The sequence below is a fragment of the Protopterus annectens genome, chromosome 5.part1, assembly GCF_019279795.1.
Source record: "Protopterus annectens isolate FY-2018-M chromosome 5.part1, PAN1.0, whole genome shotgun sequence".
Taxonomy (NCBI): Eukaryota; Metazoa; Chordata; order Ceratodontiformes; family Protopteridae; genus Protopterus; species Protopterus annectens.
Window position 1 is genome coordinate 80,099,348 of NC_056736.1, and position 72,089 is coordinate 80,171,436.

The following is a 72,089-nucleotide window of genomic DNA, read 5'->3' on the forward strand; positions in this document are numbered from 1 at the left end:
CCCCACAGCATTCCACACAAATACTTAGAAAATTATAATACACTGAGGCTGTAAAAAAGTCATTGCCTAAACTGCCGAGGTTAAAGTGGAAATTAAATACCACAACACATACTGCTACATCTACAGTTGAGAGTCACCAGGGAAAAAATCACCCCAAACCAAGTATGCTTCAATACTCCAGTAACAATGATGTATTAGAAATTGGCGGCTCGATAGAAAGACACACAGACTTGATCCTCACACGGCTGGGAAAAAAGAAGGTAATGGTGAGTTGTTTCCCAGTGCCAAGATCTCCAATATCTCAAGGGGCCTCAAGATCCTTAAGTTGAACAAATATGACAACAACATGGTGCTGTTCCCTATAGGTGCAAATGATCAGGTCTGCATGGCCATAAGTAATATGCAGAGAGACATTTATGAGCTCTCCATCCATGTCACAAGTGCAGGAAATATTCTGTTATTAAACTGAATACTACCTTCACCAAGGATGATGCCAAGGTACAAACAAAAGATGATTGATTTCAACAATTGGTATCATTTGAGGGGAAATCCAGTATGCATCAGCATACGATGAACTGCTACACATCCCTTGCCAAGGACAGCTTTGCCATCTCATTCAAGGCATCCGGAGTGCCTTTTTAGGTAGTGTCCAGCTAATGGATCTTTCAGCCTAAAAAACATAACAAAAATGTACCAGACAATATCAATCATGGTGCTGTTCAATGCTAGAAGTACTATAACAAGCTGTATAACCTTGAGGCCCCCTTGCATTTGGAGCACATTCGTGTATGAGTGTAGTATTACTTAAACATGATTTAAGAGTGCAGAAAGCACTTCCATCAATACCTAAGTTCTGTACCTGCCAAGCCTTTGGTCCTGAAGGCAATTGTGGTGGAGTATCCTTATTTGTTAAAGACCATATTACCTGAAGACAGATTCCAAGACACCCACAAGCCAAACCTATGAGATTAAACTCATTATGCATAAAACTAAATATTAAATCATAGTATGTTGCAGGAACCCTTGATGGCTTCTCCAAAAAACATGCCCATCTCTTAAATGCACTGCATGAGCTTCATTTACACAAACACTACATCATTGTGGGAGACATTAACTACCCATTAATAAACTGAGAGACCTACTATGCCCAAAAATTCCTGTATTTCATCAATAAGAATTTGTTGGATCAAATAGTCAAAGAACCCACTAGTGGTCAAAATGTTCTTCACATGTTCCTTAGAAATGTGACAGAAATATGTACTATCCCACAGGTATACCATTCCCAAATCAGGTCTGATCACAGATTGGTAACATTTCCTTTCAAAATCCTCAAACCAGCTGAGGGAAATATTCAAAGAAATAAAATGTTAAAAAAAATCCTGCAATTATATGACAAAGTTCCTAAGTTCAAATATAACTGTACTCTCCAAAATTTAGACACAACTAGAAGTTATGAAAATAATGTCTATGCTCACCTAGAAAACTGCATAAATCTGTCCATACTACCAAAACTAAACAAACAAGGGAAAATAAAGACCAAACCAGCCTGGTGGTCCACATACATAAATAAACAATATAATAACATAAAAAGCTTATTAGACTATATAGTTAAACTAAAAACCCACAAATCCACATTAACATCAAAAGGTTATCCAAGATACTGAAAAACATTATCAGGAAAACCAGGGCTTCTCCTGAACTTAAGATAGCATCAGAAGTTAGGGATAATTACAAATCATTCATTACCTATGTCAGGACGTTATAAGATAATATTCAGCATTGCTCTGATGTCATTCAAAATATAACTACCTACACTGATCCAGTGGATATTGCAAATATAAGGGCAAACAAATGAATTTCTTAATTCATCCCAGAGACATCTATACCAAACCCACATATGCCTAAGGACCTAAACACCTATAATCACAAAGGAACACTTGCCAAACATACTTTCCAAAAAAAAAAAACATATTTTATGTACTGGATAATACACCAGGCACTAAACACGTGGTGGTGGATCCGGTCCTAAAACTATTCAGTCTGAGCTTATCCACCAGCTTTGTCCTTGAAATTTGATGCACAGCAGTTCTGATGCCTCTTCACAAGGGCAGTCTCACCATGGACCCTGGGAACTGCAGACCCATCAGCCTGATCAGCCTCATCTGTAGGGCCATGGAACAGACCATAACAGCATAATAAATTATGAAATAAAATATTTTATAAGACTTGACTGACAGTATTTTGGCGTTTTTAAGGACAGGTTTTGTCTAATAAATCTGCTAAATTATTAGAGAGGGAAAAGGAAGTCATGAACAGCAGTCACATTATTTGTACAGCATATCTTGTTGTTGCCTAAACATTTGCAACTATATCACATGCCAACAATACCAGCAAGCTAAATGCTCTCTAAATCAGTTTCTATGTAGTTGGATGGATAGCAAGGTGGCTGAAGGATAGAATCCACACTGTAAGGGTGTCATGTGTGTACTCAGAGAGCATGAATGTAGCCAATGAGGTACCATAGTTATCCATGCTGAAACCACTGCTGTTCAGCATATACTTTCGGATCTCCAAATCAAAAATCAGGAGCTCTGTTTAACTAAGGATTGGAAACTAGGTGTTACTAGTTAAAAGCTACAAAGTTAAGTTCTATTAATAGCTGGCACACTGAAAAGGGGCTTAAATTTGCTAAAAAATGCAGTAATATTGCATTTGGCAAACAAACCCTCCATCCAGCTTATAGTGTATTATAGAAAACGCCACATTCCTAAAATAATATGTTGTAAGAGACTTTGGAACATGGGTAAATAACTCCCTTTGACCATCATGCTACAACAGTGTTCAGGAAATCCTTCTGCCTGGCACAACTGATCACACAGAGTATTTCTGACCTCTCTGTAGTCTTCACAATGATGAGGCCCATCACAGAATTCAATGCCACATGGGATGTGCCTTGCTAACCATATTGAGAAGTTAGAGACACCCCAAAGGTTCCTGCCAAAAAGGATCATGGGACTAAAGGATCTGATCTATCAAAATAAGCAAGAGGCCTTTTCCCTGTATTCAGCATCCTATAGACTCCTTTGAGGTGATCTGTGCTGTACTTTCTGTGTCATTAGGGATCCAGCAGTCCAAGACCTTTTATTTTTCACCTAATAAAACAGTCCTGTGAACAACAGAGCTAGACATCTGAAACTGCTTCAGCAAATAAGCAATTCATGGTGAAGAGACTTACCATGGTGTGACTACTCCTTCACTAGAATAAACTTCCTCTTCATATCAAGCAATGTGACTCACTATCTTCCTTTAAGAAGGAATTAAATAATTGGATGGGTATTCCTAAATTTTCTCCAGGTACAATTGGCCTACCATGCCTTGAAAAATGTGGCAAGGTCCGTGGTTGAATACTGACAAGATATAAGTAACCAAACCGTACACTTGCATTGTAGACTCCTTTGTGTATTGCAGCTATAGTTGGCCTGTAGGGAAAGGAAGATATTTTCCTGGATTACAATAAAAGAAAATTAATCATTTTCCAAGGGCTTTAAAAGTGGCTATGCAGTTTAGTGACTGGTCCAGCAATGAACCTAGGTATTTAAAGAATCTGGTTGTTTATACTGGGGTATCATCAAGATCTATGATGTTGAGATTTGTAGGAGTTTTTTCACACTTTTGTGAGGTTCCAAATAGCATAAATTTTGTTTTGGATGGGTTTAGGAGTAGCTTATGGTTGTTTAGCCAAGAATGAAGTGAGTGGAGGTCATACGGAAGCCAAGTTTGAATACCTGAATTTGAAGAATAGATTGAAGGATAACTATATCATATGCCTTTAAAGTGTCATGAAGGTTAGGGAGATCAGATGGTAGTTTGCTAATAAAGATTTGAAAACAACAGTGTGTCAAATATGGAGCCCTGGTGTATTCCTTTGTTAAGAAGTGCTGGAGGTCATAGGGATAAACTAATTTTGACTTTGAAATACCTGTTTGGTAAGAAATCTTGGCACAGGGTGACATTGGTGGAGCTCCGTCCAGTTTCATTAAGGGAGTGAAGGAGCAGAAGAAGGTCAATAAGATCCAAAGTTTTGGAAAGGTCAGCAAAGAGTGCTCCTTAATGGTTTACTTCACTATGTTGAGAAGGATCTCATATCTAACTAACATAGTGCTGTTGTTGTGTTCTGGCCAGCCCAGAATCCATGCTGTTTATGAGTGGGAATGTGGTACTCTTGGTTGCAAGTGGACAGCTGGTCATAAATTAGTTTTTTTGGTATTTTCCCAAGCACTGGGAGAATGGAGATATGGTAAAAGTGGGTGGCATTTTCTGGCTGAGAATGACTGAGAAGCAGTTAGGCAAGAGCAATGTTTGATATATAGCATTGCGTTTTGAGTTAAGCAGAAATTATAAATATGGAGAAGTATGGACAGGAATTCTTTGTACAGTGAGATGAACCAGGGAAGTAGGTTACCTACACCAGAGGGTGATTCTAGGGGTATGTTTTCTAGCTGGGATTCAAGGTCTTTGTGAATAATTTTATTAAAATAGAAGATGAATATAAAAGACAGGAAGGCTGTTTGAGTTAGAATACCTTGAGAAAGTCAGAGATTGAGAGTCAGCCTTGGGAAGTCTGGATGGTGATAAGGGAGGAGGTGGGATCTGTGAATTTGTGACCTGGGAGAAGCTTTATTTCCTGCCTGATGTTTTTAGGTTCACCTAGCAGAGTAAGTTGCGTTTGAAATATTTGGTTTTGTGCCTACATATGGCTTGTTTAGCTAGGTAATGTAGACAGGTGAAGGCAGTACAATTTCCTGTTGAGGGGTTCTGTCTCCATTAAGAGCATGCACTGTCTATAAGTTTGATCAGGGTATTTAGTTCAATGATAACCCAGGAGGTTTTGTTGTACTTGAAAAGGTGCTGTGTGAGAGTGAAAAAAAAATTGTCTTGAATTTGAAGGAGAGTATGTATAAGAGCTGTGGCAGCTAAATGCAATGTGTGCACCCAGTGCTGTATGAGCTCTGGCTCTCTGTGTGATTCATAAAATGACATTTTATTCTGGTGTGCTGCCCATTTTGCAACTGAAATGTTTATGATTGGTATTTCTTACCTTACTGTGGAATGAAAGTGGTTCATATCAAAATTTATATCAATTAGAACAGTCTTCTGTAACATCAAAGATCATACATTTAAGTAAATATTTACAAACTGTTTGTAAGCTAAGTGCCCTAATATTAGCCTTGTCATCCCAATTTGTATAAAGGGTAGAAATTTGTAGCACTGAGCTATGGTCCTGCAGGATGAGCAATACATCACATTACAGTTGCATCCAGAAGTGACATCTGCTATCACAATGGATCTATTTCTAGTAAATATTGTTAGACCACCCTCAAGAGTTCTTATGAGGTGTTCATCCATGGTCAAAATTGTTGCATATTATTCAGTCCTCTGCATTTAAACCTTTTCTAAAGCATTTAACATAATTTCAGTTGCTAACACTATAAACAGCCTGATCAGTCATTATATATGCCCAGTCATTATTCACTGGATTGTAGAATGGTTGAATATTTGGACTGAGAATGATGATATCATAGTCTTAAGTTTTGGTTGTTATGCTGTGATTGGTGATGTTACTCTGTGGTTTATATTATGAATATATTTCTTCCTAAACTTTAGTGTAGGTGTTACATGCCTGCTGGTGGGAGGGATGGCAGTACAACCATGGGCCATGGTGCTCTGCAGTTACGGTAGAATTATTAAAACATCAGCTGCCATTCCCATGACTGCAGAGTTTCATCATTAACATACCATGCTAAAGAACAAGTGATCACCTACCCATGTATTTCCTCACCAACATAAAATTTTCTAGATGCAGCAGTACAGTATTTCAACAATATGTTTCTAAGTGCACATAATACCCTTGCTCCAACACGTACAAAAAGAATCAGAAACATTCCTGCTCCTGGGTTAACCAAAGCATGTAAAAATCTCATGAAAAAAAGGACATAGCCTGGGGTCCCTAGAACCAAAATAAAAATGAAGAAAATCTACTAGTATTTGGACAGCTCTGCAACCAATTAAAAAGGCAAGTGATCAAAGACAAACAACTATATTACAGCCACATCCAACACAACCATAGATCTAACCCAAAATGTGGTCCTCCATCTCAGCCTTACTTAACCCTGGGACCATAAAATAATACTGACCTTGCCCTGATTGCCCACCTTTACAAATAGCAAATGACTTCACTCACTTTATGCAAACTATAGCTTACCTGATCTCAAATTCACCCAACCCTAACCGCAGCCCCAACTCCACTACATCCACAACCATCATCAATCCTATCTCAACTCCATACCCTGACCTTCACCACTATAACCACCTAAATCCCCACTGTAATACCTTAGCCAGTTTTTCTTTGCAACCCATGCCTACAACTCTCATAAAAATTGTTGCAAAAACTTAAACCATGCTTTACCTCAGCTGATAACATTCCACCAGAGTACCTTAAATTAGCTGCTGACTCCATTGCATATCCCATCAGTATTCTTATCAACAGCTTCATCTCTGAATCCAAAGTTCCCAAGATCTGAAAAATGTCACACATCATACCTATCCACAAAGGGGGAAGCTGTACAGAGCTAACTTCTGATCTGTAGCCATTCTATCTCTCATCTCCAAAATACTGGAAAAATGCATTCATCAACAGCTTATGCAATGTGTACTGCAAAATAACCTATTTACTCATACCCAACATGGCTTCCATCCAGGCCACAACACTTCTACAGCCCTCTTATCCTCCATATACACTGTGAATAGGGCTAGAGATGCAGGCAACTTTGTATCAGCATTATTTCTTGACCTATTAAAAGCTTTCAACACAGTTTCTCATGCCTTACTCCTGGCCAGGCTCACCCAACTAGGACTTACATCTCTGCCATACAGTGGTTCTACAGCTGCCTAAACAATCACAAACAGGCTGCAAAATGGTTAAATACCATCTTTCCCTTTCTTCACACCATACTGGTATTCCCCAGGCCTCCATCCTTTGCCCCTTACTCTTTATTATTTTTACAAACAACTTGAGCACTTCCTCATCCACAGGAATACTCATACTATATGCAGATTACTCTACTATCATCTGAACCTCTCCCTCACTTCCTCAACTGCACTCCATCACACAATAAATCTTTTCCTTCATTGAAACCTGGCTCACTAAGTCTGAACTCTTCCTTAGCCCTAAAAAAATAAACTCATTCTCTTTATGTCAAAAAATCACTCTCTTGATATAAATCAAGTCAAAATCCATTTTGCGACAACACTGTTATTAAAATAGTCCTCCACACTAAACTGATAGGAATCATCATCAACAATCAACTTAAGTTTGATCTAGACATCCAACATAACATTATGAAAACCCACCAGGAACTAGGCATCCTCTGTAGGAACAAACACTTCCTGAATACATTGACCAAAGTCACCCTCACCGAAACCTTCCTCCTCCTCCCCTCCCTACTATATGGTGACACAATTCTCACTAACCTACAGATACTATCACATCTAAAATAGAATGTTGCTACAAGAAAGTGGCCACGTTTGTCACTAACTCAAAGACTAACACACATCACTGTAGAGCATTGCAAATGCTACAATGGATTGAACCCCCTAACCACCTCCACTACATCCAGCGCTTAACCTTACACAACATCATTTATAAACCTTTAACATGCCCAGTCCTGAGCTTCATAGTGAATGTTTACATCTCAACAGAACCCTAAGGTCTGAAGACAAAAACTCCTAGCTATTTCCACTCCCTCCAAAAGTACCAGAACAAAGCTTATATTATTACACTGTAGCTAAAGTATGGAACTCTCTATCCTTATCCATAAGGACAATTACTAACCTGGAAGCCTTAAAATCCTCCCTAAAACAACATCTAAATAATACATGGCTAAGCACATGTTCATATCCTGGCTAACTTGACCTTAATATTCCACCCCTGCCTGATCTACTCCTGGCTAACTTATTCTTTACATTTCAACCACCGACTAACACTAGTATCAAAACCCGCACAATACAGCAGACCTTTCAGCTAATTTCATGTCTACACACTTCCACCGTCTCTCCCCAGTGCTTCCTCTCTTCTATTATAATGTGATGGCTGCTCAAAAGCATATCCCTGTGTTAATCCACAATGAAGAATGGAAGTCTAACATGCATTACCCTATGAGAGCATGTAAAATACTTATCCTCAACGTTAATGAAGGAAAATGTCCTTTATATGTTTGTACATAGATGTTTGAATGTCTTATCATGTATACAAAGTTAAAATGCTTAGATGTATATCTCTCCATATGAAGTTTAAAGTTTTTACAGTATAGAGCAAACATCTGGTAATATGTATGTACATAAGTCTCTATAAGTTAGAACTTTTCTCCCTGGAGCTCTTCTGAAAACTGTTTTTTCTTAACCCAGATGGACTTTCCTGGTAAACAAATGTCAAATAAATAAATAATGATTAGCAGTGAAGCTGGGGTGTCATTCAGTCCATACAAATGGTATCAGCAATAATTTCAACAGCCATCATGAAGAATTATTAAAGCATTTCTCTATTGTTCAGAAATGTAGGAAGTAGCTTCTAGCAGATGTATGTTAAAACATTGACTAGCAAAAACATTGGCATTCATGACATCAATCTTTTTTTATCAAAATGGCATAACATTGAAGTGCAGCAAACTTGAATATCAATGCACTGTTAACACATGCTCCCACACCCCATGTTACTTATCCATACCAATGCAGAGATCATAGTACAGCTGAAAATTGGCAAAAGCTCAATACCAGCTGTATTGTGAATTTGCATAATCACCCAGTATATCTGCACAATATTCCAGTATTTGAGTTTGTGGTAACTCAATGCTGTTCCATTTCAATTAAGTGGGACTGATGTCATGAATGATGATATTTTCTCTAATCAGCATTTTAACATACAACCTTCTTTGCTTTAGTTTAATAAAGGTGCTTGTCACAGTTTGACAAAAAGCTATTATGCTGATACATAATAATACTTGGCTAATAATTAAGAAGAAAATTTGTTGTCAGATTATGTGAAATTATTATCAATGAGTTTTCATAGCTGTTTGCAAAAGATGAGTTTAGCACAAGTGTTGATACAGCAAAGAGCCATACTGTATACACTTGATATACAGAATGACTTTGGTTAGCAGGTTATAATTCATGAATTGCTACTCTCACTACTTTGCAAATAAGGGTATAATATATTAATAGGGGCAAGCAAATCTAGACGAATATTTCACTGCATTAATTTCAATTAACCTCAATGAACTGCAGATGGGAACAGTCTATTGAGTAGAACAACTTACTGAAATTCATCTCTTTTTACAAAGCAGCATGATCCTGGCATTAGTATAGTTAAGGTTGAAATTCATCTCTTTTTACAAAGCGGCATGATCCTGGCATTAGTATAGTTAAGGAAGGTGATGTTGATATCAATGCTCCCACATTAGGAGGGGCAACGTTTGAAACATCCTTCTAAAAAATTATGGGTTCTGTTACTTTTGCTAGGATGATTTTGATGAAATTTCCTGTTTGGTGAAATTGCTCACAGAGAAATGAACTTAACCCCTAAAAATGTTTACACACTCTCAGACTGTGTCGTGACTTCTCCATATCCTTCTGGTTGTAATGCATGGAGGCTTCCCCAGACTGAAACACCCAGAATCACATAGACGTCTAACATTGTGTGCCTGTAAGAATAGCTGCAGCCCTTGTAGAGCAGCATGCATCTGCAACTTATCTGGGAGTAACCCACTGACCGAGTTTAAACCAGACCCAACACCTTCTGTGTCCAATTTACTTAATAAGTGATCGCGCCTATTTGGCTTGGTCATTTTATCATCAGGCGAGGCTCTGATTGCTTTAAAAGGATTCATTTGGGAATAATTGGCAGGTTATCCTTTTCTTACCTTGCCCTCATTTTCTGGGATGCAGTTGTATGGTCTCCTTCAAGAGGATATTTTTACTTCCATTGAGGAGTTTGGCCTCCATTTCTATATTTACTAGTCTGTTTTACTTTACTTATTTTTTATCATGTTTACATTATAATTATTGACACACGACCCTGCCCTGTTTAGAATTTATTTGTAAAATGCTTAGGATTTTTACATTCAAATGCATTAGACAAACAATTTATTTAAGAAGTCTGTGGACATTAAATGCATGCTGTCTTGTGCATCAGTGTTGCACATGCATAATTGAACTGAATGTTCTTGTTTCAGATTTGTTGCTGTAATAGTTTGTTTGCTTTCTTATGCCACTACTTTTTGGCAGTGGGTCTATGCAAATTTGGGCAAGCAAGCCTGCATATACTGGTTCACATAATGAGACATACATTCATGCTTTGTTTCCTCCTGACTCATTCTTTAATACCACATACCTCATTTCATTCATATACCTTGTGATACAACTCAGTATAGTCATCACAACATTTCAGTTTCTGGCTTTTTATGATCAATGTCTCTTCTACTTTTCACTCTAACATGCACAGACCAGGTTAACAACACCCACCAGGTGCTGGAACAGCTCCCATCTCAACCTTAAATAAAATATTCTTAGCTATTCTGTGAGCTTTTTGCTTTCTCAGCTTCTTCAAAGGACCTGTGGTTATATTATTTCTGCATCATGCATTTTTTCAGACCACCTATATCACATTGCTCAACCACTGGTACCATCTAAGACAAGACCATTCTTGAAGAGAGTCAATGTTTTGTAATGAAAAGAGACACCTCCATAAAAAGTGATTATGAAATCTTAAACATTGAAGTGAGCCTTCTCCTTTCTTCAGTATTTATGTAGTATGAATAATGTGTATTTAAGTACTATTGAATCAGGGAGAAAGGATTAATATGGCATGATGTATACTGCCAGGGTTATGGAGTAAATATGTAAGAGAAGGCAGCACAATGCATGCAGGACTTGAGGATAGAAGTCATAACTTTAGGAAGAAATGAGAAAGAAAACCAAGCAGTAATGCCTGACAGGGTGGGTGTTACAGCAAAACAATGCACCTCCTGGGTTTGTCATGAGACCAAACATCACAGGAGAGAGGCTTCTCCACCACTCTAAGACTTCTTATTTCCCTATAATAGCTGTCTAAATGGTATTATTACACTTAGAAAATGGTCTATTTGTTAATTTGTTTTTTTATTTTATTTTATTATTAATGCATACGTGCTTTATATTTTGTTGTAAAATGTAATACTTCATAGTTGCTGTAGAATATTGTTGTTGGAGGAAGAATTTTACACCCAAAATAAAAGTTAAGCAAGTATCTATAACAATTTTACACACACACACACACACACACACACACACACACACACACACACACACACACACACACACACACACACAACAGTCACATTATTGACATACAGATGTAGAGGTACATAGACAGTTTCACTAATAAACAAATACTCAGATGTACATAGATAAACACAGTCACAAATATACATAGAAATTCACACATACAGACATTCGTGCACACACACATACACACACACACACACACACACACACACACACACACACACACACACACACACACACAGTCACATTATTGACATACAGATGTAGAGGTTGATAGTTTCACCCATACACAAAAACTCAGATGTAGATAGACAGATACACAGTCACAAATATACATAGAAAGTCACAAATACAGACACTTGTGCACACACACTCACACACACACACACACGCACACACGCACACACACCCACACACACACACACACACACACACACACACACACACACACACACACACACACAGCCATATTATTGACATACAGATGTAGAAGTAGACAGTTTCACTCATACACAAAAACTCAGATGTACATAGACAGATACACAAATCACACATACAGACGTTCATGCACACACACACACACACACACACACACACACACACACACACACACGCACACACACACACACACACACACACACACACAAACACACACACAAAGCCATATTATTGACATACAGATGTAGAAGTAGACAGTTTCACTCATACACAAAAACTCAGATGTACATAGACAGATACAGAAATCACACATACAGACGTTCACACACACACACACACACACACACACATGCTGTCACATTATTGACATACAGCTGTAGAGTTAGATAGTTTCACCCATACATAAAAATTCAGATGTACACAGACAGATACACACAGTCAGAAATATATATAGAATGTCACAAATACAGATACTCATGTAAACACACACACGTACACACACGTACACACACCCACGCACACCCACACACATACACACACACACACACACACACACACACACACACACACACACACACACACACACACACACACACAAAACTATCCCTAGCAAGTACATCCACTTTCTTGACTGTGTATACCTCAGATGTCATATTGTGATCAAATGGATGAAGAAATACATAAATAATAATTGTAATAAACATTCAGTGCAAAGCACAGTGACTCTCTCTCTCTCTCTCTCTCTCTCTCTGTCTCTGTCTCTCTCTCTCTCTCTCTCTCTCTCTAATGCACATTATTTTTATTACTTTTTCACACTAGCTAACCTCAGAGTTTCAACCATCTTAAATTAGAATAAGCAAGATGGCTGTCACTTCTCTCTTTTTTTTATCTATGCTTAATGGTACTTTGGTATATTGCCATGAAGCAGTGGACTTTTTTTTTAATCAAGTTTTTTACCTGCATATTTATACCTTGTTGGATATCTCTTGCTTTACAATATGAAATAATTTATAGTTATGTCCATTTTCTAAAGTAAAGTAGAACATCAGATGGGATAATATCTGCAGATGATAAAGGTACATATGCTTAAAATGAGTTGAGATTATTTTATATGATCATTGTAGTAAATCTAAAGCTTTTTAGACACTGTAATGAAGTTTAAATTTGGAAGTCTATAACTGATTCTTTTTGGCAGCCAGACAGTGCATAATATTGTGTATTGAACAATCATTTTCCCCTTTCAAAATTTCAGTTGAAATACACTGAAAAAAGAGAAAAAATTGATACAGTCTCACAGCTTGCTTACTTTGTTTTGCAGCTTCACACTGAAAGTACTGGAAATCACTGAGTGTGCACAGTTTAGTTCTTATACAATTTCAGCTCTGGCAACAATATTGTCTTATACAGCAAAGCTCATTTAAACCACCTAAATATGTTTAGCTTCCAGGGAGAATTGAACTCTGCAACTTTGTAACCAACATTCATCCATAATTTCCAAAATAATCATCATCATCAGCAGCAGCAGTAGCAACCTCATTTTTCTCATTTTTTCATGGGGTCAGGCTGTCGTGTCATCTGGCATCCTCTGTCTCAGTTCAATAGCAATCTTCTACTTTTTTTGATAGTCAAGCCTGTCTATCGCAGGCCTTCTGTTATACAGCCCATTTGTCCCTTTGCTGGATGTCCTCATCTCCTCTTGCCTTCTGTCTGTCACAAATCTTTCTAACCCATGGTTGACCTTTGGTCAACTGGTGCCCTAGGCAAAAGAGCTCCACAGCATGCCCCTACACTACCCAGTGCCCCCTTGTAGTCAACCTACACCATTCAGATTACGTTTTTCTTCCTTTTTCTCATAGTTTATCTTACTCTGCAGTTTTTTCCTGTATTCATTCAACATATTTAAAAAAAAAACGTTTGTTTACTACAAAAAAGGCACCCTAGCTGGCCACCTAGTTGGTCTATGCCTAAGGCTGGCTATGTTCTCACCACATTGTCTTTTGCCTTACTGCACATGTACCTAAACTGCTGTAGTCTGTTTTCTTTGCTAAGTGGTCTCCTTTTCTGATGTCTTTATTTCTTTATCTGTCCCACTATGTTCATCCTACCACCTTTTGCTAATACTTTATCTTCATGATGTCTAGCTTCCTCAGCTGCACTACCTTTAATGCCCAGGTTTCTGTATCATACAATAGTAATGATTGCACCACTGCTTTGTATACCTTACTGCTCAGCTTCTTTGGTGTTCTTCTGTAACAAATTATCCCTGAAACTCTGTGCCAGTTGGCTGCAGCCCCACTGATTCTTGCTTTCACATCCTCATTCTGACTTCCTTTCTCCTCAACCATTCCTCCTAGGTACTTGAAGCTGTTAACTTGTTCCACTCTATTTCTTTCTATCTCAATTCTCAGTTTCTTCAGATTTTCCAATTTGCTGTAGTCAGTTTCATCCCATGTGCCTTCAGCTTTGCATTCCATTCCGCCATACTTTGTTGAAGTTCTTGTTTAGAGTCTGCCTGTAATGCAACATTGTCTGCTTACAGTGACTTTGTCAATCCTGCTGTTCTGCCCTGTGTGCTAATATAGTCTATAATAGGTTCATAGTTGTGTACTAGGCCAACCGTCCTGGAGCCTTTACAAGCCTAGCCCATAGAAGTGCCCTGGCATCATGCTGCCATTAGTTCCTGGTGCCTCTATCAAGTAGAGCCACTGGAGTGATCCCTGGGGTGAACTTTTTATTTCCCATCCACTCATTAAGATTTCTCTTAAAAAGGGTCAGTGAGATGCTCTGCTTGACATGTATGGGAAGTCTATTCCAGAGCATGGGCAGTCTCTGGGTTATAAACCTGTCCCTCCAGCATGTTCTGTGGATTGTGGTAATGAGGTTGAGGTCCCTGGAGCATGTGGTGCAGAGGGATTGGGATTTCTTTAGGTGTAAAATTTCTAACAGGGCTGAGTCAGACATGGCTTTGTAAGTCAAGCCGAGATCGCCTCTTAATAGACGATATGAGAGAGAAAACTAGAGTTTTTTTTAATCTGTCCATGTAGGGTATGTTTTTAAGGTCTAGGATCCACTTTCTAAAGTACTTTTGTGGCCTTTCCAGCTGTTGCAGGTGTTTAGTGAAGTACATGCTAAATGGGGCATTATACTCGATGATTGATCTAATGAGGAAAGAGTAGAGAGAGATGATGACCTATTTCTTTCTGGATGTAAAACCGTTGGTAATGAGATGTCATATCAGACTCATCAGGCTAATGGGGCAATAATTCCCAGAGTCTGTAGTCACTCCCCCCTTTATGGAGAGGTATGACTGTGGCAGTGCGTCATTCTGTAGGGACAAAGCCTGAGGTGAGGGTGATTGAATGGGGCACACAGGTGTGGTGCCAGTTCGCTTTGTAGTTCAGGTAGAACAAAGCCAGGAATATTGTTGGGTCCCATGAAAGCTGTATTCTTGGCCTTGGACAATGCAGCTTTAACCTGTTCTGCAGCAATGCTGGGTGCCTGGCATTCTTCCGGTATTGCGATTGGTCCTTTGGGGGGGGGGGGGCAGGATAAAGTTGGCAATTAATGTGTTGGCCAGTACTTCGGCAACATCTATCTGTTGGCTCAGTATAGGAGGTACCATTGTGCAGTAACTCAGAGCAAATCTTGGTATTTCCATGGAGATTCTTGATATAACTGTAGAAGCTTTGTGGATGTTTTTAGTGTCTGACACAATTTTGCCTTCATAGCTAGCTTTAGAGGTTTTGATGAGGGATCTCAACTTTTTGTTGAGGCTAATAAGGGAGGTTTTCCAGTGTTGGGACTTCACCTTTTTCTGCAACAGTTTCTTCTTTCTGTTGTAGAGTTTGCTAATGGCAGGGGACTACCAGATTGGCTTCCTTTTTTTGGAGGCGAGTGTCTTGGTTCTGTTGGCTATGGCTTTTGAGGAGAGAATCTTGGTTCTGTTGGGTATGGCTCATTCTAATCAGTATAAATGGCAGCAGGCTTAGAGATGAACCCTGATGCATACCCACTCCCACTGGGAATCTCTCTGTGAGTCTGAACACTGTTTGAACTTACATCACCGAGTCCTTGTACATAGTCTGCACTAATTCTATCAATGTTTCTGGGAATTTGAACCATCACAGGACAGCTCAAATCAGCATTCTTGGGACTTTGTCATATGGTTTCTCTAAGTCTAGAAATGCCCAGTTGGACTCTTTCCTCATCTTTAGCTTTTCTTCTACTATCTGCCTCACTGCAAACATCAAGTCAGTTTTGCTGCATCCTGATCTGAATACAAACTGTTCGTCTTCCATCTTACTTTCTGCTGCTCTGCATATTCATTTTTTAATCACCATCTCCAGAACATTCATGCAGTGTAACATGAATCTGATGCTGCCCTCAACTGTGAATGTCCCCTTTGTTCTTGTACATTGGCACTAGTATGCTTATAGGTTCATTGGTTCATAGATGTTTACTAGGTCAGTGACAAGAAGTGCCTTTGTAAGTTTAGTCTTGCATCACATATCTCTGATAAGTTCTAGTACCCTTGATAAGTGTAAGAAGGGGAGATGAAATATTTACAAGCAGGGGCCTGGGAGATGATCCATTTACAGGTTGCCTGTGTCCATCAGAGACATAGGTGCCAAACCAGAGGTGAATTTCCTGTTCCCCATTCAATTGTCCAATTTACACTTGAACTGGGTTACGGAGGGACTCTGCTTCACATGGATGGGGAGCCTGTTCCAAAGAAGGGGTGGTCTCTGGGATACATACTTGTCTCTCCAGCAGGTCCTATTTATATCACAAGCAAGGTTTAAGTTATTAGAATGAGTAATTCTGGTGCTGTTTATTTTGCAAATATTCAGGAGGTCCATCATGGTGGGGTCTGACCATACCTTGTTATGTCAGGCATAGATCTCCATTCAACAGCCTGTAGGAGACAGAATACAGGGATAGGGCCTTGAGTTGGACTGCATATGATATTACTTATGTCCTGTATTCTTTTAGTGAGGAATATCCCTAGACATTCCAGTTGTTGGATATTCTTGGTTAGGTACATACCAAAGAGGGCATTGTACTCAATGATAGGTGTGATGAATGCCGAATACAATGGAACAATTACTTCATTGGACCTAAATGCCATACCTTTGTTTATACATTGCACAACATAGAATGATTTCTTCACTACTGTAGAAACATGATGGCCAAAGGCTAGCTTAATATCTATGTGTGGCCCCAAGTCACTGACTACTGAGTCAACTCTTAGGGGTGTGCTGTTAATATGATAGCTACCAAGGATGAATGACTTCCTGAAGGATAATAGTATGCATTTCTTGGCACTTCTTTTTTAGTCCCTGGCTCTGACACCAGTTATTTGTCTGTGTCAGCTCTTTCTGGAGAAGATTGGTGTTGATGGGAGATTTTATGACTGCTTCTAATTTGCTATCATCTGAAAATGTAGTTAGACAAAGGTAAATGACACTGGCCTTGACTTCAGAGTAGTAAATGCCAAAAAGGACAGGTCCCAAGACCTATCCCTGAGGGACTTTACTTATGAGTGGCCTCTTTCTAGAGGTGGACTCAATTTTAACATCCTGGGTCCTGCCTGTAAGCCAGCTGGCAATCAACTGGGTTGCATAAGGGTTTATACCTAACCTCTTGAGTTTGTCAACAATGCCCAAGTGAAGTATTGTGACAAATGCCTTGGCCAGATCAAAGTAGGCAATGAGAACCATTTTGTCCTCATCCATTGCTTTGGTGAATTTCTCAAAGAAGTCCACGAGGTTGAGTAGGCATGACCTACCCAAATTGGGTTGCTTCCAGTGTCTGAAAGTTTCCTATGTCAATACTGATCATTTCCATGATATTTCTTTCCATGGATTGCATATGAGACTAATGAGACTTAATGAGTTTGTAGTTTCTAAGGTTTATAGATGGTCCACCTTTGCGCAGAGGGATGACTGTTGCTGTTCACCATTCGTGAGGCACAAAGCCTGTTTGGAGGCTACAGTTAAACAGCAATTCCAGAGGGCCTTAAAGGTCATGTTTCATGCTATTTAGAAGGAATCCTGAGATATTGTTGGGGCCCAGTGATGCAGTGTTCTTGGCCTAAGAGGGAGCATTAAGGACCTGCTCCCTAGCGATGATAGGGGGAGTTATATTTGATGGTATTTCCTGAGAAAAGGTTGAGGGGAGAGATGGGTAAAGTTGGAGCTCAATTTGTTGGCCAATAGGTTTGCAATATCTTCTGGCTCAGTATAGCTGGCTCCATTAACAATGAGCTGTGCACATAATTGTGTATTGTTTTGAGGTTGCAGACATATGTAAAGAATGCCTTGTGGTTGTCTTTTAGCAAGGAGGCCAAATTTACCTCAAATTTGGTTTTGTTAGACTGTGTCATCTGCATTGTTTGTTTAGTTTGATGAGAGTGCTTTTATCCTGCTGGGTGCTGCACCTCATAATTTTTGCCATGATTTTCTTACTTCTGTTTTACAGCCTATTGATATTGTGATTTCACCAGGGTGGCTTGTTTTTTCGAGTTAGCTTTGTACTTCTACCTGGTGGGTACAGTTGCCTCTATATAGTTATTAGGCTGCAGTTTTCTCAGGGTTTATGGGGATTTAAAATGTTGCCAGGTTATTACTTAATAGTAAGAAGTTAGTTTTAAAGTAGTTGGTGGATATTCCGTAGTTAGCTGGGGTTCCAGGTTTTATTTGTACTTCAAAGGAGAACATTTCATGGTTTGACCTAACCATAGGAGACATTACTCTAGGGGGTGTGCAGCACTCTCCCATATCATTGATGACCAGATTCAGTATGTCTGCACCCCTGGTTGGTATATTGACAATCTGCCCCAAGGAGTTTGTGTTTGCAAAATCCATGAATCTCTGCCTGTACGACTGGTGTTGAATATAATTTCCAGTTAATAGTGGGGTAACTAAAGTCACCCATGAATATGGTAATGTGTCGTATGGTGAGCGTTTAAAATAAGTTTGAACATATATTATGGGTTTCCTGGGGCATAGAAGGGGAAATAGCTTGCAAAGAAGTGGAATGGTATTTTGCCTGTGGTTATTTGAACATGGAGCAGCTCAAGTGTATTGCTCTGTTTGACCAGCCTTGAGGTATATTTATTTTAGATGTAAATTGAGATACCTCCATCTTTAGTCCCTGTCTATATAGTAACTATTCTAAATGTGTGGAAGGCATTATAGCCTTGCACTGCTAGTTTGCTGTCCAGCACTTTAAACCATATTTCAGTGACAGCACAGATGTCAGCATTCTCTAGGTTGAAGAGAGCTCGTAGGGAGTGAAGTTTTTTTTTTTTGTTTAAACTCCTAGCATTGAGCAGTAACACCTTTAGATTTTCTTGGCTTTGATTTGCTATGTTGGAAGTAATTTCAGTTTTGCATTGCCTAATAAAGGCACTATGGGGAAGGAGAATGTTTTAGATAATATTCAAAAGCCTAAAGTGAATAGGTGCAGAATATCTGTGGCAAAGCAGCATGGTCTCTTGACCATCTACATCCATGCTGACAAGTGCTACATTCCTTTAGAATGACACAAGAAACTAAGCCAGTTATTCAAGCTAGTCTTAGGTTCATAGATTAGTACTAAGCTAACTGCCCTTGTGAGCCATTTTAAGCCTAGCCAATTATCCCTTGTGAGACTCAAACTCCGCACCTTGTGTTTGAAAGGTAAACACCTTAACCATTAGGCCACCCTCCCAACCCTTGTATTCATATTGTGGCACCATCATTGGAGAAGATAAAATACTGCTGGGACACATAATATGAGAACTCCATGAAGTATCTTTTCATATAATCTAGCAAGGTATGCCTCAGGTCATTTACACCCAGATAGACTATAACTGAGTCATACTGGTAGTTGTGGTCCAATGATCTGAGCGTGTGCATAATATGGCAGATCTTGGTCCCTGATAAGCAATTGACTGTGACTTTCTCCTTACTCAGCCTGGTGAGAGGAACATCAGTGTGTCTCACAATGGAGTGTCTAACGACTAGAATGTCAGACTGTGTGATGGCTTGCCTTATGGGTTAGAAGTAGAAGCTCCATGAGATGTGGCTGTATGTGTTGATGTGTGTGTTGTTTTGAAAGAGTGCATTCAGGGCTGCTGAGGCTATTTATTATGAGCACTTCATCTAGGAGGTCTTTGGGATTCAGGAAGGTTATATTTAAGTATGTCAGCATATGTAGGTCTATATGCCTGCTTTGAACTGTGTGCGATGGGTGCAGTGTGTGTACTACTAACAACCTGATTGACATTAAGGGTGCTTTTATGTGTGAGCTTTGCCTTCAGTGACATTGTGTAAATACATCTCTCACATCACATATCAGTTTGTTTGCTGTTTTTCAGTAAATATGAGCCAATTTCTTCATTGCCTCAGGATGCCCATATCCAGAAAGCTGGTAATGGTGATAGTGGGAAAGTTTGTAACCATGGTGACAGAACCTTTTTATTGATTAGACAGTTGAAGTGAGAATATAAAGTAATGTCAAGAGTACCTGGTTTGCTTTCTCCAGTTATCTGGGATACACCTTTTTCTCCATACTGCTATGAGTACCCTCAGGAGCCATTTCTTCCCTAACTCACCTAACATCTTGATCATAACTGCCATGACCTCATCTAAGCCTGCTGTTTCCCTAACTTCTTTTTCCTGGTTTAATTTCTCTAAGTCTTTTGGGTTTCTAATGCCATGATGGGAATGAACCCCATTCCTAAGTCAAAGTATGAGTAAAGTTCACAAAATTAGTATTGTTTCAATCTCTGATGTTAGCCAGAAGTGCTCTTCACAGCATGCCCAGAATCGACTCCTTCTGCAAATTCACATGGAGTTACATGTATTGGTAACATATCTAAGTATGATTGTAAATTTTTTTGACTCATTGCTCCTACTACTATTAGAACTGTCTGGGTATCCTTCTTCCACATTGCCCTCATTTCTGCCTGTAAATCCTGGTATTTTATGACTTGGTATTGCTCTGTACATAAGACACTGTAGTCACTGGGTGTAGCAATGTCATTTATCATTACTACTGTTGTCTTCTTTTCATGGACTACTATATCTCATTTTCTCGCATCTATTTTAGAATTGTTGGTAATGGGTGATCCCACATGATATAAACTTCATAATTTTCTGTAATGATTTGTGGTTCATATTTCCCTTGCTTCTCAGCTACTTCAGTATTATAGTGTTTGCACATTCCCCAGTGCAACAGTCTTGCCACATTATTATGCCTTTCAGTATTCAGTCCTTCTGCCATTAGTATATCAAAATCAGCAGCAAGATGTGCGGCTGTTTCCAATTCTGTTGCATGAAACCTGCATTTGTCTGTTTCTCCACATGTTCAATGGACTTTGTAAACCAACATGTACATAGAACACTATCCTGAGATGCCAATATTAATCTTTCGTCTTTTGGTTTAAATTCACGACTACTTCTGCTTTGATTTCCATTCCTACTTGACAGTGATATGTTTCTGCTAAACTAAGCAGGGAAGTAGTCTCATAATTATTCTCCTCTTGTTTTAAAACTTTTCCTATTTTGGATATTGTAAGGTCAGCAGATATGCATGCAGTCTATAATTGCAGATCTATACATGCAACCAGGTTTGAGGAGTCCCATACCTCCTTCTGAATGGGGAATATATATAATCTTGTTATATAATGATTTTTATAAATCATTTGATAAGCATGAAGCATTTTTTCGGGGCTATATCACTTCATCGAAGTGACACTTCAACGAAAGGCATTTTATCGATAATGCCATTCATCGAATTTCACTTAAATGGGGGCTGCACCCCCCACTAATTATATATATACCATCTTTGAGAGTCCACTACAGTGGGGAAAGGGCAAATTTCAAGATACTCACTGTGCCGTGATCTCAGTATGAACAGCTTGACGAATGTCATGTACAAAAGTGCACATAAAATACTGATTTTTTTGCTGAACTGATAGGGACATGCATTTTTCTTCTTTTCCTGTCCAACTGATCCAATACCTTTTGGAGCCAGTCAGTCACTCCAAAACTGTAAGTTAGGACACGAAGAGCAAATTGATTTATCACTTGGACTTTGTTCCTAGATGTCAGAGCTGTTTTCAATATTAATTTTAGTCTTCTAAAATATTCTTAAGTTTTATTCACATTTGCCCATGTCTATTGTTGATCCTTCATCAGTTCTCAGATATTTATACACTCCCTCTTGTTTAAGTTCTTTTATATCACATTTCTGTCTCAGACCTTTCTTGGTGCTGCAGCTGTGTATGATAATGCCACACATAGTTCTTTTCTACAGGGTTGCCAATTTCAGTTGTATAGTTTTTTCTTCACTTGTTTCATTGCCCATTGCACACACAGGTCACCATCCAGAACTTGAGAGGTTATCCTATTCAGCAGTGACAGTGGCACAAACAGTCATTATTTGCCGGACTTGTTATAGCAGTTCCCTAGGCATTTATATCACCATTGCTTTGATGACTGATTTTTCTCCTTTCAGGGTCTGTCATATGAATGTATTCCACATCATACTTACCATTATTGTTTGTTTGTTTGTTTTTTTTTCCCTTGTTCTCTTGCTCTCTACCATCTTTGTGTTATAATTACTGTTCCTTGATAATTGATTTGTCTTCATTTACTTTCTTTGATTATGGAGCTTCAGCCAGAAATCAAGATCTTGTGTGGCAGCTGCCATTGTGCCTTGCACCAGCCTTATCACCAGTTGTTAGGTCTCCAGCAGTCCATATGTCAGCCTCTGCAGGGTAATGAAGGTCACTCTGTGGGAAGTATATTGCAGGGCTTGCTGTTGGCCACTAGTTCTACTTCTACAGTGTTTGTGTTAATTTTCTCAATGGAGAGATGCACTGAGAACCTCAATGGGTCAACTGGTGGAAGGTATAGAAGTTGGTCAAGATTTATGTGAACCAGCAGCTGCTTGAAACCTGGACTGGCATCTTGGAGTTCATCCTTATGTAACTGGCAGAGTTGCATATCTGCATAGCTGTGGCCACTGGGTCACCAGTAGCAATGCCAATCCATGATGTTAACCACTGAGTAGACAAACTTCTGAGAGGGTTGCATGCTGGATCAGCTTTGCAGGAGGTCCCTGCTCCCCCTACTCCACATCAAATGTTCCCCTTATTTGTGTGTCACTCACCATTCCCTGTTTGTTGTCTAGTCCTCCCTATCACAATTCGTCCATCCTCTGTCTGTAGCTCCTTTGTAGCCTCCCATTTTACAACAGCTCCTCCCCTTTCAGTCTTTATCTGTATCACATATCTGTATGATTGCTGTTGCTCCCCTCCCTCTACATTTCTTCCTACCTCTGTTACTCCCTTTTATCCCTCCTATTCTATCTTTCTTTTCTAAAAATAAGAAAAGAACACTTGTGTGGGCACCCACAGACACTTGTCCTGCAACTAAAGAGACTAAATACTAATTAATCCAAACCATCCTTCAGGTCAAGCAGGTCTCTGCCCCCCATATCAAGCAGTAGAAATTTCATTTTTTTCTCTTGAGCACTGGGCACCCACAGACACTTGTCCTGCAACTAAAGAGACTAAATACTAATTAATCCAAACCATCCTTCAGGTCAAGCAGGTCTCTGCCCCCCATATCAAGCAGTAGAAATTTCAGTTTTTTCTCTTGAGCACTGGGCACCCACAGACACTTGTCCTGCAACTAAAGAGACTAAATACTAATTAATCCAAATCATCCTTCAGGTCAAGCAGGTCTCTGCCCCCCATATCAAGCAGTAGAAATTTCAGTTTTTTATCTTGAGCACTGGGCACCCACAGACACTTGTCCTGCAACTAAAGAGACTAAATACTAATTAATCCAAACCATCCTTCAGGTCAAGCAGTTCTCTGCCCCCCATATCAAGCAGTAGAAATTTCAGTTTTTTTCTCTTGAGCACTGGGCACCCACAGACACTTGTCCTGCAACTAAAGAGACTAAATACTAATGTAGGTGCTTAACTTCCAAGTGTCTAGACAGTAAAATACCTTACCTGCATTAACTTAAACAAATGTTAGTGAGTGTATTAGTACATTTCTGCTGTATAGTTCCTTAGTCAAACCTCTGTACTGATGAGTACATCACCAGGACTAAACAGTTGTATATTGCTCTCCAGTTAGTGCCCCACCCCCAACTAAAGTCAAGTTTCTTTTGAGAAATACTCAAATCTATAAATGAGCATTTCATTTCCTCTCCTGTTTCATCTGTAACTAACCCCAGCTTTAATTCTATATCCTTTTAAGAATGTCAGGGTAAATTGGATAATGTCTACACTTGCCTTGATTTTATAGTATAAAGTAGAGTGACTGTGCAAAGTAGCATACCTTTTCTTAAGGTTCAATGAGTGGTTTCTATTCCTTTTGCACTTCACAGTGAGTGTCTGCAGAATTCATTTAACCATTGGCTAGCCTTCTACTTCCCTGTAGTCTTTACCCCTCCCTCCTCCAGCTCTTGTTCTGTATTGGATAGCCTGAGGTAATTTAAACCCAAGGTGCCATTTTGTTTTTTTGTTTCAAATCCAACAGCAGCTGTTTGTCTCCCTTGGTGTGTAATCATCCTACTGTAAGTTTTTGCATTCAAGGTATGCTGTACATTGTGGTTTAATTCATAATTCTTTAGTACAATAGCTTATACTATATGTTTCTGTTATTTTTAACACTGCAGGATGCCTTTAGATAATTCTGCTTAATGAACTGCTGTCACATATGCACCTAGATATGTTCTGTTTTCCTTGTTTACTGTTATAGAGCCAGAAGGGCTATTTCACATGCTGCATTTCACTGCTCTGTCTAACTGCATTGACTAGCTTTTAAATACATTTAAAGTGTATCTTGCTTAATTTAGTAGAGGACTGCTTTATATATTTACATTTTATTTTTGTATGTTGCCATAAGAAAATATTTTATGTTATCAGGTGCTGAAGCAGGAATAACCATTGCCTGATGTTTTTGTTATTGACTATTGCTAAACAAAAATCCAATCTGACTGGTCACACAGTATGTGCTGCCTTAACCTAATGCTCTCTTACATTTTTCTTCTATTTTTCTTTCAGTAATACAAACCATCCTTCAGGTCAAGCAGATCTCTGCCCCCCCATATCAAGCAGTAGAAATTTCAGCTTTTTCTCTTGAGCACTGGGCACCCACAGACACTTGTCCTGCAACTAAAGAGACTAAATACTAATGTAGGTGCTTAACTTCCAAGTGTCTTGACAGTAAAATACCTTACCCGCATTAACTTAAACAAATGTTAGTGAGTGTATTAGTACATTTCTGCTGTATAGTTCCTTAGTCAAACCTCTGTACTGATGAGTACATCACCAGGACTAAACAGTTGTATATTGCTCTCCAGTTAGTGCCCCCCCCAACTAAAGTCAATTTTCTTTTGAGAAATACTCAAATCTATAAATGAGCATTTCATTTCCTCTCCTGTTTCATCTGTAACTAACCCCAGCTTTAATTCTATATCCTTTTAAGAATGTCAGAAAATTATACTCTGTGCCCATAACATAGTCTATAACTTAGTGCAAACATATTAAATTACAGTTAAAATTTCAGTTGCACATATTACAATTTAAGCTAACATTACATACTTACCAAAGCCTAAAGACACACTTAGAGTCGGTGTTAGCCCGCTTTGCTCGCCCTCCCTGCCCCCTATTCCCACCCGCCCCCACTACTTCTACTTTTATTCTAACCCCTAATCACCTGACCAGTAGTCCAACCCCTAATTCCCTAACAACTAGCCCAACCCACTCATCCTACCTCCCCCACCCCCAATCCAATTACATCCCACACTGATCCCACTCCCAAAACACATTCCCAGTCAACCCAACTCTACCCTCACACACAACCAACCAGGAATCCTAGTTGTATTTCTCACTCAAAGTAATATCATGTTACCCACACTCACATCCCTATCACTAGCTCTACTATCTCTAACCTTCCTAACTTCCTTACAATCAGATCTACCGCTGCACAACTGCTATCACACTACCCACACTAGCCCACCCTCTCAAACCCACTCAGACTTCTACATCTGCCCTACAATCATAAATCTTACAACTACATATTACTCACTAACAAAAATTACACCATCTCATCACACTAAGAAAGACTCGCAAACAATTAATATTAAAAAACACATACTGACACACCTACAAATTCTGCTAACCTCTGGTGACATTCATCCAAATCCAGGTCCCCTCTCAGCTAGACAAACATCTGACCTGCTAATCCTAAATCTCAACATAAGAAGTATTACCAACAAACTAACAGACCTACATGCATTCATAGCCCACTACAACCCTGATATACTCGCCATTACAGAAACCTGGCTTAAACCCAGTATCCAAGATGAAGTCTTTCTTCCCCCAGGGTATAATACACTTAGATATGATAGAACAAACAGGAAAGGAGGAAGAGTAGCCATTCTCTTTAAAAACACCCTTAACCTCCAGCTCCTGCACACCACACCACCCACTTTTCAAAATGCTGAAGTCCTGTTTTCTGTCCTATCCATAAGAAACACCAAGAAGATCAATATAATATGCTGCTAAATACCTCCAGGCAACAACTCGCTCATAATAGAAGACATCCTACACTGGACAAAGGACAATCTACCTCAGGAAACGATCCTACTAGGAGACCTTAACACTAACTGGGCAACCTGTAACTCCAGCAGCCCCTCTACACATATCAATCTATATGGGTTCTCTCAACTAATTAAAGAACCAACTAGAATAGATGAGAAAACAAAGAGAGAATCCATACTGGACTGGACACTAACCAACTATCCCAAACAAAACTATATAGTAGGCTGCCTCCCAGATGACTTAAGTGATCATCTCCCCACCTTCCTACTCCAGAAACACTCCAATCACCCCAAACCAGTAGTTTACAAATTTGTACGAGATGACCGTAACCTTACCCCACGATACCTAAATACTGTCCTAAGCCACTGCAACTGGGAACCACTACGGACACTCGGGTTAGACCAGGTAGTAGACTACTTCAATACTACCTTCTCTAACATTCTTAATAGTCTAGCTCCCAGCAGAAAGATCAGAGTTAAAGCTAACTATGCACCCTGGCTAAATAGGGACACCAGAGCCTTACTAAAAGCTAGAGATAAAGCCTGGAGAATCTGGAAAACTGACAAAACCCCTAGCTCCAGACAATACTATCAACAGCTTAGAAACAAGGCCAAGGCTGAATCCAAAATAAACAAACAAAACTATTTTCTTAGCACCCAAAGGAAATATTCAAATAGTCCACAAAAATTCTGGCATGCCATTAACTCCCTACTAAAGCCAGGCAAAACCACAACCCCAGCACCCATCTCTACTAACAACACCCTAGACATAGCTTCTCAATTTAATAACCATTTTACTAAATCCATCTTAGCCCTGTCCAGTCAAATAACCAAAAACAGTCTACCTCTGTCACAACCTAACCTATTCCACACCACCCCCTTTCAGCCTATCACCAGTGCCCACCTCAACTATCAAAAAACTCCCCCTAAAACTAAAGCCAACCACACTAGCAGCTGATAACATACCTGCTGCATACCTAAAAATGGCTAGTGACTCCTTATCATATCCTGTCTACATCCTTATCAACCACTCCATACTAGAATCCTACATACCCAAACTCTGGAAAGTATCTCGCATCATTCCTCTCCATAAAGGAGGTAATTCTTATGAATTCTCCAACTACTGACCTATTGCCATCCTTTGCCCCTTATCCAAAATTCTTGAGAAATGCATCCACTTGCAAGTGATGACATTTCTTAACAAACACAATCTACTATCTACCACACAACACGGTTTCCGTCCACATCACAGCACTACCACAGCCCTTCTATCTTTCACTAATTATATAAACCTTCACAGGAATGATAACAAATATGTATCAGCCATTTTCCTAGACCTCTCAAAAGCATTTGATATGGTCTCCCACTCCATTCTACTAGACTCACTAACATCATTATCCTTCACCTCCTCTACTATAGCCTGGTTCAGAAGCTACTTGTCTGACAGGCAACAATCAGTCCAGTGGAAAGGAACTCTGTCTACACAACTTCCAACCACCATAGGTGTCCCACAAGGCTCTATACTGGGCCCGCTGTTGTTCTCTATTTTCACAAATAACCTCAAAGGCTCTACACAACATGCCACACTCATACAATATGCAGATGATTCAACTCTGATCTGCTCCGCCTCATCTCCCACCACCCTACATACACTCACTCAAGATACCTTTATCTCAGTAGAAAAATGGATATCTGGGATCCCACTAATTCTATATCCCAAAAAGACAAAACTGCTACTATTTACCCCTAATAGATCAAAAAAAAACCTCTCCTTTACCATAACATCTAAGGACGGCACCACCATCTCCCCTTCTAACCACACCAAACTTCTGGGCATTGAAATAGACAATAATCTCCACTTTGATGTTCACATCTCACATACCATAAAACTAGTACACAAAGAACTAGGCTCCCTATACAGGCATAAGTCCTTTCTCTCACAAAAAGCAAGAGTCACTCTTGCACAAAGCCACCTCCTCTCAACTCTATTATATGCAGCAGCAATCTTTACCCAAATCAGACAATGTGACCTAGACAAACTAGAATCATGCTACAATATAATAGCCAAGTTTGCTACTAACTCAACCTATAGAACCCATCACTGTGCTGCACTAAAAGAACTAAAATGGCTTGAGCTACCACAGCTACTTAACTATCACCAGCTGGGCACAGCCTACAATATTCTCAAATATCCTGAAAAAAAACCCTCATTATCTAACCTACTTACTATCTATACTACAAACCGATACCTAAGATCCAGTAAAAAATCTCTCCTCTCCATCACCAAGGCTAACAATAATGCAGGGAAAGCGCTCTACTCCCACACCGTTGCCAGAAATTGGAACGCTCTTCCCCTATCTGTGTCCACTGCCCCCTCCACATCCATATTCAAAAACTCCCTCAAATTGCACCTTCTTAGTACATGGTTATGCCCTTGTATCACATAATCCTACCCATACTACTATTAACTCCCCAAATTCCTCTCTGATCACATGCTGGAGCTCTGATCCCCTGTAGGGTTGGTCATCTGAAAGGGTACTTTTAACTGTAGAATCTTACTTGATATATTTTCTTTTCTTACCAAAGTATGACTGACATTGTCTTTTTACCCATGTTCTATATCTTTTACTGTGAGTGTTTTTATTAATTCTTGTTATATTACTATGCTCAGCATACATGATGTAACCTGTTTTGTGTATTATGCTGGATGTACTGTATTTGTATAACTTGATGTTGGAGCTTTTCTCCCCGGGCCTCCGCTGAAAATGGACCTGGTCCAGTCAGAATTTCCCGGTTAACAAATGTAAAATAAAATAAAATAAAATAAATAAATAAATTGTTCCAAAATAATTACCACCCTTCCCCCACCACCTGCCACTTCCCCTTTCTCATTGGCTTTCTGTGTATTTTACTGTTTGTTTTTCCCACTTCTGACTTGTTGTATTACTCCATTTTATTCACAAGTGCGGAGGTTTCATTCATGTGTGAACTCACATCATGGCAAACATGTTAACTACATGCATGCTGATAGGCCCTGATCATATGACCTACCACAGCACAGTCTACCTATTTGCTTGGTGGATATTGTTTCATGAATGAATGCCTTTTTATGCATCACTCTCCCTGGCAGGTCCATATTATATCAACAAAATCAACACTTATGCATACTTAACTCCTTTTAGACATGTAATACAGTTGTAGCTGCACTGTTTATCTTAGCACAGTCAGATTTCTGTTCTTCCTGAGTCCTAGCCAATATCTTTGTAGCAAAAAGTCATATCCTTTACAAATAAAGAGAGTCAAAGGAGTATTAAAAATAAAAAAATACATAAATTCTTTGCATCTTAGTATACTTCAGTCCTCCCTATACAAACAGCACCTCTAACTATCTTAGAGTAACTCCAGGTTTACCTCCTTCTCTCCTATTACTCTTATGTTTTTCACTCCACCTATTAGTACACACATCAAACTAACATAGCACCATACATTTACTATTGACCAATCACATCCCCCCTCCATGTATCACAAGTTTTAAGACAAAACACCTAACCAAACTGTCAAAGCCCACCCGAAGACAACATATTTCCAACCTTACTTTAAGCTGCTCATATATCACTAGCTAACATACATCTCTAATTACACCTGATATTTCATTCTAAGATATAAATACCACTTCTACTGTTTGTAGACCCACCCTCACACTAGACATGCTCCTCTTAACCTCCCTGACATCTTTACTCTTAATTCTCAACTTTGCTACAACTATATAATCACATACCTCAGTTCACCAGTACAAATCAGTGACCACCTCTAACCATCTCCCCAATAAACAACACAGATTCTCACATATCTCTGCCTAGAATTTCCTCTATACCCTCCCATGTCATTCAGTGCACAAATTGGCCTCATCACTTCCTATGAAACCACACTTGACACCAATACCATGTTTAAAAACATATTCCATGGTACTCATTCCTCATCACCTATCTACTCAAAAGTGGAGACATACATCCTAACCCAGGCCCACCCTTTAATCCAAACCCTAAAAAGTAACCCCAAAGATTTAAACATACTAACACTGTACCTTAGAAGTATATGTAATAAGATAGCTCCACTGCATGCCAGAACTGATCAAAATAAACCTGGCATATTAGCACTTACAGAAACATGACTACACCTCAATGTAAAAGACTCAGACAGACATAATACCTCCAAACTTTGCAATAATCAGATGAGATAGATCTAAAAATAAAGGGGAAGGGATAGCCCTTCTATATCACTCTGCACTAACTATCACACCCTGCACCAGTAATATACCTACCTTTGCTAGTGCTGAGGTACTGATCTCTTTTTTGAACCACAACACAACAAAAATAATTTGCATAATAGTAATATATATATCCCACCAGGTCCAGTGGTGGAATATATATTATGCTGGACATAACATACAATAAATCATGAAACAATAATCTCAGGAGATGTTAATATAGACTGGCAGACCATTGTTTCCAACTCCCCCATAAATAGTATCAATCTGTAGGATTTTTCACAGCTTACCAAAAGTCCAACAAGATACAGCAAAGATCTTACCTGTCAGTTCACCCTAGACTGGATCCTGGTATCCAACCTCACCAATTATCCCTCTTCAGGTACACTATCTCTTTCCCTGAGGGATCATCTGCCAGCTTATGCCATTAGAACAAACTGCCAACAACTAAGAGTACACACTGTAAAACTGGTTAGGAATATAACCAGTTTTTGTCAGCATACATTCAATAATCTCCTAAATGAAATACACTGGGCAACCCATAAACTAGTACCCCTTAATGATGACATACTCTACTTTAATAACACTTTACTTCACATACTTAATATCCTAGGCCACATTTTATGAAAAGAATCAAAAAGAACTCAGTCCCATGGCTCTCTAATGTAAACATCTGATGAAGCAAAGGGATCTAGCCTGGAAACCCTGGAAACTAAACAAAAATGAACAAAAATCATGTCAACTTCAAAACACTGTGTAACAAAGTGACAGAATTCATCAACAGATAAAAAATCATAATGTTCCCAGCTTCTATTCCAGCATAAAACAAACCCCAAAAATTTTGGGGGCTCCATATCTAGTCTACTTTACCCTGCGAAAAATAGAGATCACACCACATCACCTGATACCCCACCATCAGAAATAGCCAAAAACTTTAACAACCATTTCATAAAATCAATATCAGACCTACTAACACCCCTAAAACTGCCCCACATCCTTCAACCTATTTAGGCACCAATCCTATACCATCTACTTCCTCTGGCTCTATCATTAATAACCCCCCTACTCAACAAAATGTCATAAAAAACCCATTCTCATTTCAGCCCATACCCACAAACATCATAAAGAAACTGCTACAAAAACTAAAACCTTGTTCTGCCTTAGCTGATAATCTTCCACCACACTACCTCAAACTGGCTGCCAACTCAATTGCCTACCCAATCAGTATCCTTATTAATAGGTCTTTATCTGAATCGGAAGTACCAATCATATGGAAATAATCTCACATCACCCCCATCCACAAAGGAGGCAACTCTATTGAACTAACCAATTTCTGTCCTATATCTATCTTGTCACCCATATGCAAAATTCTTGAGAGAGGTATCCATCAGCAGATAATGCATTACCTATTGCAAAATAATCTTTTAACCCAAATCCAACATGACTTCCAACCCAGCCACAGCACATATACCGCCTTATAATCCTTTACAGACACTGTGAACAAGGCCAGAGATGCAGGATACTATACAGCCTCAGTATTCCTTGACTTCTCTAAGGCCTTTGACACAGTCTCTCACTCCCTACTACTAAACACACTGTCTAACTTAGGCTTCTCGCAAAACACAGTAAAATGGTTTCAGAGCTACCTCAAGGATCATAAACAAGCAGTGAAATGGTCTAATGAACTCTCACCTTTTCTGCACAACTCTACTGGAGTTCCTCAAAGCTCCATCCTCGGACCCCTACTCTTCAACATTTTCACTAACAATCTTCATACTTCCTCCCACCCTTAAACCCTCATTCAATATGCTGATGATTCCACCATAATCTGTAATGCTCAATCACTACCAGAACTGCTTTCAAAAACTCAACAGTCCTTTACTGCAGTCGAATCCTGACTAAAAATGCCCAACTCATTCTTAATCCAAAGAACACTAAATTAGTATTCTTCCACCCCAAAAACACATCCCCTGTCACTGATCATTTCAACATCTTGGCATGTGACAGTACTGTCATAGAAATAGTGCAGGAAACCAAACTTCTGGGAGTAATCATTGACAATAAACATTCCTTCGATCACCACATACAGCAAAATATAAAGAAAACTCATCATAAACTGGGACTCTTATATAGAAACAAACATTTCTAAACTACAGCAAAGAAAAGTTTCCCTCGTGAAAACCTTTTTACTTCCCTCCCTTCTTTATGGTGCCCCTATTATAACTAATTTACAAATGTCTACCCTAAGCAAGATGGAACAGTGCTAGAAAAAAGTTGCAAAGTTTGCCACAAACTCTAAATATCAGACATACCACTGTGAACCATTAATAGAACTAAACTGGCTTGAACTTGAAATCCCTGCAGGCCTGCACTCCCACCCATCCTGCTAGCAAATGTTCGATCACTGGAAAGCAACATGGAATATATAAGGCTAAAATTATCTCTTCAGAACAAGGTGAGGAAATGCTGTGTGCTTAATTTTAAAGAGACTTGGCTAAACTCTAACATTAACGACAGTGCAGTCTGTGTGGAGGGGCTATCACTTTTTAGAGCAGACAGAATAGTCTCAGTGGTGAGTCCAGAAGGGGAGGTGTCTACATATACAGCAATAACAACTGGCGTACCAGCTGTGAGATAGTATCCTCTCACTGCTCATATAATCTAGAGTTTTGTCACTGAAATGCAGACCCTTTTATCTACCCAGGGAATTTAGTAGCATCTGTATCACAGCTGTCTACAGTTCTCCCAGTGCTAATCCAAATGAGGCAATGACCACATTATACCAGGCTATAAATGAACTGCAAATCCAGAATCCAGACTATGCTTATATAGTGACAGGTGACATTAATCAGGCCAACCTGAAAACAGTTCTGCCCCACTATTTCCAATATGTGGACTTTGCAACAAGGGGGGAGAACACAATGGACAAGGTATAAAGCAATGTTAAGCTGGCATTTTTAAGGCAGTGCCTCACCCACACCTGGGAAACTCTGACTACCTCTCCATATTCTTACTACCAGCATATAAACTATTACTAAATAGAGGGAGAGCAACACTGAAACAAGTAAGAGTATGGCCAGAGAGTGCAGTCTCAGCACTCCAGGACTGTTTTGAGAGCACAGACTGGTGCATATTCATGGAGGTGGCTACTGAGAACCTGTGTATCAGCCTGGAGGAGTACATCTAAGCAGTGATGGGCTACATCTTGCAATGCGTGGATGATGTGATGGTCACCTAAACCATCATCACATGAGCCAACCAGTAACACTAATTGACAAGAAAGGTGTACAAGCTACTGAAAGCAAGGAAAGCAGCTTTCAGGTCTGGAGACAGAGAAGCCCTCAGAACAGCCAGAAGGAATCTGAAGAAGGGAGTGAAGGAAGCAAAATGCACCTATGGCAGAAAGATCCAGAGCTACTTCTCTGACCAAAAAGACCACAGGTTCCTATGACAGAGTATCCAGTCCTTAAAAACCCTTATCTTCGCAATGTGAGGACAACAAGGCATTCCTAAATAAGCTGAATATTTTCTTCAGCAGATTCAGGGAAGGGAACAGAACAACCACGAAAAAAATGCCCATCAGCCATAACTAGAAGATACTCACCCTCAATCCAGCTGATGTCCAGAGGACACTGCGCAGAGTTAACCTGAAAAAAGCGGCTAGGCATGACAACATCCTAGGGCGAGTGCTCAGGTACTGCACAGTCCAACTAATAAATGTTCTCATGGATATCTTCAATAATTCTCTGAGTTAGCAAATTGTTCTGAAATGCTTCAAGGACACGACAATCATTCCATTACCAAAGAAGTCTCCACCATCTTGCCTAAATGACTACCACCCTATAGCCCTCACCTCCACAGTGATGAATTTCCTTGAAAGGCTGGTCAAGGATGCCATAACATCCTGGCTGCCTGCTGATCTTGACTCTCTGTAGTTTGCTTACCAAGCAAACCGCTTTATGGCAGATGCCATCCCTCTAGCATTCCATCTCTCCCTGGAACACCTTGAGAATAAAAACACCTATGCAAAGGTGATATTCATCAAATGTAGCTCTGCTTTTAGCATGGTCATCTTTCTTCATCTGGTAATGAAGCTACACCAAGTAGGCGTCAACACTCCACTTTGCAACTGGATTCTTGACTTTCTCACAGGCAGACCTCAGAATGTGTGTGCAGGAAATAACTCCTCAGATAGCATCACTCTTAACACTGGAGTCCCAAAAGGCTGCATATTAAGTCCATTGATGTTCACCCTGTTAACACATGATTGTACAGATAGGTGCAATATAAACCACATCATCAAGTTTGCTGATAAGACAACAGTGGTGGGCCTCATTAGTAACGATGATGAAACAGCATATAGAGATGAGTTGGAACAACTGATTACCTGGTGTTGAAATAACAACTTAACACTAAACGTAAACAAGACAAAAGAGATAATTGTGGACTACAAGAAAAATCACAGGAAACATTCTCCCTTCACCATCAATGGGGAAACAGTGGAAAGAGTGAGAACCACAAAGTTTGTGGGAGTGCACATTGATAAGGACTTGTCTTGGAACACCAATACAAATGACATAGTCAAGAAAGCACACCAGAGATTGCACTTTTTGAAAAGGCTGAGGAGGGCAAATGTCCCATTTACAGTTCTCACTTCCTTCTACAGACGTACTATAGAAAGCATCCTGATGAATAACCTCGTAGTATGGTATGGAAGCTGCTCTACCTAGAAGCGCAAATCACTCAAGAGAGTGGTGAAGACACACAAGAGGATCATCAAGACTACCTTACCATCTATCCATGACTTGTACTTATCCAGATGTCTTGGCAGGGCCAGAGGAATAATTAAAGACTGCACTCACCCTGCTTACAGACTGTTCCTGTATCTATCATCTGGAAAGTGCTTCCAAAGCATACATTGCAGAGCTACAAGATTTAGGAACAGATTCTTCCCTAATGTCATCAGGCTGCTGAACTCTAACACAACTTTGCTACATGATGGCCATCTGGCTCAGTAGAAACTGTAGTAGCTTGTCTCATATTGTGCATTAATCTGGTTACCAGTCTCAACTAATACTTAGTGCAATATTTACCATGACTGTTAACTTATACGCCATCTAGAGAAGTAGCAATGCAGTAAAATATCTCTTCTTTCAGTGCAATACATTACAAATTCATAAATTAACCATAGTGCAATACTCTAATGTTTGGGTGGCCATGGTGGTGCAGCGGTTAGCGTTGCCACCTCACAGCAAGAGGTTCTCCAGTTCAATCCTTGGCTGGGGTGCCTTCTGTGCAGAGTCTGCATGTCCTCCCTGTGGTCATGTGGGTTTCCTCCGGGTGCTCCGGTTTCCTTCCACATCCCAAAGACATGCTGTAGGTGGATTGGACACTCTAAATTGGCCCTAGGTTTGAGTGCATGCGTGTGTGTGCCTTATGTGGAAGGTTGGGTGCCGGGCTGGCAACTCGACACCGTAAAACTCCACTGCCAATCATGAGTGGATAGGTGATCTGTTGTGGTGACCCCTAACCGGGAAAAATCCAAAAGAAGAAGAAGAAGTGCAATACTCTAATATTCACAGTGCAATACTTAAATGTCTCTTTCTGCACAAGGATGAATGCAATGTCTTAACCAAGTTACCTGTGCAATACTAAAGTCTCATGCTAGTAAGTGTTCACTGTGAGAAGTGTTAAAATGTGTTTCTAATTAATTGCGGTATTAGTTTGTCTACTTGCATGTCCATGATGTAATACCTAGGTGTTATATGTGTAAATGTCTGTGAAAATAATCTATATGTTGTCTGCACATTGAGTCTGGAAACACGGAATTTCATTCAGTTTTTGCACTTATGTGATTTCTGAATGATAATAAACTTTACTTTGACTTTGACTTCCCAACCAACTTGCTTTTATTCAGCTATCTGCTTTGCATAACCTTATTTTCAAGCCTAATGCCTGCCCTGCACTAGCCAACTTACTCTCACCTTATACACCAAATAAATCCCTATGATCAGAACATAAAAATCTCTTGGCTATCTCAAAACCCACGAAAGAAAAACAGGTCACTCTCTGTATTCATATTCATCAATTCCCTATCTTTTGCTACTAGGTCTATGCCTACCCAAACATGCTTTAAAGCCTCTTTAAAAAATCCTCTCACAAATACATGTCTCTGCTCCTGTATAAACCCAGCCTAATGCTGAGCTCTTCCTCTTCCACACTAGCTTCATTTTCTTCTTCTGGCGCATCTCACTCCTTCACAGCCTGCAAGATCCTAATGTCTCTCCTAACTCCTTCTCTGTTTCTATGTCATGTCCTTAAGCTACTGCTCAGTCTGTAGCACCTCTATTCTTAACTGTCTCACTATCTTTCTGCATCACTAACTCTTCTGCTATTATTTACTAACTGAAACCATCATCTTATTTTTCATGTACTATAACAGCCGATGTCATACATTGTACTACCTACATATTACTTTGTACACTTTATCTACTCATAGGCTATGTATATATTGTTAGAATGACTAAAATTGTCTATAATGATATAACTCTATAGAACTATCCAGATGTGTAGTATATCTTCTAACCTAGTTTACATTCTATCAGCTTATTTTTGTATAGTGTTCCTCATGTCACTTGTATTGTTTTTGGACTATAATGTATTTGTATGACACTGAACCTGGAGCTTTTCTCCCCAGGTCTCTTCTGAAAATGGGTTCTGTAGACCCAGATGGACCACCTGGTAAATAATTTCAGATAACTAACTAAATAAATGCATAAATCACAAATAAAATAATGTATATATATATATATATATATATATATATATATATATATATATATATATATGTTTGTGTCTGAAATGCATTTAGAATGAATGCAGAATATGCAACTCATCACTAATACCGTCATTTATTAATAAAAGATAAGCATTTTCATGTTACTCTATAAAAGACTTCATTAGATAAAAATATATTCCACAAACAGCTGTTTTAAAGAATTATAAAATATCACATGGCTGCTAAGCCTCCATCAGCTATTAAAATTTAATGAACCACATAATCAAATATCATACAAAAATACCAAATATATGAATTCATCAAACACACAGTGAAAAATATCACTGCTTTTTAACAGTATTAAAATTCAGCACGTCAACTCATAATGATCCCTTCATTGTGAGGAAAAGACTATCTTATATACGTCTTCAAGTTCAAAAGGCAAGTAACAGATGAAACTTCATTTTTACCCAGGCAAGCTTCCTTGATATAAATGAAAATGTATCCAGGAATAGTCAACCACATAAAAAGTACCAAGCCAGTCAATTGCTGCTACACCATGAACCTGTAGAACCTGTAGAAACACTAGCACAAACGATTGGAACGCAAAGTCACTATAATCTTTTTTATTATTAAAAACAAACAAGTTGAGCGCTTTCATCTACTAAAAGAGACTTCATCAGAACACTTCTCATAAAACAACATTGTCCTTAAATACCACTGCTAACCAATCACAATTCATACTTTTGGCTCCAAAAGATACCATACAAAAGGATTTGGAACATTCCAGTTTAGAGGTAATAGAGGGAGGTATAGACGGGACGATGAAAGTAGATTACCCCCGTCCCCGGATTTTTTAGGGGAAGATATAAGATGGGAGAACCCCAGATGGGAGGGTTACCATCGAATAAGAATGGAAAGCACAAATCACAGGGGAGGACAGGGGAGTTACAGAAGCCAAGACAAATAGATGACAACCATAGGATTGTGAAAGTTAATGATATTATGAGCAGATACGGTGATTTTAACATCTATAATTACTCTAGTATTGAGCTCAAAAAGGAACATTTCACACTTTTAGCTAAAGGGATGAAATATGTTCCTAATACGAACATTAAGGTAGAGGACTACATAGTGGATTTTAAGAAATATCTAAGGAAATTAAATCTAGCTATCTTTTTTGAAGGGAAGGAAACAAGGGGAGAAACTCAGTTTAAAAACAAGAGTGTATAAACACCACCACTAAACAACTTGTTGGGTACATTTGAAAAAATGGTTATAGAAGAAATCTATAATTATGGAAACAAATGTAGGACACTGAAAAAGAAATACAACTTAACGTGGGATGAAGCTGAAATTTTGAAAGACATCCAAAATAACCATAACATAAGAATTATGAAACCCGACAAGGGGGGTGGGGCGGTAATATACCCCAATAATGATTATACCAACAAAATCAATAGTATTTTGTTGAATTCTGGAAATTACACTGTATCTTCCCTCAATGAGGTAAATATAGGGTATCACAAGATAGATTTGTACCTTGAAGACCTACTATTGGAAGATAGAATAGATAGGGACTTATATAACTTCTTAAGAGTGGAACACCCTATAATCAGCACTATAGTGGGGATCCCCAAGGTCCACAAGGACTCTTTTGATCCCCCTTTCAGGCCAATAATATCTGGCAGTGCATCCAAGACGTTTCCCTTTGGTAAAGTAATAGACAAGTGGATAAAACCTATTTACAAGAAAATAGGGCATATAGTTAAAGACTCTTGGGATTTCTTGGGGAGACTGCAGCCAGAACTAGCTTTAGAAGGGGAGTGGTTAGTAACAATTGATGTGGTTGACCTTTTTTCAAGTATACCCCAAGAGGAAGGTAGAACTAGATTTTACCAAAGTATCAAGAAATTTGGTAATTTGTCATGGGATAGAATTACCCTGGTGCTCGATTTTATGGATATGGTCCTATCACACAATTACATTATGTACGAAGGTGAATATTATAAACAAAAGAAAGGGGTAGCTATGGGGGCAGCTTGTGCCCCCATATATGCTAATATGGTCTTATTGGACTGGGAGAATGAATTTATATTCAATACAGACTGGGTTAGCAATATTATTTGCTATCTCCGATTTTTGGATGATATATTTGTAATTTGGAAGGGTGATTTATGTAAGTTAGAAGATTTAAAAAAATATTTAAATCTGTGTAGTCAGAGTTTAAAATTTACATTTAATGTTGGGAAGGAATCTATTTCCTATTTGGATACCAAAATAACAATGAGGAATGGGAAATTTAAATCCAATATTTTTAGGAAGGACACTTTCAGCAATTCTTATTTGGAATACACAAGTTGTCACCCGTTAGGACAGAAAAGAAACATCATTAAAGGGCAATGTATTCGAGCAGCCCGAATGACCTCAGACTATTTAGATTTAAAAGGTGAATTAGACACAATTGGGGTTTTTTTCAGGAGTAGGGGGTACCCCGACTCAATGGTGACTGATGTCACCAACTACGTTTTAAGTGAGTGGGGGAAAAAATATAAACCCCTTTTAGGGGTTTGCCCATCCAGTGGTGAGGGAACAACGACGAACAACAACAATTCGGAAGATTCATGTTTTAAAAGGGCATGCGTTATACAATATGCACCATACAGTATGGAAATCAAGAATATAATATATAAAAATTGGAACATTATGAAATTTGATAGCAATGTATATAGGATAATGGGGGACAAGCCCCATTTCGTCTTTAGGAATGGTACAAACTTGAAAAAAGAACTAGAAAAGAAAAATAGTTACAAGAACAATGAGGTAGGACGGAATGGTACACATAAATGTGGCACTTGCAATCAGTGTAGGTACATAATCAATTCCCCCTCCATTATATTAGAGAATATCAATAAGACGACTGTTAAATTTCAGAAGGGCAACTGTAGGTCTAAGCATCTGGTTTATCTAGCAAAGTGTACTGAGTGTCCCAGTTTTTATGTAGGGAAAACCGACAGATGCTTGAGGAATAGAATTTATGACCACAGTTACAGTATTAGGAAACAGGATGGGAATAATGCTTTGTGGAAACATCTGAATGGTAGTGCCACATGCTCAATGTTTCAATTTGGAATATTAGAGTTAGTAAAACACAACCCTAGGGGTGGCAACATAAAGAAAGTTCTGGGTGAAAAAGAGACAAGGTGGCAGATTCGCTTGAATGCTTCTGTACCCCAGGAATTAACGAGTATATATCCATCAAACCTATACTGGAGAATTGTAGTTAGTAGTTTGGTACAGATTCATACAATTATATACAACAAAAAGTACTTTTCATTTGTATATAAATAAATGTTCATATTTCATCAAATATATTTTTTAATATATAATGGTCATTTTTTATATACATTTTTTTATATATTTTTTATATACATTGATTATTTTTTAACAATTATAATATTGTATATTTTTAACTTTAGATGAATTATATGATATGTAATAGCATTTAAGGTAGTAGGGAGTATGAGATTTTATAATCAACACTAGCACTTTAAAGACAAATTTTGGAGCCAAAAGTATGAATTGTGATTGGTTAGCAGTGGTATTTAAGGACAATGTTGTTTTATGAGAAGTGTTCTGATGAAGTCTCTTTTAGTAGATGAAAGCGCTCAACTTGTTTGTTTTTAATAATAAAAAAGATTATAGTGACTTTGCGTTCCAATCGTTTGTGCTAGTGTTTCTACAGGTTCTACAGGTTCATGGTGTAGCAGGAATTTCCTTGATATAAATGAAGCTGCCAATGTAGTTATTTTTTTTTCTCCAGGTTTAAAGCCCAAGGGCCCCCTCTTGGATTTGGTATAACCTTTTCAAGAGCTATAAACTTATATTCATGCCCTGGATATTCACATATATGTTTGAAAAGTGCATTTGTTAATTTATTTTTCCTAATTTCATAAATATGTTCATATATTCTCTCTTTTAATTTCCACTCTGTTTTTCCTGTATAGAATCCAGGGTATATCTGACGTAAAGCCACATAAACTATACCCATGATATTGCAATTATATCTTCCTTTTGCCTTAAATTCTTGATTGTTAACCAAAAATGTCTCCCTCATTCTAATATACTTACAATAACTGCAACAGCCACACTTATCATTATGTAGTACCCATTTTCAAGATTATTATTCATGCATGCAAAAATGTTTTTAAAATGTGTCCCTTTCTTATGCACAATTAATGGTCTTCCCCAACCTTAACTACCCTATCTTCATCCATTATGATCCAATTCTTACGTATTACTCAATTAATTAGTTCACTGTCCATAGAAAACATAGTGATAAATGAGCTCTTATAATCCACTCTCTTTTATTTTTCTAGCTTTTATTTAAATTTGAAAGAGGACCTCTCCCCTGTTCATTATTTCCTATACCAATAACCAAAATAAGGACAAAGTAATTATTTTTTATTTTATTTATAACCTCATACATTAAATTATCAGTGAATATATCTGGATAACCTCCTTTGCTCAACATATACCTTAGTAAATAATATACATCAATAAAATGTTCATCCAGTGAAACAATACATGCTGCTCACACAAATTGCCCCATGATAACTGCTCTCTTCTGTATTATTGGATGGGAACTACTATAATGCATAAATGCATTTGAATAGGTTGGCTTTCTATAAATTCTTGATATGTACCTGTTATTCACGTCATCTTTAGCCAACCATACATCTAAATAAGCAATATGCTTCTCCCCCACTTCATATGTAAAACTCAAAATATTTGTAGTACTATTTATATAATCAAGAAACAGAGTTCTATTTTATTTACCATCCTTCCATACAATAAATATGCCATCAAACTATCTTGTATATAAAAAACATGATCCTAGAAACTCAGTGTTAAACGAAAAATCCCTCTCCAATTCAGTCATGACTATATTTACAAATAAAGGTCCACACTTGGACATCATTTCTACACCTTTTTGTAGTAAAAATACTGGCCTTCAAAATAAATATAGTTATTTGATTGATAGACATGATTGTGAATATATGGAACTGTTGGTTAAGCATATTGCTAAGTTAGCTGATGAGTTAAGTGCGGACATCACTGCTTTAGATAAAACCATTCAAGTAATTTGCTTTATGAACAGTATAAACTTGAGCATTCTAGGATATTTTGTAATACTGATGAACAAATCCATAAGATAAAAACAAGGAAAATTGGAAAGACTGAGAGGGACAGAAACAGATATTTGAATCATAAAGCATATCTGAGTCCACCTGATTCACAGGGGTGGGTAAAAAATATATGAAAATTAATCAAAGTGACTCAGCCCAAAATGATAGTAATGAAAATCAGGAAATTATTGGGGAGTTGTACTATAATGAACACCTTTTGGATTTTCCTCCTTTGAGCCACTCGGAGGAGTTGAAAAAAAAAGCAAAAGGAACAGAGAGGTCAATGGACAGAGCAGAATTTTGTCCCCCCTCCACAGAATTTCAAGCAATGTTGGCAGAATCAGGGTTTGAGGAGGAAGAGTTGAAAATAAGGGCAATTAATATAATAGAAGTAGGCAATAATTTAGTTGGTGAACAGTTGTTTACTGTGGTGACTTATGAAGTTGGGGATTTTAAAGTATTTGATTTCAGTTCATGTTAATTGATTCCGAATATGTAGATCTGTTTGCAAAAGGGCTTTCATTTGTGCTTACAAGAAAAGCCAGTGTGGCAAATAGTATCATAGATTTAAAATTAGTTGTGAGAAAGTTTAATTTTAATATTATGATTGATTATACATCTATTGGAATGTCAAATTTGTGAGTTCCCAGCATTTTTAATCCCCCATGCACCCAATATTACAAATATTTGAGAATGATTTGTGAACTTGATTTTAGGCATGTTTAAGTAATAACAAAGGATGCTATGATTGGAATATGACAAAGAAGGAAAAGTTAATGTTGAATTTATTAAAAACTAATAATATTAGAATAATGAAGCTGGATAAGGGGAGGGCTGATTATTATGGATAAACTTGATTATGTTGATAGACTGCATAATATTTTGTTTGAAGAAACATATAGGCAAGTATCTAAAAATGAATTAAATATTTCATATAAAAAATCCAGGTATTACTTAATGACATGCTATTACGGCAATGAATTAATACTGATGAATTTAAGTATTTGAATGTGGTGAGTCCTATGGTACCTACCATTTTGGAGTAGCAAAGATTCATAAGAATTTAAATAATCCCTCAATGTGTACAACAATGGACGCTTGTGGTTCTATAACATATCTCATTACTAAGTTTTTGGGTGAATAACTGAAAAAATATGTACAGAAAAAAATATATGTGCAAACATTCATGGGATTTTATAAATAAGTGCAACAGCCTAAAATATGAGGAAAGTATGTTTTTTGACCATAGATGCAACAATATTTATTCATGGTAATCCTACATGACTTGGACGTTCAATGATTCACTGAGTTCTTATTTAAAAATGTGGTATACCTCAAGAAAAAATTAACTCTATGAAAAGATGCTGGACATAGTATTAAAAATAACTATATTTATTTTGAGGGCCAGTATTTTTACAACAAAAAGGTATGGCAATGGGGTCCACGTGTGGACCTTTATTTGTGAATATAGTTATGATTGAGCAGGAGAGGAATTTCTTATTCAACAGTCAGTTTGTAGGATCACAGTATTTATATAGAAGATAACTTGACAACATATTTATTGCATGGAGGGATGGTAAAGAAAAAAAATATCTCTGTCTCTTGATTATATAAATAGTACTACATTTTTTTGAGTTTTACATATGAAATGGGGGAGAAGCATGTTGCTTATTTAGATGTGTGACTGGCTAAAGATGAGGTGAATAAGAAATATATATCAAGGATTTATAGAAAGCCAAGCTATTCAAATACATGTTTGCACTATAGTAGTTCCCATCTGATAATACAGATGAGATAAGTTGTGAAGGGACAATTTCTGTGAGCAGCATGTAAGGTTTCACTGGATGAAAATTTTATTGATGAATGTTATTTACTAAAGGACATGTTCAGTAAAAGCAGTTATCTGGATATATTCACAGATAATTTGATGTATGAGGTTATAAAAAAAAAAAGAAAAATAATTATTTTATCCCTATTTTGGTTACTGGTATAGGAAAATGAACAGGGGAGGGGTCCTCTTTTAAATTTAAATAAAAGCTAAAAAAATGAAAGAGAGTTGGATTATTATGCATTTATCACTACTTTTTCTACGGACAGTGAACTAATCAATTGGGTAATGCATAAGAATTGGATTGTAATGGATGAAGATAGTGTAGTTAAAAAAACGGTTGGGGAAGACAATTAATTGTGTATAAGAAAGGGATACATTTTAAAACATTTTTGAATGCATGACTAATAATCTTGAAACTGGGCACTATAATAAATAAGTATGGCTGTTGCAATTGTTGTAAGTATATTAGAATGAGGGAAACAGTTTTGGTTAACAATCAAGAATTTAAGGTAAAATGGTGATACAATTGCAATACCATGGGTATAGTTTATGTGGCTTTATGCCAAATGTGCCCAGGATTCTGTATAGGAAAAAGCAGAGCAGAAATTAAAAGAGAGACTATATGAACATATTTATGAGATTAGGAAAAATAAGTTAACAAATGCACTTTTCAAACACATGTGTGAACATCTGGGGCATGAATTTAAGTTTATAGTTCTTAAAAAGATTGTATCAAATCCAAGAGCAGGTCCTTGGGTTTTAAACCTTGAGAAAAAAGAAGCATATTGTCAGTGTCATTTAAATTCAGGAAGCTTGCTTGGGTTAATTGAAGTTTCATCTATCACTTAACTTTTGAAATTGAAGACATATATAAGATCGTATTTTTTCTCACAAGGAGGTGATTATTGAGTTGGCATATACTGAATGTTATTATTGTTAAAAAGGAGTGATGTTCACTGTGGGTTTGATTAATTTATATATTTGGCATTTTTGTGCGATATTTAATGTTGTGGTTCTTTAAATTTTAGTAGCTGATACAGGCCTGGCAGTCATCTGACTTTTTAGAATTCTTTAAAACAGCTATTTGTGGAATAAATTTTCATCTGATGAAGTTTTCTATAGAGTAAGACAAAACCACTTATCTTTTATGAATAAATGACGGTATTAATGGCGAGTTATGTGTTCTGCCTTCCTTTTATTAATTTATGTTATCGGTTGTGTATATGTGTTTAGAGTGTCTTGATAGCTACTCATCATTTGGAATTTCATCAGATCTCAAATCTCATAGATCTTATGATATTTTGTAAGCATTGTGTGATGTTAGGCAGGATTAACATTTCCTATGAATGAACTAATAAAATGATTTCAAAAATGTTTGCATGCCAGCTGGAAATATAATTTTCCAAGTTCACTAATCCAATGAATTAAGAGTTTGCAAAGGGGAGACAGTGCAGACATGATCTTATAAGCGGCTCCATGCCAGATGTTTATTACACATATGATAGGCACTCAAACGTGCTATCACACAATAGTAAGTTAGCATTTTGTGCAATGAAATTTGAAAGTCACTAAAAAAACAGAATTAAAGCATTTTGCTGTGGTTTTTCATCCCATGCACTCCCTAATGTGGTGGCCACATAGTCTGAAGTACAGTGATCTCAGTGTTTCAAAATAACTTCCATCATTACACACTTGTGATTGTATGTTGTAAATTAGTGTTGGTTGCACTTAGTCTGGCATATCTCATAATGCTTTATCTAAATGTTTGATTTCTTATGCTATATCATGATGAAGTTTATGACTGCTGCTTTATTTGTTATGTTTGTTAGAGTGGCCCTTCCTTTTGAAGGTCATAGAAGGCTATAGCAGCAAGAGGTCTTTGTTATGGAAATGTCAGTGATTCCATCTCATATTGGTTAGCGGTATTGCCTCAAAGTACTTATTTCTCCAATTCACTTATTGGCTAGAGTATCTTGTGTGTAGAGTATGCATGTCCTCTCTTGTGTCCATATAGGTTTTGCACAGTTCTTTGGTTTCCTCCCACATACACAAATTGGTGATTGTCCAATTTACCTGCAGATATCCATGGTGTGTGTGTGTGCGTGTGCGTGTGCGTGCGTGCGTGCGTGTGTGTGTGTGTGTGTGTGTGTGTGTGTGTGTGTGTGTGTGTGCATGTGTGTGTGTGTGTGTGTGTGTATAAGTACATTCTGTAGTGGTTTGGCACAGACCAATAGTTGACTCAACTAGCACCTGGTCCCCATGATGATAACCTGCCCTCTCAGCCCTTTAAGAGTGAAAAAATAAAAAAGATCCATTTCCTTTCTGAAAGCTGGTACAGAAAAAAAGAATGCTTCTAACAGCTTAAGCCTAGAGCAATTGATTTCTTCACCCAACCCTTGCTACCCTTTGAATTTGGCATCATATTGAGGCTTAGTTTCATTGTCTTTTACCCAATAAGAGCAGGGATAGGCTCTTTCTCCAGCACACCTCTGAATTAGGTTAAAGAGGTTAACTGACAATGAGTAAATGAATGAATGAATGAATGAATGAATGGATGGATAAATAAATGAATCAGTGAATCTCCTATAGCCTATCCTTTTTTATATTTTCTAGATGAACCAAAAAATAATGTCTACTTCCTCCAGTGTTTTTGTTTTAGTGGTGGAAACCTTCATGGTACATCAAAAACTCATCTCCCTTGGGATCGGCTGTGTTCTTGCACATCTAGAATTAGATTTAACTGCAATATGTCAATTCTACAAATTTTTTGGACTAATTTTTAAATCAGATAAGCTCATAGTCTCTGAATACTGCATGTGAATTAAATGTAGACAGTGTTTAAGCATTTCAGCTAGAAATTATTCAGATTTGTACATATTTAGGAATTGCTGTGTTTAAGGACTGTCACAAATGGTTGGATCTTACATTCCTTCCTGTTTGGAAGGAACTCAAAAGTAAACTGGAAATGTGAAAAAAATGTGAAGCCTCCATTCCTAGAAAGTAATAAGGGACTTAAAATAAGAATACTCCTCAAAGCCTTGTTTCCTCATAACCATCTACTCCAAATGCTTTTCTCTGCTAGGACTCAGAAAGATTAGGAAACCATGTATGGCTTTATTTGGATATACCCATAGGGTAGCCAGGAGAAAACTGAATGTCCTTATTGACTTGGGAGGTTTGGGCACCCCAGATTTATTAGCTGGCAGTGTGGCTACAGTGTGCCAGCAGATACTTTGTGCTAAGATTACTGCATTACCAATTTAACTACCACCTGAGCTGGATTTGATACTTCAGGAGAGGAGTAACACAGGTAAAGATAGCAAGGGCCATGTCTGGGACCCTAGTAGGTCTAGAACAAAAGCTTATCCAAGTAGCCTGCAAGGTAAAGAATATTTGTGGCATGGAATTACAGGCAAGATATGGGAGTCAAGAGATCTCTTTATTGAGGATATACAAGGATCCTTGGATTAAAAGTGATTTCATTTTGAGCAGATATTTGTAATTTTAAGGAAGTGCACTTCGCATCTTGCATCTCAAAGACTAGCCCTCTCTTACCCAACATGCTTAAAAGAACTGTTGTACATGCAAGGTTAAGTAAAAATTTGAACCATAAAACATCTACTCTGCAGGTTAATAAGAAATCTTTTCTTCCCCACAACCGTATAATTAAAGGTTTGCAAAGAGAATGGAATCATTAGGTAAGTAGGCACAGATGAGGTAAAATAGGAGTTAGAAAAAAAACTGAGTTTACAGTTATGACTTTACACAGTTGAAGCTAACACATATCAGACAATATTCATGAATTTATTAGAAGAAATGACGATGTTTAAAATATAAAGTTGGAAATGTCGTGTAGACTATCTGTGTATGACTGCAAGACTGAGAGACTACACTGATGAGAAAGTATCACTTGAACCCTTCAAGCAGGCCTATAACCCCTGGATGAATTGCCTGCTGAGCATCCCTTCTGCATCATATTCTTACTGGTGCAAGAATGTCTGATACAGATTGTTAATACCGCCATGTTTATTTTATTAGGACCTGCAAGAGACATACAAATGAACTAAAAAGCTTTTATGAGCAAATAATTATAAGTGCAGACAGACATCTACAGGGCACCCTATTATAAGTGATTACTGGAAAGTCTTACTCTTTTCTTTGAAACATCCACTATAATTTTTTTTTTTTTTTTTTTTTGCCTGTCGGTTATCTGGTTCTCTGCTTATTTATTATATTCTATATTAGAAGATCCATCAGTAAAATTTGCTGAATTCTTCCATGTTACACTATTCAGATACTGACAGTGGCACAACAGGTAGTGGACTCAGCTTTGATTGTTCCCACATCAGGCAGATCTACTTCTGACACTGCTGTGAAGCATAAAGAAGTGCTGCACTCCTGAGTATGTCTTTCTTTGGATAAGCCATAAAACCAAGGTCCCATCTGCTTGAGTTGGTTGTAGCTTAGGTTGATGGAAAAGACCCAACAGCACCTATAAAAATGAGAAGGGGAAGTTGTCTGATGCCCTGGACAAATACTACCTTGGGTTGCCCCTGAGAAAAGGCTAGTGGCTTAGTGGGACTGGCAAAGTATAAAATCATAGTTATTAACGGCTCTCAAACTCTGTCATTGAAGCCTCTTTCAAACCACAGTGAATTACTTGAGCCTTCTCTCCATATCAAAAATATATTTTTGAGCCTCCTCATGCAGAATTTGTGTGTGTGATATTGAAAGAGACATATGAGTGCTCGCTTTTGAAATAATCAACATCTGGCTCATTTGTCATTACAATATTCTTTTACTATTGATTTGCAGTCAAGTGTACACATTCACAGACTGTTACCCTCCATTTAGCTTGGTCATATATAAAATATTAAATTATATGCCTATTTTTTTTTTTTTTGGTGCAGAAAATTTCAGTTTTGTCTGAGTCTCCCCTGAAATAGGCTAGGGAGGCTAGGCTCACCTTTTGAGAAACTATGTACTGGATAGTAACTGCTCTTTTGTCTCTTCAGCAATATGTAAAATCATTTTAAAGTGTCAGTAAGGATGACATCTTAATGCTGTTTGGCAATGTTTGTTGCAATCTTGTTAACCTACTTATTTCACTTTGGTTACCTGGTGAGTGGACTTGTCCAAGGACCATTTTCAGTCATGACCTGCAGCACAATAACCATGTATATAAAAATGTCATCTGACAGAAATATCATTAAATAAACTGCATAAAGTTTTACAGTCTCTTCAATTCAGAAAAAAAGGCTTGCAACTCATGATGATTGCCTGCTGCAGGTCAATCAATTACAGAGATACTGAGAAAATGCCATTCAGAGACAGCTATGGTCGAAAAAGAAAGACCTCATAATTGGCTCGTTAGCATGTTTTTGAATCACACATTAGCCAGTTCTAGAACACTCAAACTTCATAGTGGTAGTGTTCTCTTCAGTGGTGTATGCATCATGTTATCAAACGCACCCCCTACACACACATGCACATCCAGACTCATAACTTCCATCCTAACTTCCCCTAGTGTGAAAACCCAAGCAGACACATGTATTCATGCAGCTTCATTCATGCCCCAACCAACAAGCACACCCATGTCCACCCACATACCCACACTAACACACCCTTCACATCTTCACTGAACTTACCTGCACCATGAATTCTCCCATAGGCTTGAATGACTGACCATCTTGTTTTTGCAGTGGTCACTTTTTCTGCCAGCAGTGAACTTTTACATGGCTAAGTAATCAGGTCTATATTATATTGTCGAAACGGCATTAAAGCAAATGCCGTTTTCACGACACATAAAGAACGAAATGCAAAAACAGTGAAAGGTCAGGTCAGCGATTTTCTTCCTAGGGAAAAAAAATCACTTGACCTGAGCCGTGACATTGCCCTTTACCCCACTGTAGTGCGATCTCAGAGTTGGCATATTTAGTTAGAGGGTGGGAGGGCACAGCCCCCCACATAGGGGGGGTGTGGGACGAAACCCCCCACTTTGAAATGTTTTTATTGGTGTGTTTTGTGTTGGTTGTCTACTGAATTTTTCCCCTAGGAAAAAAATCTGTGACCTGGGGTTTTGCTGTTTTTGCATTTCATTCTTTGTGTCATCGAAACGGCATTCACTGTAATGCCGTTTTGACAATATAATATAGACCCAAGTAATCATCTGAGTAACCTGGCTGTGTAAATCAGGAGCCATGACAGCACATTGCATTAAATTATGTTTATAAAATGAGCATGTCATGCAATATTCTCTTTAAGGAGTGTTAGGTCCACTGCTTCACTGAAGCATATTAAGCTACTGTGGGGCACAGACCAAAGGAAAAAAATTAACACCATGTTGTTTACATTCATTAAATATGGAAGTTTAGTGAGCATTAAAAAAATAAAAATAAGTAAATAAAAATAAAACTAAAGTAGATGGCTCTGTTAACAAAAGTAACTGTAGCACAATTACAAGTATTTGGCGTTATACTTTCCTTTTACTACCAGTGGCTTAAAAAGCTACATTTAGCAAAAACTGTGTGTGTATGTGTGTGTGTGTCTGTGTGTGCTTATTGGTATACATTTGAGTTTCTGCATATGTGTGCATCTGTTGTTCATTGTATATACATAAAGCACTGTGAGTGTGTGTGTGTGCGCGCGGGTAGGTGTGTGTGTGTGTGCGCGTGTGTGTGTGTGCGCGTGTGCACGTGTGTGTGTGTGTGTGTGTGTGTGTGTGTGTGTGTGTGTGTGTGTGTGTGTGTGTGCATAGAGACGAAATACTTACATAATGCACTAGTTTTATGAGCTTATTTATAATTCCCAAGTGGGAAATTCTGTCAAATGCCTTGGCCAGGTCAAGATATGTGGTATGCACTGTTTTACTCTCATCAGTGGCAACAGTGACTTTCTTGAAGATGTCCAGCAGATTTAGTATGCATGATCCGCCCTTGACCAAAGTTGAATTGGGTCAGGTCCAGTGTTTGGAAGTTTTTTTATGTCATTTATCAGGCCATGATTATTCTTTGTATGGCCTTACATATAAGACTAGTCAATCTTTTGGACCTATAATTTCCTAGGTCAGTTGATGTTGCCTTTTATGCAGCGGGATGACGTTGGTATCCTCCAGTCTATCAGTACTAAGCCGGTCCAGAGGGTATGGTTTAACAGAGATCCTAATGCTCCTGATAGGTGCTGATTCTTGTATAAAAAACAACCTGGTGTATTGCCAGGTCCCACTGAAACTATGTTTTAGCTTTAGAGAGCACATTCACAAGCTGTTCTTTGGTAGTAATTAGCGGTGGAGTGTTGAAGCATATTTTTTGTGTGAGAACTGGGAATGATGAGGAGTTAAAATCTGAGCTAAATTTATCGGCCAGCAGATTTGCTATATCTTCTGGATGAGTATAGTTGATGCTATCTACAACTAATTCTGCACATTGTTGGTGCTGACCTTAAGATTATGGACATAACTGAAAAATGTCGTTTGGTTATCCTTAGCTTTGGAGGTTATTTTTACCTCAAAGTCTGCTTTGAGAGCCTTAACTCGTTTTCTGATTTACTTGCTTAAACTAATGAGGGACTTTTTGCTCTGCTGGGCACATTTCCTCTTATTTCTCAACAGGATTCTATTTATTTTGTTGTACAACCTATTAATACCAGGGGTCCACCAAGGTGGCTTGTTTTTGCGGTTTGACCTGTATTTATTTTGGTCTGGTACTGCTGTTTCTATGCAGTTGTTTATATGATCGTATGAGGCTTTTGTGTATGCCTGTGCATGGGCTTCTTTGTTTTCTAGGTTTGGGGAAGCTTGGAAACTAGCTCTGCCATCACTTAATAGGAGGTAGTTTGCCTCAGAAAAGTTCTCAAAGTTTTGGGGGTTAGGTGGGGGTCTAGTTTTACCTTTATTCCAAGGGAGACTGCTTTGTGATCTGATCTTACCAGTGAGGATATCACACTAGTTGGGGGGAGGTGGGGGGCAGCACACTACCATATTTGTTAGTAAAAGATCTAGGATATTTGTTCCCGTATTGGTACTACAGACTAGCTGATCCAGGGCATTTGGATTTGCAAACTGAAGAATTATTTGGGCCTGCATGTAGGTTTGTGTATGCCTCTCAATTAATGGAGAGGTAGTTAAAGTCACCCACGAGTATGTTATTGGGCTGGATAATGAGTGATTCTAATCACTTTATGTAAGATGTATGTGTTTCCTGGTTCATGGTGGGAGATCTGTAGCAATAATACGGTAATGGATTTTTCCCATGGTTAGTTGGGTATGGAGTACCTCAACCATGTCATATGGTTTGACCAGCCTTAAGGTGTGCTTATCCTTTATGTAGATAGATACACCTCTGCCTTTTCCTCTTTCATGTTCATTAGATGGTCGGAACACATGAAAGTGCTTTCCATGGCTTTGAACCATGTTTCAGTAACTACACAGATATCAGCATTCTCCAAGGTGAGGAGAGCTTCTAGGGAGTGCATTTTCTTGTTGAGACTCCTAGAATTAAGTAGAAACACCTGTGTATTGCCTGAGCAGCTTTTGCTATGCTGGAAGCTTTGTCTGTTTGGTAATGTCTAAAAAATACATGAAAGTGCTTTCCATAGCTTTGAACCATGTTTCAGTAACTACACAGATATCAGCATTCTCCAAGGTGAGGAGAGCTTCTAAGGAGAGCATTTTCTTGTTGAGACTCCTAGAATTGAGTAGTAACACCTGTGTCTTGTCCTGAGCAGCTTTTGCTATGCTGGAAGCTTTGTCTGTTTGGTAATGTCTAAAAAATGCACTATGGGGGGATAATGTTTTGCCAATATCTGAAAGCCTAGAGGTGACAGGTGAAGATCATCCATGGCAAAGCATCCCAGGCCTGTTACCCATGTCCTGCAGGCTGACAAGTATTGGACCCCTTTAGAATGACACCAATAACTAAGCCAATTGTTAAAGTTGATTATTTCTGTTGGTATTGTAGCATTATCCTTGGAGATAGTGGAATGCTGCTCAATGATAGGCTCATACCTGCCTGTGACACATATTCTGAGAACTCAGTCATGTCTCTCTTCATATAGTCTGGGAAGATACATCTCAGGTCATTCATGCCCATATAGACTTTGACTGCATAATACTGGTACTTGGTGGTAAGTGACCTGAATGCATGGGTGATATGCCAGATCCTGGCCCCTGACAGGCAACTAACTGTAGCCTTCTCCTTATCCAGTCTGGTAAGAGGGACATCAGTGTGTCTCACAGTGGAGTCTCCTATGACCAGAATATTGGGTTGTGGGCTGTTTTGCCTTATAGGCTTGGTATTGAGACACAATGAGATGTGGCTTTATGTGTTGTGATCAAAATTGTCTTCTTTGTGTGAATGCAGAGTTTCTGAGGACTGCACCTGAGAGGCCTTATAGGTTTGGGTAAGTTACTTGTGATCCCTTCCTCATATGTGGGTCTAAGTGTCTAGCATTTGTGGGTGCAGTGATTGATGTGTGTGAGTCACTGACAATCTGTTTGTTCTTTTTTGTTTCTTAGGTGAGAGTCTAGCTGCCAGTGTCAATTTAACTACATCCCTTACATACTGTATTTATCTGCTCGAGGATTAAGTGGCTGTCAGTGTACATAGAGCAATTGCTACATTGCCTCAAGATGCCCATGTTTACCAAGCTGGATGCAGAGATAGCAGAAAGGTGCCCATTCAAGGTTGTGAGTCCTAATGTGTACTTGAAAGGACAAGACAGAATGGTGTTTGTGACTGGATGAAGGAAGGGTGCTTACTTGGTGTAATCTAAAGCTAACCTATCCAGCAATCCTACCCAGTGCCCACACCAGATGCTGTTTCAGTAGTGATTGTCCTGGTGCTGTAATAATGTAATGTAGAACTAAATAGTCCTAACTAAATGCATAAATGCAGCTCACCATGCAAACCAGTTGCCCTGTGAGTAGCACAGCACTGAGATAAAGTGCCTTGGCAATTTTTTTATAGGGAAGTTTCAGCTTCTGGTGATTGCATATACACAAGGTACTACTAACTGCTTCGTTGCTAAGAGCAGCTTCATGCAAACAGAAGGCTTATATATGAGCAGAAAAAAGCAAATTTTGTACTAGCTATACCCTAAGGCCAATCTGGTAAGCACACATTAAGCTTTCCACCAGCAATTCCCAGCTCAGATAAGTGAAATCAGCCCTCTCCTGCTAAAAATTGCAAACTTTGACATTGTTAATGTAAAATTACTGGTTTGGAGTGCAAGTGTTAAGGAACCATGAACAGATGCTGAGTACAAACTAAAAATCACTAGATACAAATGTATTTAAATGCAGAACAGCAGCCCTTACAGCAGTTTGAAAATGCAACTTTAAACTTTAAATAACTGCAGAAAAACAATAAACAGCACAGAAATATTTCACAGTATAATGAAAATGAGATAGGCAAGTGTAAAATGATACTTAATTTCATTGGCTTTGTCAAGGATGGCTTCAAATGTTAGCAGATCTCTCAGTGCCAAATCATGATCAGCTCTGGATAAATAAGCTGGATAACTGTTGACTGATTGGATAAATTCTGCCATGTCAAAACTGTCATACTAGAGAGTCAAAAACTACAACCAAGGAGAAGTCCAATGTCACCTGTTATTTACTTTTTTTTTTTTTTTTTTTTTTTGGTAATGCTGAATTTGACTAGAAACCAAGATGTTACAAGAAAATGTTGGTGAAGTCAGTAGACAGCATTTGCAAGATCCTGGGCTGGAAGTATATAGGTGGTTTTGATGATGAAGAATTAGGTGACTGACTTTCTGAAAGTAGCAGACTGAAGTGTAATATGACTTGAAGTTTTCATTCTAGGATTTTGTGTAGGACTTTTTTAGAGTGACTTTGCAATATGTATAAAGTAGAAATAAATGAATTTCAAAGACCTTATTTCAACAAGGTCTCAGCTGGTGAAGTGGAAATATAGCACATTACCAAGAATACAGTCCATTATCGATTCCAAAGTTCCTTTCAGAGTTGATGACCACATGAAAATATCACTTTTTCATTCATCCATTCATATGTTCATTCTCAGATTGTATACTTTATCCATTTTAGTATCACTGGGAAAGCAAACCTTGTTACAACATGGATTGGACATTTCACTATGCACAAGATAGATTAACTAATTTTAAAAGGAGTCACCTCATTATATGACAAAAACACTCACTCTCATGCAGAGCATACACCTACAAGCAATTTGTACAAACACGAATTAGACAGTGACGCCATCAATGGGATATGTGAAGAAACAGAAGCACACAGCAAAAACTCACTCAGAAACATGAGTGCTATATAAACTCTGCGGAGAGGGTAAACAGATCCAAGTGCTTTGAGGCAGCAAGGTTGACTCCTGCACCATTGTGCCATGCTTACTTTTTAAATGAATTAATTTGTCATCTAGGTAATTGAACTGATGCAATGAAGATACTTTTCAGCTACAGTGATCAGGGGGAATAAAACTGATGTAGCAACTTATGGGAAATCAGCCAACATGCATTTGCAAGGTGAGTAGAAATCACTGTTTACTGACAGAAATAATCATATATGTGTGGAGCACATTGAAACTTCATGGTTACTAGAGACCAAAACTGAACTTTAGACACTGAAATTCTAGATGGGGGACATAGAAAATCAATTGAGCCTCTTAGAATAATAAGTTAGCACCTTGGTCATTTATTAATATAAACTGAGCTTTTATACCAGTAAAAAACATACAAAGCTGCAGTGCTTTCAGTTTGGCACAGTGGCAACTTAATTAGTTCTGTTTATGATTCTCACTTTTCTCCTAGATGGTAATCTACAAGTGAAAAAGATCAGTATATAACCACTGACTGAAACATGATGCTAAATGTAAGCCGGATATTAATGTAATGAATTGTTACATTTGTGGAAGAAGAGGTCAATGCAGCCCATGTAGCCTTTTATTTCTCAGAAAAAATGGAACAATGACCTGCATTGTCATTATCATCAGAGTGTTCTGTGTGTGAATTTGTCTGCATTTCAGCAGTGATAAGATACAGCTGACTGCATGTTTTACGTCTAATGTTTATTCTGTTCATGATATACTGGATATAGGTGCACACTGTGTAATGCAAACAGCAAAATGGCTGAGTAGTTTATTTAGATGATAAACCTGTCACTTCCTGAGAAACTGATTATGCAGTTGACTGTATGGGGCTGTTTTCCCAAAGGCAACACAAAATGAGTCTGTCAGTACAATACTTTATGAAGATACTACTGTGTATCGCTAGACCATTCACTTCTATATATAAACTTCTTCTTTTATATGGTTACTTATAAGCAGTTGCATCTTCAGTCACTTGCAGCAAATCCACCAATCAATTTTGAACTGTGCCTTTAAATGTTAGAGCTAAATAGGAGTCTAACAAAAGTGCCTTTGTTTCTTATGTAGCAGTGGTTCTTCAGCGGACATAAGGGAACTGACCAAATATACAAAGTGTGGGATGGTAACCATGGAGACTGGATGGCCAAAAAAAAAACTGAAATGTATTAAGTCTGAGATGGCCGATTTCCTGAAATATTCCCTTTTCTCTGAGTTATGGCAATCTCATTGTTGGTATATATAAGTTCAGAGGTTCTGGGTGAAGAAGTTCAATGGAGAACAGTGATGTTCTACATTTATTCTTCTCTTGCATGATCAGTCTTTTTTTTTCTGATATGTTGGCGTTTGGTATTACAGTGCAGACATTGTAACAGGGAGCCGAGCGGGGCACTTGCCTTTAGTCTGACACTCTCAGTGCTCGTACAAAACTAATTTATCTATTTTTTGCCCAATTATATCATCCTTGGAGGTGATCCCCATATTCCATCCACCCATAGATACCGGTGTAAGAAAGTAGGAAATAAGGATCATATCAGACATCCAGCAGGGAGCTAGAAAACCTTTTTGTTTTCTCTTGATATTCCCCCTCCCCCCTCTTGCTCATTAGGAGTGATATAGTGACTTTTATATGCCTCTTGATGAGGATGTACACACCCATAAGCCTATTTAGAGTGCAGCCCATCCTATGGGTGTTCCCCACCCAGCATCCTTTTCTTTGTGTACGTGATCCATACCTGCTGTCTGACACATGCACCTCTCCTACAGCAGGGTTGGACCCTTCATCATGAATGTCTGCAGTGATACTGGATGCTCACTCCCAATTCTCATGGCTTACTGCTGCACTGTATATGGCTGTTATCAATTCTAGATCATCGATGTGTGTAGTAAGGTCTCCATCCCTATACTCCTCCACTTACAAAGGATTTTCATCATTTGGATAAATAGGCACATAAAAGCAATGGATTTTTAAGTGTTAATGACTTAACACCTCTCATTAGTATCACCCACTATTTTGTATAACTAATCTTTATCAGATGGCATCCTTTGCAGCATTTTGCAACAGAGTAGCTTGTGCAAAACAAACAGACTACTAACTTGTTTCACCAAATAAATGTGACTTTTTTTAATCTCAGAAGCAAGAAGAACTATTGCCTCAGTGTTTTGATTCTTAGACAAGAATGTCGACTTCCCAAATTGAATTTAGCGCTATTCAAATTTCCTCCTTATTCCAAAGACTGCAGACAGAATATTCAGGTTTATACATCTCTTACATATGAGGAAACCACCTCTGTACTACCCTACATATATCCATTTGGTTTACCATCAAACAAATGTCCTCCTTTCCACTTAATACCATCACATTCAAACTCCTTTACAACTCATACTGCTCTGTTCTCAAGATCAAGCTACCCTTTCATTTTACAGATTACAGCCTTAGGTGCCATGAGGACCTCCTATTACACAGACCTCTGTTTCAACTAGCCTTGAGTGAAAATATTCCCTAAACTTCCTCCACTTACATGGAATGTCTTTCCAGAGGAGTCAAGACTAGCTAATAATCTGCCACAATTCTGTAAACAACTACAATCTCATCTCTACAAGTAATACGAATGTATCTGCTTCAATGACAATACATAACTGATATATTTTTACTATTCTATAACTTTTCTTTTGTTATAAATCTACAAACAAATGCTTAGGTACAATTTGTTATAGTCAACTTATTATCTGTTTAGCTACTTGCAAATACATGCAAACCTAAAAGATATTCTATATTTAATGTAATTTATGTAAACATTTCTTTTTCTAACATATTAGTTTTTCCTGTTTATTTGTCTTCTGGACAAATTCAGTTATAAATTTAATAAATGTTTTCCTTTGTTACTGATTTCACTATGTTTATGTCCTTAATGCATTTTATGCCATTGCAATTGCCTTGAAGGCCCAGCATGTGTCTTAAAAGGGTCTGCAGGACAGTTTTCTCTCCCAGTTAAAAAACTAACTAATTGACTAAATTAATAGTAAATATATATAAATTTATATATACGTAGGGGTCTACTTTAAAATGTCAACTTAGTGGAACATCAACTTACAAATCAGCAAGACCAGAACGTTGAAAGTTCACAATGCTGAACTCCCGGAATGTCACAATTTAACTCCGGGAAAGTTAACCACTAATAAGTTATATAGATATCTCCATATATATATATATATATATATATATATATATATATATATATATATATATATATATATACTAATCACATGACCACACAGTCTTCAGACTCTGTTAAGAATTTCTCGTGCATATACTGCTAAGCTAGGTCTTACATCAGACAAGGAGAACTGCTGATAGGTGCCTTAACTTTTCCGACTGTGGTTATTCTTCTGTTACTCAAGCTCTATCATCTTGCACATAAATTATTCCTCTTATCCTTCACAAAACAGCACCTTGAACAAAAATGCAATCTAATTTCACCATTTATTATATAGGAAGTAGCCAGGCTTTAATCACATTAGAAGACATTGTAAAGGTTTATAAATATCTAATAGGGAAATTTCAGTTCAGAGTATTTGATAAGAAACTTTTATCATATCTTTGTAATGAATTGATGAGAAAATTAAAACAGCACTTAAATAACAAAGAAAGTTAGATGCTATATCCCTAGGCAGAAACAATGTATTCTGTAACATCTCCACCAAGCATTAGTATCATTCTGCTTGAACCCAATAAGCTGCATCCTGTTTTGTGCCACTCTACACACAGTATTTCCAGAAGTAACCCCTTTTATTACTATATATATATATATATCAATGTATGCCCTGCTTTTTCTCCTGTCCCAGCTCTGCACCTCCCATAAACTCAACCTTCAGCACCAGAATTAAAAAAAAATGGTCTCTTTGGCCCTGATACTTCATAGTGCTATAATTGCTTACATATAATTACAAGTTATAGAGAGTGCTGCTTTTTCTATATTCTTTAAAAGTGTACAGTAGTTATAAATCCTCCATATGATATCAAAATATGCTTTTTGAATGTCAATGTTTCTCTAATATCATGGAGAAGGTTAAGTGCAAATTATTAACAACTTTATAAGTTTTTCCACACCATGCATTACTGCTTTTTGTGCTATTAAAATTATACTGGCCAAAATATAAAGCATCTAGAGAGTTTACAGGAACAAAAACATCATCAGCCATTTGAATGAGGAATTATGAAAATAAATTGAAAATATAATGTGCACATTACAGTGGGAAACCATTTTCTGACTGACTTATTTCATGTCTTCTGGCAAACAGGATGGTTGCCTGGATTAATAACAGTTTAGGCAGGAGACAGAGTTTTCATTTCTTATCATAACAGAATATAGTAACATGTTGTTTTAGTTGATTGTGGATTCAGTATTTTAAATGGCAATATAGAGTTTACCATGAATAGCTTGCAGAGCCCTTTGGCTTCAGTGAAATAAGAGATCTTTTGTATGGGAACGCAGAAATACTGCATCAGTGAGGGTAAGACATGGGTTTTGTGTTTCACTAATTGGAAACATTCAGAAGGGAAACTGACATGCCTGCTATTATAACGATTTTCTAACTGGGAATGCCTGTAGAGCCATATCATCGTTGCCTGAGGTTAAAGAATTTTAGTGTATTTAGCAACAGACAAAACAAACAAGCAATTATTATAGAAAATTAATCTCCAACACATGAATCAAGTTAAATACATGACTGTGAATCTTATGTTGCCAAACAAAAACACTAGGGAGTTATATATTTTTTAAAAAAATAAAGAATAGTTATAAAATATTGCACCAAAGCATCTTATGCTTTTGCATTTTCCCTTAAGAATGTGCACTAGGTTAAGTGCACACTGTTAAGGTCTTTCCAAATGCCTTGTATGGATTTTGTTGTTTGCTGGTCTATATGTACAGCTAGTAGCCATGCTGTTGCAGATCATCCTGTGATAAAAACATTGCTGCTACAGAGGATGATGGATGTTTTATTGGTGGCACTGTTGTGCACAGGACTGCTTGTCACCACTTCAAGTCTGAGAATTAGGATGGCCTGGCAGAGTAAATATTGTGGGGAAATTCCTTACAAAACGGTGATGTGTATACATGTGGTAGTCATAATTTACACTGCTGAAACATACTGCATGTGAGGATCTCATGTTACAGTTATGGACAGGTTTGTCTTCAGTCTGGGGTACTGGCTGACACATGAGATGAAGGGTTTATTGAGGTGTGTCTGCATAATTAAGTGTGATATTCCTTGTTGATATGTATGGTTCCATGGGGAAAATCATGGTCATAAAGGATTAATTTAATAAGGGATCCATAATGCTGGCCATTCGTAACAGAACTCCTGGTCTAATACTTTTCATGAATAACTGAGCTAGTCTGGATTAAATGACAAGAAATTAACTAAATGCAAATCCATCACTACTGCTCACTTACCTCTTCAATTTGCAGGTCTGCATTATGAATGAACAGGTGGGGTATGGAAGATGCCAGCATGTAAGCAATACATGGACGCTATTACCCCACGATAGACATCCAGTGTTTCTGATGAGGTCTAAAGTCATAGGCTATAGCCTTTATCCACATTATTTTCATGTGTAGGGAAATATTACATAATTTAGAGGAAGTTATTTGGATAATAAATTCATGCACTTATTTAAAAAAGGCAATAATATGGCATTTTTCTATAATTCCAAGTGTGTTAATTGTTTTGTCAGTCCTGTTTTTGAGAAAATTTTGATATTGTATTAAACATACAAAATATTCACTGTACATCCAAACAGAAAAAATGTTTGCCCCTTGAGTGCTTTTATTATTGCATTTTATACAGTGCAAATACTAAACTGAAGATTGTAAAAGTTCCTTAGGAAAGAAAAATGCTCAGGGTTTGTTTGCAATTCTCACTTTTTTCTGTACTTTATAACTAGAAACCAGTGTATAGGATTTACACATGGTTACTAGACATTGCCAATCTTCCACAAAGTACTGTCTGGTTAAGTGACTTGCTCAAGGTCACACAGTAGACAAATTAAGTTGGAAAGATTCAAACATGGTACTATTGGCACAAGACACCACTTATTAATAGATTAGAGCTTTAGTCCTTTTTACTAACTGACAGACATGAAGTACTTGGATTAATTTATGTGTTAATCTGACGTGTAAATGCCATAGCATTTTCAACCCTGATCCCAAGCCACAAGGCCATGGGTAAGTGCTAAATATGATTAGATTTATGCATTTCAAAGCAGACAATCAACAGGCACGCTTTTGGGAGGAGGCCATAGTACAACCACACATTTATAGGAATAATGTAAAAATATCATGTAAATATTGATGGAGAATAGGACTGAAACCCATGCACTAAACCTGTGAAGTAGAAATCTTAAGAAATGAGCCAGCATGATGCATTACTTCAGCAAATGGTGGATTCTTTTCTGATGGCTAGAATTTGGCAGTATATGAGCTGCATTTGTCATTACAGTATGATATGTAATCATTTTTTGTAAACTTAACTTCAGTGGATGTCTTCAAACTAAGAATTCATAAAAAGCTTCCATACAATACCCTTTTCTATTCCGTCTTGTGTCCCCTATCATGTTCCCTTTGGTCACTGAGCCATTGTCTTAGGCCATTAGGCAAAAAGCTGTCATTCTAAGGATTTCAAAGAATGGTATGGAGCATAAGCTACAACTACTGTAAATGACTTGCCAGTAATCATATTTATCTCATATGAGTTGTTGACACCTCTGTGGGAGTTGTTTGACAGGTTCAGATGAATTACAGGCTATTGGATTGAAGAGCCCTGCACCCTAATAATATCCTAAAAAATAATTGGAGCAAGAATGGTCACCAGTATATTTTATCTTCAGTTTAATTTATGGTTTGTATCAGGTTTACCCATTAAAACTAGACTTATTAGAAATTCTTAGAAAAACAATTCTAAGACCTTAGGTGCAGGAAAGAAACAAGGTTGTTGTATGCCACTGGTGACAGGAACACTAACAACATCTCTGATATGACAAACATGTTCATGGAAACCATTATATCAATATTATTATATCAATATGTTAATACCTTAGAGGGTGCGCAAAATGCATTTGGTATGTCATACAAGATATTAAATATATGAGACACCATTGTGGACAGCTGGCACATATATCTGGAAAGTGCAACAACCTCCTTTAATACTTAGAGACTGAGAAGTAATGCAAGCAGTTTAAGGATATTCAGTTTATTTAATATAAGTGCTTGTCCTGTGTCGAACCTCGATATCTAAAGTAATACTTAAAAGGATAATAACATGTTTTGATGCCTCTTAAGAATAAGTCAAAATGCATCAACTGTTTGTGAAAGTTTCCATCACTGTCACAACCTTTTGCAGTCAGCAGTTTCAGAATTGTTCATGCGTACTTAAGAGAACAGGGAATTGCTGAAATAACTACAGGTTGCATCTCTTTGGTACATAGTGCTGAAATAAGCTGGTGTAATTTCTGATGATGACATTCTTCTTGTATCAAAAAGTGGATGGTTAGTCAAACATAGGTGGCTGTTGGGTAATATTTGTAAATTAGATCTTGGGCTGCTGTTTGCTAAGGTCCAACAACCCTCTTTCCTGCCATGCATAGAAGTAGTACAGATGCTTGCTGACAGTTTGAAATCACCAAACAAACAGGGAACCTTTTTTGTCCTTAAATGCCTGGCTTCTGAATTTTTAAGTTTATATTTGTATACAGTTGTGGAGCATACCATCTGGTATGGCAGAATTCAAGAAGCTTTACTATAACATCAAGGACTAGCAGTATGCATATAATGCAGAAAGTGTTAACCACAATATGTACAGATAGACACCCTATTATAATTCAGTAGGCCTCTGTATCTTATGACCAACAATCACAATGCAATGTTAATATAAAATCCGTTATTAAGTGTACACTGTCTTTACATGCAGAGGTGGATCTAAGAAAGGATTAATTGGGAATTTTCTAATATATGTCTATATTTCATGGTTGGACCTGGATAACTACCTGATTGTATCCCTTAACCTCTCTCTTTTTTCTTGTGAATTCCTTTCTAACATGTAAGTTCTTTTACTTGCTTAGTGTGAACAGATTTATTAAGACAATAAGGTTATTAAAAAGAATGATCTCTTACCACTTAGGTTAGTTTACATGCAGCAGAATGCCGTGAAGTTTCTCTAGCAGCCCTAAAGCTACTGTCAGCTGAACATATCAAATTACTCCATATAAAATGAATCATTTGGTTAAAACCCCCATGCATTTCCGACACCAGAAAATTGAAGCAGAGGTAACAGATCATTCCAGTGAGCATAGTCACTGCTGAAATTAGCCTTATCCTGACAAAACTCGCATCACTGTCCTTATATCCAGCTAATTCTTGGCAATATGCATTGAGTAATGTACCAATCCCCTCCCTTTCACGTTTGCTTCCCAGAAATGAAGCACTTACCATTTGATATCCCATACCACCTAACTTTACTTATTCCATCTGTGTCCCTCTTGGACAGGGGCAATAGATGCTGATTTTAGTGTCTGCTTGACCCACACACCCTTAAGAACATGGGTTGAACTTGGCTAGTCATGTAAGGGCCCTGGGGCGATTAACCTAGTAACCTTCTATGATCTTTTGAGCCTATGTCTATCAAAGACTCAGCTCCCTCAGGAATGATGCAATGACTGTGTTCAAGACAATCTTGTTCAAACATAGACCTTAGTCCTGGAGGATTAAATGCTGGAAGAAAGAGAATGATGAGGCAGAGTCTGATGCCTCATACATGGGAAGGGTTCTGGGACATTCTGGAACATGTTCATAGGTAGGTACTAGGCTATTGGCCCTAGGGTCTCTATAAGCCTAGCCAACAAGGTTCCCTGGCTTACGCCAACCAAGAAAGTTATTTTCCTGTGCCCCTGTTGAGCACAGCCACAGAGGTGATCCCTGGGGTGAATTTCCTATTTCCATCCAATCATCAAAATTTTTCTTGAAGAGTGCTAATGAGAAGCTTTGTTTGATATAGATAATTAGTCTGTTCCAGAGTATGGTAAGTCTCTGGGACAGGAATCTATCCCTCCAGCATGTTCTGTTTATTGTGGTGACAAGGTTTAGGTCCCTAGAGCATGTAGTTCGGAGGGATTGGGATTTCTTTAAGTGGACCATGTCCAATAGCTCTGGGTTTGACATAGCTTTGTATGTTAGGCAGAGATCGCCTCTGAGTAGGCGATATGTAATGGAGTAAAGCTGGAGTTTTTTGAGACGGTCTGTGTAGGGCATCTGTTTTAGGCCGGTAATCCTCTTTGTGAGGTATTTCTTTGGCCATTCCAGTTCTTGTAGATGTCTTGTGAGGTGCATACCAAAAGGGGCGTTGTACTCTATAATGGGTCTAATGAGTGATGAGTAGAGGGGAACAGTGACCTCTTTTTCCTGGATGAGAAAGCTTTTGTGATGAGGTGTGCCACGTAGAAGGATTTCCTGACTACTGTGATGATGTGATTATCAATGGAGAGACTACTGTCTACCTGTGTCCCAAGGTCTGTTATCATACTTTCAGTGTTAAATAGACAACCGCCTATGTGGTAGTTCATGGGTACAGAGTTTTTACAAAAGGGGATGACAATGCACTTTTTGGCATTGAGCTTGAGGCCATGGCTTTGACACTAGGCATCTGTCTCAGTGAGGCTCTTTTGTAGGATGTCCACATCGTTAGGAGTTTCAGTTATGGGTCCTAGTTTGCAATCATCTGCAAACTTCATTAGCCAAAGATTTTCTGTGTTAGCCCATACTTCAGAGAAGTAGATACCAAACAGCAGAGGACCCAGGAATGAACCCTGTGGCACTCCACTTGTCACTGGTCTGAAGTCAGATTTGGAGTCTGCTACTTTCACAGTGTGGGTTCTGTTAGTGAGCCAGTTGGCAACCCATCTTGTGACATACAGATTTATACCTAGTTTAGTGAGTTTATCTATAGTTCCAGAGTGGGGGATGGTGTAGAATGCCTTGGCAAGATCTAGATAGGCTGTGTGAACCACCTTACCCTCGTCTATGGCTTTGGTGACTGCTTCAAAGAAGTCTATCAGGTTTAGGAGATGTGATCTGCCTTTTACAAACCCAATCTGAGTGGGGTCCAGAGTTTTGAGATTATCAATGTCTTTGGTTTTTAAGTTCCATGATGATACATTCCATGGCCTTGCAGACCAGGCTTGTCAGGCTAATAGGGCGGTAGTTCCCGGGGTCCATGGTGGCTCCCCCTTTGTGGACTTGGATAACCGTCACTGTGCACCATTCAGTGGGCACAAAGCCTGAGGTGAGGCTATAATTGAACATGGTACTTAGGTAGGGTGCCAGTTTGTTCTGTAGTTCATGTGGAACGCAGCCTGAGATGTTGTCAGGTCCCATAGATGCTGTGTTCTTGGCTTTGGAGAGTGTGCTTTTTACCTGTGCAGCTGTGATTACAGGAACTTTGCATTCTTCCAGTATAGAGATGGGCCCTTTAGGGGGTGAGAGGGGGGTAAAGTTAGCACTGAACTTATCTGCCAGGATGTTGGTAATATCAGTTGGTTCTGTATATTTAGTGCTATTGTGCTGTAACTCAGAGCAGATCTGAGTGTTGCCATTGACATTCTTGACATAGCTATAGAATGCTTTGTGGGTGTATTTAGAATCAGTGGCAATTTTGTTTTCGTAGCTAGCTTTGGAGGATTTTATGAGATATCTGAACTTCTTACTGAGGCTGACCAGGGAGTTCCTCCAGTCATGGTATTTTACTCTTTTTTGCAACAGTTTCTTTCTTCTGTTGTATAGTTTGTTTATGGCAGGGGACCACCAGATTTGCTTCCTTTTTTGTAGGATAGCATCTTGGTTCTGTTAGGGATATCATGATCCATGCACTCGTGTAAGTGCTTATAAAGTGTGTTTGTGTAGTATTCAACAGTCGTACCTCTATTCTCCGTCTGCATGGGTGTTGTGAAGTTTGCCACTTCTGTCTTAAGAAGCGTGAAATTGGCTTTGGAGAAATATTTTACAGTGGTTTCCCTAATGGGGGATGGGGCAGCATGTGAATGTTTAGGGTGATTAGCTTGTGGTTGGATCTGACCAATGAGGAATTGACCTCTGGTGTGGAACACCGGTCACCCATGTTGGTAATGACCAGGTCTAGGATATAGCTGCCCCTGGTGGGGGTTTGAATAAGCTAATCCAAAGCATTGGAATTTATGAATTCCAGAAAATGTTGAGCAAAAGAGTTGGTACATGAGTAGTTTTCCCAGTTAATGTTGGGGTAGTTGAAATCGTCCATCATTAGGGTGTTGGGTTGTACCCTAATATTTTCCAGTATATCAAGAAACCAGGAGTGGGAATCCTGGGGCATGGTGGGAATCTGTAGCAAGCTACAGTTTTGATTGCAGTCTCGCCCAGAGTTAATTGCACTTGGATAATCTCAGATGCATTATGCTGAGCAACTAGCCTGGAGGTGTGGATATCCTTAATGAATATGGACACGCCTCCGCCTTTAGTGTGTCGGTCCAGGTTAGGTGGCCAAAAGGTGTGGTATGAATTATAGCCTGGTAATGCAGTGGTGCTCTCTGGTCATTATAGTGAAATTGGAGCCATGATAACTGTTGGTTCCTGTGGGTTTAGTGCATTGGCACTGAGACTTGTGTGATCCTGAAGGTGGAGGCATGCTAACACATTGAATTTGGTTTGGGCATATAATAAAAACACTATCATAAGCAGCATATATGACAATGCAGGGTGGTTTACTCCTGTCTACCTTGTTTGTTTGTGTCTTTCAGCTTTTCCCGGTTAGGGGTCGCCACAGCGGAACTCCAGCCCGCTAATGATTGGCAGTAGATTTTTACGTACTGGCTTGCCGGGCCTAATGCACAACCTTCAGTGAAGGCACGCCCATTCACGCATGTCACCACACAGAAGACGCTCTAACTGAGAATCGAACGGGCAACGTCTAACTGTGAGGCGACAACGCTACCGCAGCACCACCACCGCAGTACCTCCTAGTTGTAATTTCCTATTCTCCTTTCTAAGACACCAAGTCATCCCCGGGACTGATTATTCTAATCCGGTGAGGAGTACACTGGGTGTGAAAGGATCAGGAGATAATAGGAGGGGGAAAGGACTTACTGATGCTCAGCTACCATGAAAAAGAATCCCATTATAGACAAAAGGATATTGACGCATATGATGATGTGCTTCTTATAGACATATATGCAGAAAACCTACAGATCTCTTAACTGGATTACAAAGCTATTTATTGCTCCAGAATACCACTTAAACAAAATCTACCTGCACTTTCCTAAGTATTACACTATTAGGTGATCAGATGAATTTAGTATGAAAAAATAACTAAAATAGTATCTGACATATAAAGTCATAACCATAACTATTACATCAGCTAAACAAAAAATAATTTTAAACAATCAGGCACTAGCATTTCATGGGCCACACAATGATGTGTCAATCAACTAGAAAACCCATTATAGCCTGGCTGTATTCTAAAAGGAAAAAGGGGTGTAGCATATCAATGTATTTGCCTTTAAATGTGCTAATTCCCTGCTACAGAAAGCTACATGTGATGAGGAAGATTTGTTTGGGTCTTTCGGCTTTTCCCGGTTAGGGGTCGCCACAGCAGAACTCCGGTCCGCTAATGATTGGCAGTTGATTTTTACGTACCGGTTTGCTAGGCCTGACACACAACCTTCAACGAAGGTACGCCCATTCATGCATGTCTCCATGCAGAAGTCACTCTAGATGAGAATCGAACCGGACAGCATCTTACTGTGAGGCGACAACGCTACCACAGCACCACCACTACGGGTTTCCTAGAAATAAAGACCTCATGAAGGCTGGTAATATATTCCAGTATCTGTGTTGTTCAGTGAACAGCCAGACGTTACATTACCTCAACACTTTGTCACCAGATCTGGTAATACTGCATTAGTCGTAAGCTCACAGCATTATGAAATGATATAATCATATAAAACAGAAAACAATGCCTGTATGTCAGGGATTTCAACTACAAAATGAATTTCCTGTGAAAGTCACATTTAACTCACTAAATCCTATGCGATGTGGAATTCCACACCTCTAGCAGCCTACACATATCTTGCATTTTTAGTATTTCTGAAAATTAAACTTAAAAAAGCATTAGATAAACAAATGTAAATATTTTTGTGAACAATTAAAGCTATTAAAACTGTACAAATAGCAATGTTATCACTGAGAAGTATTGTTACAGTGATACCTCACAAATAAATTGCCATATCTTGGAAACTCCACTACCGAGACATGTATTGTCAGAACATGTTTTAAACCAGATATAAGGCTTCACATGACAACAAGGAATTCCTCTATGAGTGTATGTTTATTGAGATATTTACAGAAGTATGAAAACATATTCACAACTGTATAATTAGTAATATAAATAACACTGAATATGAGATGTACAACTTACAGTGCAAATATCAGACAGTTTTTTCAAGGACATGCAAGGTTCCAGCAGATCTCTTGCAACAGTTTGTAAGTCACTTGTTTTTGAAGTATTAAGTACATATGAAACTATTTTTATTTTCATAATTACTAATAAATAGCTGGCAATATCTGAGGTATAATGGAATATAAATAGACATTGACAATGAACTTTCCTGCCTCCCATCATGGCATTTCACACCATACCCTTCAATAATACATAGAGCTCTCGACTATGAAAATGCAAACATAAACATGAAAATATAACAAAAAGACAAATTAATTTCTGTACTGCAGAACACCTTAGATTAACAAGCTTAGTGCCATTTTGTTAACAATTCTTTTCACTTTTTAATATTGTCTATTACTAGTTGATAAGTCACTTTGTTAAAGAAGCCCGTCCCAAAAAAGTTCTTGATGTCAAAAAGATCTGTTAGTGTGAACTGGAAGGATGCAAAATATGGTATTATAGCCTTGTATGAATTAAATATTGATTAGCATGAATAGAAACTGTTGCTTCAAAGATTCCTCAAGGGTACATTACCATACAGTTGGCAATAGTTTCATGGAGTCATAGGTTGCTACAAGGTTATTGATCAACAAGGTCATGTCTGTCACTGCGTTCAGTGGGTTAAGTCTGTTAACTGTACTTCCTGCAGTACAGGGTTTGAGTCTCTTTCCGCCATTTGTCTCCAATGTGACCAAAAGCAAGTCATTTACCTAAATAGCACTTGGAGACAACTGGGAATTTGGGCTGGGCTCCTTAATGGTCCCATGGACTGCAAGCTTAGTAACAACCAATTAACCTATCATTGCTAGCCTAGGCAGTGCAGTTCCTGCTATTCTGTTTGATTAGTTTATAGCTCCATTATACTTTCTTTTAGTCTATGCTTCACATTTTAAAGAAGGAGAGCAGTGCAGGGCTTCAGCATCAGTTTGACGCACAAGATGGAACCTGTTCAGGACACTAACTACCTCTGTGACATGTGTCACAAGTGTGTGTTCAGTCTGTACAGTTTTCAGTTTATCAGGGTACAATAAATCCAATGCATTGCCTTCTGCTTCAAGAGCATAATGACTTACCATAAAGTTTTCTACATGTTATATAGTCTAAATGAATAGGCACTGTTGAAATTAACAGTTCTACACTATCATTGGATCATACCATCAGAGCAGGATGTTTTCAAACCTGTCATGATCATGGACTAGCTTGTCTAGCAAAATGAGACTTAGTTCTGGATGATGAAGCATGATGAATTGTAGTCTGAAAGTTCCAGCACTTTGAACCGCAAGTACTGGAGTAATCTATCCAAGTCAGCTGTTTGTGTGACATAAATGATTTGACCTTGGCAACCCCTAGGTGACCTGGAACTGGACCAGAGGTTCAGGTGTTGTAAGAATCAGTCAGGAAGAGAATGGAAATTGAGTTGCCAGTGCTGGCTCACCTATTATCCCATGGTGAAGGGTGATACTGGAAGCCATCATAAGACCTCCCCTGGGTTAAAGATCAGGTTTGCAGCTCCTACGTCTAGAACTCAGGCAGTCTAAACCCGCCAAAGAGTCATAGACACTGCAGCTGAAATTGCAGGTGAGCAGATATCCATAGAGTCCAGGAATGCACATGTTAAGAAGTACTTTTTGTGCAACATGGATAAAAGCAAAATGTATAAAACTCTTAATCCATACTCTGTCATGGCTGAAATTTCTAATTCTCACCTTCATCTTCCATTGCTCTAGTGCACCTGAGTTATGGAGGAATAAATGGGCCTATTACAGGGTAAAGAGGGCAGGAAAAGCAAAGATCTATTAAAAAGAAATCCAGTAGTAGTTTCATAGATTAGTACTAGGCTAACTGCCATTGTTGGTCATTTTAAGTCTAGCCAATTACCAAATGTGAGAATAAACCCTGCACCTTATGTGTGTAAGCTAAACACCTTAACCATTATGCCAACCTCCCTACCCTACCTGTTTTTACATTCAGTATTTCAGGTAGTCCAAGTATTATATTATTTATTAATGAATGATTCTGTTAAGTGAATCTGTTATACATCAAGGATGCCGTCAGTAAGCCACTTAAATCAGAGCCTTATAATCACGTCTTAAATTAATTGTGAGTGCACATAACATACCTGGAAGTCCATACATCTACTTTTATCTCCTTAGACCCACAAATGACACTGTACATGCAGTGTATGTGTTAGGCACCATAACCTGCAAATTCTAATTAGAAATGTCAAACAATGTAGGTTACATTGACTTATGTAGTACAAGTCTTACACTAGACAGTCTGCACAACTCCATGATATTTTATGTATATGTGATTTCAGTTAATTAGAAAAATGAAGGGAATAACCTAATTATAGTTGTAGTTTATTGTCATGCCATCAGAACTTAGCATCATATATATTTTGCCTAAAAGTATTGTGCTCTTTTAGTGTGAAAATGGCTGCCTCTTTATCATTTGCTCTAATAATAGTTGGCTGAATTGACAGATGACCAGATATGAATGGCTGAAACATGATTTTCTCAGTTCTTCCATTGATTGAGTCATCATCTGGTTGCCATTATGACAGTCTGACCTAAGACATCATACACATGAGTACAAAAGTAAAAGTATAGACGCTGCTGAGGGACAGCTTCCTAAAGCAGAGTATTCCCAGCCTATAGAATAAGTTACCACTAAAGGTCAAGCAAAGTACCACTTTGTCTGCCTTTAAGGCTAGTCTTGAT